This window comes from Echinops telfairi, unplaced genomic scaffold, assembly GCF_000313985.2.
Source record: "Echinops telfairi isolate 266 unplaced genomic scaffold, ASM31398v2 ScPeMD7_6;HRSCAF=24_1, whole genome shotgun sequence".
NCBI lineage: Eukaryota > Metazoa > Chordata > Mammalia > Afrosoricida > Tenrecidae > Echinops > Echinops telfairi.
The window spans coordinates 13,871,582-13,943,670 of record NW_022103903.1 but is presented as its reverse complement, the minus strand read 5'-3'; positions in this window follow the sequence as shown (position 1 = coordinate 13,943,670).

Below are 72,089 nucleotides of genomic sequence, written 5' to 3'. Positions count from 1 at the left end.
ACACACAAAGAGCTTTTGGAATACCTTGTGTTATTTTGGCATTGAAACGAATTTTTATGGAATGCATCTTTGTTCTGGGAGATGATATTATGAAAGTTCCCTCATTGCAAAACAATGTCCTCAAATTATTGTAGATTGTATTTGGTGGTTTTTTAAAAAAAATTTGTTTTGTCAAAGACAAGTAAAACAAACCAAGGTAATTATCTTCCAACACTTGATAAAGTCAGGGTATGAGATGGGAACAAGGAATTATCTGAAATAATGTAAACATAGGCAACCGATTATAGAAAAAGGAAACAATTAGAGAAATAACATAAATTGCTTAAATCTGGTGAAGCAGGGAAGAAAAAAGGGGAACCCTGTGTAGTTAATTGTGGCATTCTTCCCAGAATGGTGACATCCTAAGCCATAAAGGTATCAGAGAATTATTTACTGATATTTTCAGAAGAGTATTTTCAATGAGATCTAGAAGATATTTTTCAAAAGACATGAAAAACAAAATAAAATAGATTTTACAACTTTTAGTTAGTCTAGTAGCTTAGACAGATAGGCCATAACTTTACCTTACTTAACTTATTAAACAGTAAAATTGATTTAAAAAAATTACCTCAGAACTCTAAACATCATACAGAAAACTAAATAATTGCCTAAATACCAATTGAGAGGAAAGTAAGAATTAAAACAGTGTGAGTACAGAGATTCACAATCATCTATCTTCTGACTGCTTGCTCAGTGCAGCATGGATATTATAGGAAGACAGCAATCAATATTTCCAAATGAGGAGCTCAAGAGGGTACCCTCACAGAAAACAGCTGAAAATAGAAATACTACATAATCAAACCTGGACAGAAGCTAGGTGGGCAGAATATGTATTCAGTCTGATGCACAGGAGTATATGATCTTTTAAATGAGACCAGAAAAAGTACATGAAGAGCGTTTGAAGTGAAGTGAGGTAGACTGAATTCCCAGAACCTCAAGTTGCACACCACTTCTGATATTAGCATTTATAATAAATGAAGTGTACATCTGCCGGGGGTTAAAAGGAAAGAATAGAAAGGTAATTGCGATCTCAAGTACTAAGTGAATGAAGAGAAGTGATGAAGGTAGGAACCAGGAGTAGGATTACAGATCAGTGGAATTCTCAATGGCAGTCTGTTCAATTGAAAGGGAGATGCCCAGTGGGTAGAGAAGACCAGATAAAATTAGAAACCCTCCTAGTTATCTGTGCAATTCCCACCTCCCTCATTTGAGTAGGCTCCACTCTGGACAAACTGGTCATACCACACAAGCTGTCACACTTGTACTCCTGTGTCATGTTCACAAACTCACCCTTCATATGTTCCTCAGGCCATTCACTCATGCACAGAGGGCCCTGTACTCGGCGCTTATTGTGATCCCAATTGGCTCCCATTTAGGTAGCACTGTCTCTATAACTCTACATGCCAGCCCAGAAGGACTTCATTGTCTACTTAAGGTTACTGGACACCTGACACTTGGTTCCTCGCATAGAGAGAGGGACTTTTTTTTTGACACTTTGAAAGCAATCTTCTTTAGGAAGGGATACATGCCTAACCACAGGGAAGTTCAACATATGTGAACTCCATCATACCCACAAGTGAGATTATATCATACCCAGCCAACTTGCAGCACCAATGTCATACCTATACCAATATCAAAGGACAAACAATTAAAATAATATAAAGAAAGTTGAAAATTAGGCAAGCTAGAGAGAAAGAGAGAGGGAGAGAGAGAGAAGCAGAGTGGATAAAAAAACAAGATCAATCTATATGATGCCTACAAGAGGCAGTATAAACTCTAAGACGAAAATGCAGTAAAAATCAAAGGAAGGTAAAATTTTTGCCAAGCCAATAGCAATTATAAAATATCAGGAGCTGGATTATTATTAATATCTGGTTAAATAGACATCAAATAAAATAACATCATGAGATGCAGGAAAGGACACTACATAATTATAAAATGAATAATTGACCAAGAATACATAACCATAATAAATATATACACTCCAAATGAAAGACCATAAAACACATCATTTAAACATTCAGAGAGTTGAAGAGATATATAGACAACTTAGCACTAATAGTAGAAGACATTAATACATCACTTTCAAGGAAAGACAGGTCAATAGGTAAGGGGTTCAAAAAAGCAATCAATGCACACATGAAAAAGAGGAGAAATAAAACCAGCACCTTTATACAACATCTTCAACAAGAACAAGAGCAACCAGATAAAACCTTAACAAACAGAAGAAAAGAAATAATAATGATTAGAGCTGAAATAAATGAATTGGAAAACAGAAAAGTAATGTAAAAAATAAAAAAGACAGGTAGTTGATTATTTGGAAGCATTAAAAAAATTGATCACCCCCTGCCAATCTTAACAAATGAAAAGAAAGAGAATATGTGAATATTTAGAATTAGAGATGACAAGGGAGACATCACAAAAGCCCCAACAGAAATAAAGAGAATAGTAGCACACTACTACAAAAGACTATACTCCAAGTTTGAAAACCTAGAAGAAAAGTATAAATATCTAGAACCACATCATCTACCCAAGTTAATGTCAATTGATGTAGAAAATCTCAACCGAATGATACTGCAGGTTCAGTAGAGCAAGTCATCAAAACTGTTCCAATCCAGAAAAGTAAAAAATGAGATGTTCTCACAGGGGAATTCTATCAAATATTCAGAGAAGACATGTCACCAATTCTACACAGACTATTCCAGAATATGGAAAAGGACAATAGACATCTGAACTCATTCTAAGAAGCAAATATAATCCTGTTACAAAACCAGACAAAGACCCTACCACAAAGACTGAAAAGTATAGACCAATATCCCTTATGAACATAAGCACAATAATTTTCAACAGAATATTAGCCAATAGAATCCTTCAATATAGCACATAAAAAATATACCATGATCAAATGGAATTCAAACCATGTACTTAAGGATGATTCAACTTTAGAAAAACTAGCAGTGTAATCCACCACATAAATAGAGCAAAGAATAAGAATGGCGTGATCTTATCAAGAGAATCAGGAAAGACATTTGACAATATCCAACACCTATTTCTAATAAAACATAACAGGTAAGATATAGAAGGGAAATATGACAACACAATAAAAATCTCATTATAAAATCAACACCATCTTGCTCAATAGGGAAACACTGAAAAATGTCCTCCTATGAATGGGAACCAAACAGACATGCCTCCTATCATCACCCTTATTGAACATTGTGATAGAAATCTTATTCAGACTACTTGGACAAAAATCAAAAAGAAGGGATCACAACTGGGTGAAAGAGAAGTGATATGAGATTTATGTATATAAAACTACAAAAAGTAAACCAAAAGATTTTTACTAGCAATTGAGATATTTGTTAATGTGGCAAGATACAAGATAAACAAGTAGGAATCAATTGGATTCCTATATATTAGTGAAAAGAACCCTGAAAAAAACATCAAAATATATATTTACAATAACTTCAGAAAAGATGAAACACCTTGGAATAAAAAATACTTAGGAATCAAAGAAAAATAAAAACAAAGCTGTACAAATAAAACTAGAAGTCACTACTACAAGATATCAAAAGAGAATTACACAAATGGAGAATATCCCATGTTCATGGATACTATCCATCACTTAGCATCATGAAAATGTCAATACTACGTAAATCAATATATAGATTCAATGCAATTCTGATCCAAACTGCAACTGCATTTTGAAAAGTAAAAACAAACAAACAAACTAGTTACCAATTTCATATGAAGAGGGAAGCAATCTAGGATAAGCAAAGAGCCCCTTAAGAAGAACAAAGTAGGAGGCCTCACAGTGCCTGACCTCAAATTTTATTACACAGCCAGAGTAGTAAAAAAAGAAACAGGTACAATTATAGATACATAGACCAATGGAACAGAAAAAAAAAACCATCCCAGAAATAAATATATCCACTTACAGGTAACTGATCTTTGACAAAGGGTAGTCACCAAGAGACAGCTCTTCAACCTATACTGATGGCAAAAGTGTGTCTCCATCTGCAGAAGAATAAACAGGTCCTATACCTCACTCCATATACAAAAACAAACTCAAGATGGATCTAAGACCTAAACGTAAATCCCATAACTATTAGGATCATCAAATAGAGAAAATAGGGACACATTTTAGGGCTGTATTGCAAGCATACACATACTATCAATTATAACAAAGGAAACATATACAGAATACAAACTAGATGAGTTGGACCTACTAAAAATAAGAAACTTATATACATAAAAAGACATCAGCAAGGTGCCTGGCTATCAGAAATCATAGCATCTGGGATCTTAAATTTTTGTCTTCTAACAAGCAGTCATCTAAGTGAGCAATCAACTAAGTCTACATAGAAGAAACATATCAATCAGCCTGTGTAATCCAAGGATTGTAAATATTAAAATCCAAAAGAGGGAATGGTATTAGAGCTTAAATTTTAAACACCTGGTTTCTAGAAGGCTATGGATGATGGTGGAAGCCTCAAATCCATTTGCAGGGCCAAACATGGATTAAGTCTCTAGTGAATACCCTCTAACCATAGTGGAGGGATATGCATAGCTTTGCTATGAGACAGAGAGCATTGTAAAGGTGATTGTAGAAGATGTAGTCATGTTAAACTATAATATCATTTTATCTCCCCTTTGACCCATTTTATAGTTGTTTCCGTTTTTTTTTTTTAAAAAAAAAAAGGAAAGGGGATATACACGTGTATTAAGCTTCTGGTGAATTCTCTGTGACTAGAGATTTGAACATCCCTTCGGCGTGCATTAGAAAATGAATCATTGAAGATGAATTTATGTTAACACATTTAACACCTTGTTATTTGATCTCCCTTTTGACCTATTTTAAATTTGTACTACTTTATAATATATTCTTCTTTCTTTTTAATTGAAGTATTTTCTGTTTTATTTTGTTAGGGTTTTGCGTATGTGTGTGTACATTTGTCTGTATATGAAATCCAGAATAGGTAAGTCTTTAGAGACAGTATCTGCATTAATCGTTTCTAGGGGTACGACAGGGGAGGTTGAATGGAAATAGGGAGCTAATAGCAATAAGTATTAAAAAAGAGAAAATGTTCTCAAGTTGATTGTAGTATGATTGTACAACTCTTCTTAGTATGATTGAACTATTACATTGTATGATATGTGAATTATATGGCAATAAAACAGTAAATAAATAAATAAATGCAACTAAAATAAGAATAAAAGACATAATCAAAATAGTAGAAATTGAGCTCATGGATTTGGAAAAAACCCTTACCATGACACAACAGACAAGGGACTAATCTATGAAATATATCATACCTCAATAAGGGAAAAAGAAAATAATTCAATTAAATAATGAGTAAAAGACATGAACAAATAATTCACCCAAATTGACATTCAAATAACTAACAAACACATGAAAACAGGCTCAGGGTCAATAGCCATCCTGGAGTTGCAAATCGAAACCATGCAGAGTTATCGCCTTATACCTCTGATGACAACCCAAATAAAAACAAACAAACAAACAAAAAATAGAAAGCAACAAATGCTGGGAAGGGTATGGAGCATTTGGAACTCTCCTATACTGCTGTAGGGTTTGTACAAATGGTGCAACTGTTATAGAGAGCAATAGTCAATGTCCATATTTCATATGAATATGAGGTGATTGAAAATAACCTGCATTGGGTCAGGTACACCTTTATCCTCAAAGTAACACCCTGACTTTTCAACACTGCCATCTTTTTGATGTTTTCTTTATTCAAAATTTTGCCCTAGAATCTTTTAACATTTTAACTTGAAATTTTATTATTTCAGTTTAAGATATGCTGAGTATGTCCTTTCTTTGGTTTTAACACTCCAGGTTGTTGCACATTTCATTATAATATTTTACTTCATCTTCTTGAGTTGCCATTTGAAATGTTCAGTTCAGCTCATTTACTTTATCATTTCCTCTATTTGCCTTAACTACTCTATGATTAACAGAGAAAGTTCAGCGTCTCTTCTGACAGTCACTTTGTTCTTTCCTTTCTTTCATGTCTTTCTAATGACCTTTTTGCTTCCTTTGGGTTTCTTTTATATCCTTCTCCAGCTTGTTAGGTTTTCTGTCATTAACGTTGAAACCTTTTCTTGATATGTTCTTGAAATCCAGGTGGAATATACTCAAGCTCATATTTTGATTTGCGTGTACTTTAAAAATTTTTTTTCAACTTCAATCTTCACATGAATATGAGTAATTGATGGTCGGTTCCACTGTCAGTCCATGGCCTCATTTTTGCTGCTGTTATTGAGCTTTTCCACTGTCTCTTTCCCTAGTTGCAGTCAATCTGATCTCCGTGTATTCCATCTGGATAAGTCCTTGGTATAGTTGCCATTTGTGTTGTTGGAAAGGGTATTTAGATGAAGAGCTTGCTATTGTTGCAACATTTCCTTCCTGTGATCTTCAGCTTACTTTCTATCACCAAGGCTATATTTCCCAGCTACTGTTCTAGTCTCTTTGCTTACAACTTTTGCATTCGAATTGGCAATAATTATCAATGTATCATGATTGATCAATTTCAGACCGAGAACATTGGTAAAATTCTTCTATTTCTGCATCACAACCCTCAGTGGTTGAAGCACAAATCTGAACAATAATTTATTGATTGGATTTCTTTGTATGTGGATGGATATTCTCCTACCGCAGACAGCATTGCACTTCAAGAATGGTTTGAAACGTCTTTTGTGAAGAAGAATCTTAAGCCATTACCCTTGAGTTTGTCATTTCTGGCACAGTAAATGTGATTTTTTAATTCAAAATGGCCAATACCATCAATTGCAACTCACTAATGCCTAGACTATTGATCTTTATATATTCGGTTTAGTTTTTACTACTTCCAATTTTCCTCAATTCAATACTTCAGGAATTCCAAGTTGTAGTTATTAATAAATATTTGCATCTGTTTTTTCTCATTTTGAGTTATGCCAATAGCAAATCAAAGTCTTTAATCCCAAAGGCTTTACTCCATTGACCCTACTTTGAAAAGGCAGCTTTTTTTCTCAAGCTTCTTAGTAGTTTTTCCTTAGTCTGGTAGTTCTGCTGAAATGGGTTCCCTTTGGATGATTCTGATGGTATAAGAAACACCAATGACATTGAATACAGCATCACTGCAACACAGAAACCACCACAGTATGAGAAACCGACCGACAAGTGGCTTAATGGAATGCAATGCACCACTAAAAACCATTGGTGAAATCATGAAGACCCTCATGTCATGGATGGACCTGGGGAGTATGCTGAGCGAAGGTAATCAACCACAAAAGTCCAAATATTGTATGAAACCACTACTATAATGGTAAATACTAAGACAAAGATAGGCATCTATTTTCAGGTCTTATAATCATTTAATCTGATCTCTTAAGCATTGGAGATATATACCTTTCTAATGCTTATGGTCCTTCTATCACTCTCTTATTTGTATATTAAAAAAAACACACATTTCTTTGCTTCTTTAGATGAGACATTACCTCCATTGGGGTCAGTGTTTTATTTAGGGATAGCTAGAGATGTCTAAATAATATCCTGCTGTTGGATATTGTTCCACACTCACCTCAAGTAAACAGGCATTTCTAAAATGGTGTTCAGTAATTTCAGTGGGAATCCAAGATCTGGGATGAGGGGATACATGTGCCATTTAGAAGGTGACTCCTTTTGGTGGGTAAACCAAGAGGGACAGCCTTCACTGGGAACAAACATTTAATATTACTAATTGAAATCTCTCAATGGGGGAATCCATCTTGTATTATAGTTGTAATATATATTTTTTCAAATGGCTTTACTGAAATATATATCACATATCATACACTGTCTTTTTTTTCCATACACTTTCATAGCTCAGTCAAGTCATTTTTAAAAAGAGTTATATATGCATTAAAACAGTTTGTTTTAGAGCAACCCCCACTCCTGTGTTCTCTATCTGCTCCTCATTTTCCTCCATCCTCCTCCCTCATATCTTCAATAAGCCATATACTAATTAATGTCTCTATATACCTGCCTATCCTATGCTTCATATATTGGAAAACATACCAAAAGGAAAATCAACAACAATAAAACCCAGCAACAAACAAACAAAAGCAATCAATAATATATTAAAATAAACCAGAGCGAAAAACCTCTATCTAGACATAAATAGGGAATATTGAAAACTAGAATGAATCCAAAATGGGTCAAGAGGGACAGCTAAAGACCAGGTACCACACTGTAACCTAATTCCATTGATTATTGAAAAGCTAATCATTCATTTTGACTGAGTTTCTATTTAGCCACAGGTGACCCAAGTAGCATGCTATGGGCAACCTGGATTTTAGATTTTGTCTTTTTGAGGTGAATAGTATTGGCTATAGGTCACACTAGTAGCATCAGATTTGGAAACCCCAATAAATGAGGTTTCCTTAAACACACCTATAACAGAGTAAAAGAACTGAATACTCCTTTGGACTTAAGGCTGAAACTCTTTTTGCAGAAAAAAAGCAGATCATGGCTATCCTAAGGTAGATTTGGAAGTCATTAGACATTGATTTATTTTTCCTGCTTTTGGGGGTGTTCACTACTTGGCAACTAGGACTACTATATAATTGCTATTTGCATATTCGCGTTACTTTTTATGACATGTCTTTGTCCAACAGATAAAGTTGTTGTTCTTTTTCAGACCAAGTGCTTTTCTTCTTAATATTTATTTTTAAAAGCATTTTATTCGGGGCTCTTACAGCTCTTGTAACATTCCGTGAATCAATTGCATCAAGCATATTTTTGCATAAGGTGCCATCATCATTTTCTAGACATTTACTTTCTGTTTGAACCCTTGGTATCAGATCCTCTTTTTTCCCCTCCCTCTCTCCCTCCCACCCTCGTGATCCCTTGATAAATTATAAAGTATTATTTTTTTCATATCTTAACATTGACCACTGTCTCCCTTCACTCACGTTTCTGTTGTTTGTCCCCTTCAGCGGGTGGGGTGTTATGCTTTGATCATTGTGATCAGTCCCACCTTCCTCCTTTCTTCTCCCCTACCTTCCCCCTACTCTCCTAATATCACTACTCCTATTTCTGTTCCTGAGAGCTTTATCTGACCTCGATTCCATGTATTGTGAGCTCTTATCTGTACCAGTGTACATGCTTCAGTCTAGCCAGAAATAAAAGGCAGGACTGGGGTCATGATAGTGGGGAGTGAGGAAGCCTCAAGGAACCAGAGGACTATTGTGTATTTCATTGGTACTATACTTCACCCTGGTTTACTCATCCCTTCCTTGTGACCCTTTTGTGAGGGGATGTCCTTTTATTTACAGATGGGTTTTGGGTCTCTGCTCTGACCCGCCTTATTTTCAACAATATTTTTGCTGTTGTTTTGGGTTTTCTGTTGCCTGTTACCTGATCCAGTCAATACCTAATGATTGCACAGGCTGGTGTGCTTCTTCCATTTGGGGTGGTTGCTTCTCTGCTATGTGACTGCCTGTTTAACTTCAAGTCCTTAAGACCACAGGTGATATCTTTTGATAGCTGGGCACCATCAGCTTTCTTCACCACATTTGCTTAAACACCCATTTTGTCTTCAGTGATTGTATTGGAAAGGTGAGTCTCACAGAATTCCAGGTTGTTAGAACTAAGTTGTATCTTAATGTATGAACATTATTGAAAGTCTTGTCTTGTGTCCAACCTTCATTGTTTTTATACCCAACGGTCTGTAACTCAAGTTTTAATACGCACAAATCAACAATCCATCTATTTTAGTCTAAAAAGCTTTCTTACAGGTGTATATTTTCCTTTTTCAATAATATTTTAAATTCTATACCACTGGATAAATTAATGTTATTATTAAAATTACCAAATGCCTCATGGAGATTGTTTACATTACTTCTCAAGAAAATGATAATGTTGTATCCAAAGTGAACCAGGGGCATACATAAACTGTAGAAATATGAATGAGTTTTCACTTAATTTTAATTCCCAATCCACGAACAATTAGTTCTTATGATGTGGCCATGCTCAGTGTTTACCCTCATGAAGTGATCACTGAAGATGTGGATGCCATAGCAAAGAGTGGTGAAGAAAGTTGATGGTGCTCAGTTATCAGAAAGAACAGTATCCGGGATCTTAAAGACTTATCTTAAAACAGCCAGCCATGTAGGTGAGGTGCCAGCTAAATCTTCATGAAAGTAACTCAACAGTCAGCATGATCCAAGGATTACAAACAATAAAATCCAAAATTAGAGAGGGAGACAAAATTCGAGCACCTGATTTGTGGAAGTTCTATGGAAAATGGTGAGAACTCAAAATATATTTACAGAGCCCCCACATGTACTAAGTTTTAATTGAATTTTCTCAGTCCATTGACCAAGGATGTGAATAATCTTTCCCCTAGACATATTGTAATGGAAAGGGGAGTACTGCAGATATTCAATCAATTAACTCACTGCCATTGAGTTGATAATGACTCATAACAACTCTGTGGAACAAGGTATAACTGTGTTTATGGGTTTCCAAGACTGTAAATCTGCCCTGTCTTTCTTTCTAGAAGCTTCTAGTGGTTTCAAACTCTGGACCTTGTGGATTGCAGGCAAACTCATAACTACTATGCCACTAGGACTCCTACTGCAGATATAATTAGGTTAAATTTTAACATCATACTCTTTGTTTTTCTTTTAAAACTTGTCCCAGGTTTCATTACTTTCTGCTATCTTTTGGATTGAGGTTTTTCTGTGTTTTATTTTGTTTTCTTTTTTTAATGTGATTTTTAAAATAAGAAATACAGGATGGTAAATCTATAGAGATAGCAACCAGATTAATAGTTTCTTAGGGTTAAGAGAGTGAAACTGGGGAGAAAATGTGGAGCTAGTAATAATGGAAACAAAATGATGAAAATGTTCTAAAATAGACTGTGGTGATGAATGCACAACTCTATTATATTTAAACAAATGAACTGCATGAAATGTGAATTATTTGCTAGTAAAACTTAAAAAAATACATAGAAAAGAAAAAATATCTTTTTGTAATTGAAAGAACAACCCCCCTCCCCCAATACATGGGTATATATGTGTACAGGCATTGTTATATCTTTATATAGAGGTGTATATGTGTGCATGTATATATATATTATATATAATAAAGTACATAGGGGACACAATTAAATTATTCATTATAGTCTGGTGAATAATGTATGATGTCACAGAAACTTGTAATCAGCCTTTTAAAATACACATATTGATCTCATCAGAAACAAAAGATAAAGAAGGGAACCACGATTCAGAGAAGAAACTAGTCAAGAAGGCAAACTGTATACGTGAATCACATTCTCAACTATTCTGAAACCAGAAGGCCTTGATAGTGACCCCTGACCACTATGAATCATCTGATCAGGGCCACAATTGAATGGGAGAGTAGTGTGAAATACACTTTAAGTATTTAAAATACTTGATGGATTGGTTGAGGGTAGAGGACTTGCTAAAACTATTGCCCTGAGACACTCTTTATACCTTGAACTGAACTAGTCTTTCTTGTGGTTACCATTTGCCTTATTAACATTTTGATTCTGAAAATAAATAATGTAATCTCCAAGTACTGCACTACTTTAAAAAAGCATCACTATAAGAACAAAGGGTTGAAAATTACTTTACTTGTTTTAAAAGGGAGGCTTAGGGTGCAGGGAAATAAGATGACTGGAAATGAAATAACAGAAAATAAATAATAAAAATATTCATGTATTGGTAAGGATTTGTCTCTAAATGTTCAATGCTAACCTGATCTACTGTGTAAAAATTCACTTAAAGCACAATAAAATACTACTAGAAAACAAAGACAACAAACAAACAAACACAAATTGAATGCTTTATGGGCCCCCTTTAAAGTCTACTTTAAATTAATTGTCCAGTTGAACATTTTGTACAGAGCAACTACTGAGAGTGTAATGTAGTCTCCTCTCTAAAGTTAAAAATATGTTTATATATAGTATATTTAAGTTGATACTTTTGTATACTTATGAGAGAGGTCTTAAAACTTATACTCTCAGGGATAATTACAGTAATAATTAGAGTAGGTTGTCTCTGCATACAGTGTTCTCATGGGCCAATGATTTAAGCACTTGGCTACTAACCAAAAGGTTATCAGTTCTAACCCATTAACCATTTTGTGGGAGAACAATGTGGCAGTCTACTTTCATGAAGATCTGCAGTTTGGGATGTCATACGGGTGAGTTATATTCAGTCCTACAGGGTTATTATGAATCAGGATTAGCTGGAAGTTTGTTTGGTTTTGTTGTTATTGTTTTGGTTTCCCTCTGTTCATTATCATCATCCAACACATTCACAAGCTAATATACCTCAGTAAATAAACTTATCAAACTAATTTTTTCACATTTTGGTAACCAAAATGTTAATTATGCAAAATGTGACCATTTTAAAACAAGATGGGGCAGTGTTTTATTCTGTTGTACATACTTTGGTAACATGTTGTCATATTTTGGTAACCAATATTTTTAATAGGCAAAATGTGACCACGGAAAAGATTAATTCACTGAGATATATTAGCTCATGAACTGTAGCCTGGAGACAATAACCTAAAAAAAATGTAATGGGATCATCAGGAGACAGACTGTACCACCTGATCTTGTCAGTGAGGTTGATCCCAAAATGATCACAGAGTCCTTGGAATGAGCTTGCCACACAGGACCAGAAGCCCCCAAAACATTGGCATCACTAAGGTGAGTCACCCAGTCTGCCACCTAGTGCAGTGTAACTCATGACAGCCTCCACCCCTCTGTGTCAGCCAACTGTCAGAGTGTTGTTGGGCCATGTGCCTATTAATTTCATAGAAGAGCATCTCTGCAGTGGCCAATGGAAGAGAGGACAAGTTCAAGGAGTTGCTAGAGAGCAAGACTGGGAGCGGTGGGTTTTGGTTTCTGTAGCAGTATGTTTGATTTTAGGAATTCTATAGAAGTGTGAGTTTGATAGTACAATAAAAAATGTGAAAGCCAGTCTTGTGTTAGATAGAACCCTTTCAGAGAAAGTAAATGTAACTATTTTCTACTAAAATGAGCAATAAGAAAGTGGCAAGCCTGTACCTTACCAAAGACAGAAACTTGAGACATAGGAAATGCTTTAAAATATTGATTATTCGCTTTTTTTTGGATTAGTCTCTTTTTATAAGCTTGTTTCCAAAATTTAAGAGAGAGAGAGATTTTAATGGGTATTTAAAATGAGCTTACTTTGAAATCTCATTGTCTTTGTTAGTCATGCATCTTTTTTTGAAGAAGAATAAAATTGAATCTAGATATGGGACCTATTTGTCTTCCTCAGTGCAATGATTACACTTTGCATAGAGAAGGTGCCAATGTGCATATAACTGCTTGATAAAACATGCTATATGATTTCAACTTTATTTTCAAGCTTACGTTCTAAGTGGGCTGAATCCATCTGAAAATAAATTAACCAGCAAGATGCTGTGAGTACATTCCTCCTCTTTTCTTCACCGTTCATAATCTGGTAGTAATGTTCTTCCTGTCTTTAATTCCACATAGACAACTGATCCCATACACTTTATTCAGTCAGTCCTGAGCATAATATGGATCTGGATTTGCTAGTGAGACTGTAACAGAAACATCACAAGTGATAGTGCCTTGAAATTTATTTTCTCATAGTCTGAATCCATGACTAATATCTAGGTGGGGGCCATTTCTTCTCCATTCCAGCTTCTAGGAGCTTCCAGCAATCCTAGGTGTCCCTAGACTTGCAGAATAATTTGTTTCCATTGTCTTCTTCTTACCCTTTTTGCACCTCTGTGCCTATTTTCTTTTCTTTATAAGTTCGAATTGATGACGTTTAGGACCTACCTTCCACTCACAGAGCCTCCATAAGGTAACAAAGTAACACTTCTCTCTTTCATGTTTCCTTTTGTAACAAGTGAGTTTTTAACATTTGCTTTTTTTTGGAGGGTGTGTCTATTTTGGGTTTTCTAACTACATACCTTCATTATGACTTTAAAAATTAAAATTGACCTGAGTAAGACCTGTAAGTTCCTTATACATTCTTATCTTGTCTTTATATGTTCTTTAGGTCTGTGGCCTGTAATGTTAATTAAGTAAAACGTAAAAATATCTGTTATTTAAGTGAAACATTTTGTGTAGAATCTTGAAACAAAGCTTTATAAAGTTTTGAACGGAATTGCAGCAATACATCTGTTTTTTGTTTAATGACAATGTTTAAGGTGTAGTGGGGGAGAGGATGTGTCTATTTTGGGTTTTTGCAGCTTCACCAAACTAGAGCTTATATGTCAAAATCTGTGTTTCCATAAAATTGTTGAAATATTAGGATGACCCAAGGGAAAGCCTTTGTTTATTTTTTTCCTGCGTTCCTGGGTTGCATTTTATTACTACTGATCCAGAAAAATTGAATAAAATTGTAAATATGTCTGGGGTATATTGTTGTTGAAAAGAAATACTTGGATAGAGTTAACCCCAAATAAATGTAGTTTTAAGAATTTTACCTCCATGGGTACATCACATTCAGAGCAGGATCATATTAGAGCATAATACTCTATAGAAAAGTAATAGTATATGCAAACACATGATTTGCATTTGTTGCATTATTATATATCAATATTTCTTGTGAACCTTTAAAGCCTGCACTTTTGAACATCGAATAACTGGTCCTTCAGAGCTTCTCCATGAAACAAGGTTAATTCCTTTTCTTTGGAATGTGCATGTAACATATGTCGAGAACCATCACTCTGTAAACAACCTGACTGCCTCCTAACCGATTCCTCGCAAAAATCTTTTAATTTATTTTTTAAAAGATTATGCACATGTTGTCAAACCAGGCAGCAGCCAATGTAGAGATGCACTGCATGAGGACTTCAGAAAACGTGCATCGTACACAACATGGTCAAGATAAAATATAGGCACAGTTATATTGTTACTATATCCCGAAGAGAACAAGCATGAGCATCCATTCTCTTTATACTTCACCCTAAATGAGCAGCATATTATGCTCTACAGAAAGCACAAAATGACAATAATCTCTGTTCCACGCACCTTTAGTTACCCTTACTGTTATGTACAATAAGTGTCTCAGATTTGAATCTCAAATTTATGAGCATGTATTGGACTCTAATCAGTATTGTGAGCATGTCCATACAGGAGCTTAAGTCCAAAAGCACTGCTATTTTTTTTCTTGACAGTTTTTCACATAGGCCGATATATTTCTGAAAGGGATGTTTCTATAGTCTTTACTCTTCTCTGCAGAATTCTCTGCTGTTTAATTTATACCTTGTCAAAAAAGTCAGCTTGGATATCCTCAAATTTCATTACTCTGAAATGTTCTTGGAATTTTGGGGAACAGCAACAAAAAAGAGTCAAAAGAGGAAAGACTAGGCCTTTAGAGCAGACGAAGTAAGGTTTCCCAGAGAAAAGCTCCTAGGAAAGCCCTTACTATCGTAAAAAAATGAATAGGTGCATTGTCGTGATGAAACAAAAACAATTCTCAGTGCAGTTTTCCAAGCCTTTCTCTCACTGATGCAGTTTTAAATTTTCTTCAAAATTTTTTTCTAATCATTGTCATTGTGATTGTCCTGTGTCTTTTAGGAAAATTCATCAAGGTTAACATTTTCCAAAAAAAAAAAAAAAGAAAGTAGTCATATCCTTCCCAGCTCACCTCTCAGTCTGGAGGGTAATGTGCCCAGCAGATCCTCCCCAGAGTGACTGATTTGAAGGGATCATATTTTGAAGGCACCCTATTGAGACTAATCAATCTCAGATCTTATAACAATCCATAATTCGATTGTATTATGCACACTTGTAAATAGGTTGCCATCATCATTTCCAAAGCATTTTCGTTCTACTTGGTATCGGCTCCTCTTTTATCCCTCCCACTCCCATCCTCCTACCTTTGTGAATCCTTAGTAGTTCCGGCTCACATAATTTATGCAAGCTTCTGCTCATCTATTTTCTCAATACTTATCATTAACCACAAAAGAAGATCTTTTAAAAAAATCCATAATGTATCTTTGATCATCAAATAAAACAACCCACCATTTATGTTCTTCTGAGGCTATATGTTACATAAACCAGCACAAACCCCATCTGGGGAAGCATTTCTTAGCTAGGACGTTTGCTTCCACTATACTCTGAAAACCGTGTCTACTGAACTGAATAATGGAGTGACATTGGAAAGAGGCTCGAGATCAAACAGATCAGCCTTGGTGGCTCAGAGTATCCTCTTGCAGCATTCACTTTGAATTTATTTATGGCTCATTTCACTTGGAGAGCTGGGAAATCTTTCTAGACTGGTGAAATGTAAGGGTTTTCTCTTCTCCCTTTGTCTTTCACTTCTGCTATCATGTACACATGCACACACCGAAAGTTTGCGCTTACTTATAAATATATCTTCCAGTTATTTCATAATTGGTAACAGAGGGTTCTTCCAAAGATGAAGAGCAAACTTATAGTGAGGGAATGCCACTATTAAAATGAACACTGTGAATGAAAGCATTGTGAGTAGACATTTCTTTAAGCAACAGGAAATGCACCACATTTGATTGGGTTTGAAATTTATTTCATAAAGAGACTCTTTGATAAGTAGAAACTGATTAGGCTGCAGGTTTACTGTTTAATTCCTTATATGTATGAATTACAAAGCTTTCTTCTGACAACAGAAAATGAACTCACTCTGCTATCTTGATGGCTTTCTCACAGTGTGTCCTCCATGGCTGTGCACCAGCAATTGACTGGAGAGTGGGTGACTTTGCTTCATGAGGGTTGGCCCAGTTCCTCGTGGGAGTGAGGAGACTGCGATGGGTATGGCTAGCCTAGATGGCAATATTTCTTATTCATTTCTTCTGTATTTGATGTTAATCATGTAGGCATGTGGTTGTTTTTGTTTCAATTCATATGGAGATGTGATGCATTTTGTTTGTTTTATGCAGCATAAAAGGCAAAAGCTAAGCAGTTTGTGTGTCAACTTGGCTCAGCTATATTTCTCAATATCATGCAATTACTCTCCTTTTTTTTTTGTCTGAGGTAGAAGAGAAGTTTCCTTGGGAGGGTGTGGCCTGAATCCAATGTATGTGGATGTTCTGGCAAAGCTCAGTTTCTTGATCTTTTATCCAACTCCACTTTCTCTGTCCTCTGATTCTTGGGATGTGAGTCAGTAGCCTGTCATCTGCCCTGCCAATCTTTAGTTCAATGGCCCCTTTAACCATGTGAGTCAGAAACCTCCAATATGATGTCTGAGCAATGGATTTGAGACTTACAGCCTTCAAAAGTATGTGAGTAATTTCTTTGAACTAATTCTATCTATCTATCGATCTATCGATCTGCTATCGATCGATCTGCTATCTATCCATATATTTATCTATCACCTATTTATTGATCATTTATCTGCTTCATTGATTTTGTCCCTCTAGAGATGAGTCAAGACAGGTTTTTAAACCATTAAAAATTAATGGTTAGAATACAAACAACCTCCCCTTATAGAGGGCAGTGGGAGGACAATTTGGAAGAAAGCCCAGTATACGATGTGGTAGAAGAATATTCTGTGAGAGGCAGGTGAATTAGATCATCTCCAAACAAACATTGGCATTGAATCTATCCAGCACTTTTTCTTAAAGAAACAGTGGAATGCTGTCTTGCTTTCAAAATGAAGTGCCTGGGAAGGTAAGATATTTAACAGGGAACAAGGGGCCATTATTCAGAAAGGGGGACAACTACAAAGGGCTTAGGTTCACCAGTAATGACCAATGTCTGTAAAGAAAAAACACAGGTTGTGTGGAATAATTAATTTTCATACTTTTTATTATTTATTTTATTAAAAAATAACAGCTGTATTGGCATATACTTCACATATCATACGATTCAGTGGTTTAAAAAGAGTTGTGCAGACATCACCGCAACCAATTCTAGAACCTTTGCTTCATTGAACTAAAACTTCTCCTGCCATAACCCTAGAAAGCTATTAATTCAGTTACTAAGTATAACAGAGTTACTTATCCTGTGTGATAGGTTTATTGTGCCAAGCTGGCCAATAGGAACACGTGGGGTTAATCAGGTTGAAGTTTGTTTGGAGGGCAAAGAGATAAATGACTCAGCAAGACCCACCCCTCTCTCCCTTGCTCTCTGGTGATTGGACCAGTGTGTGGCTATTTTAGCTAGTTCTCTGCCTCAATTTAGATTGAGCTATACTTCCTGTGGGACAAGCCAACCTGTGGATCTTGTTGCTAGAACTTGAGGTTCCTTCAAGACCTGCTTTGCCACCCTCTGGTGTGTACATTGCTTGCGCTTGAGGCTGGTGGATCCTGTCATCTTGCATTGCTTGAGTTTGATATCATATCTGGGCCTGTTTTGCTCAGCTTCTGAGCTGCTGACTATTGGTGACCAGCCCTGCTGTTTGCTGCCTATGGGTGGACTCTGCCTGCATTGCCAGAGGGAAGACTCAGCTGTCTGCTTCCTTGACCTTGGACCCAGCAGGCCTTGTGAGTTGAAGGATTTCCAGTATATTAGCTGTTCCACTGATGTGAGTTGAACTGAACCCTCTGTACTGCTGTGTGGACTAATTAGCTCTTATGTTCCTTCACGCTGTATAAATCTATCTATCTGTCTATCTATCTATCTATCTATCTATCTATCTATCTATCTATCTATCTATAATGAAAAGTGTCCTGGTTTATTTCTCTACCCCACTCGCAAGGTACCATAATATATCAGTCTGGGTAGACTAGAGAAATAAATTCAGGGAGACTCATGTGTATAAGAGAGAACTTTATATCAATGAGCAATCTTACATTAAGAAAACACACCAGCCCAGTGCAGATCAAGTCCGTAAATCTGATTTTAGCCATATATCTGATACCAATCTATAAATTCCTTTTCAGACTCACAAAATACATACAATGATGCCAAATGCAGGACAATCACAGGACAGTGGGTGGCAAGTCTTGTGGATCCTGGGGCAGTGTAAGCATCTCAGCACTGATGTGGGTCTCCACTTGGCTCCTCCAGCTCCAGGGCTCTAGCATAGCTCCATCTATCTTGCCATCAGGATTACAAAGCAGTAAGGGTGTCTGTCCTGCCTCCAGCTAGCTATTTATCTCCTCAGTGTCTCCAAATGAGGTCATCAATCAGCAACCTGAGTGACAGGCTAAACTCCACCCCACCACTCTTAATAGTCTCAAGTTGGCACCAGATTATTTACGTACCACACCATGGGTTGTGTAATGGTTATGCATTGGGCTGTTAACCACAGGCTCACAGTTTGAAACCACCCATTACTTCAAGGGAGAAAGATGGAGATTTCTACTCTTGTAAAGAGTTACACTTTTGGACACCCACAGGGACAGTTCTACCCTATCCTATGGAGTATCTATGAGCTAGAATTGACTCAATGGCAGTGAGTTTGATTTTGTTTTGGGTTTCATATAAAGAAAGTATTTGTGTGCTTCTATGTTAAACATATTTCCCAATAGCAGATTACCTCACCTGGTTTACCTACCAATAGAAATGAAATCACATTCACTGAGACAGACATACCTACCTCCCTCTACCTCTGGACTTGAATTTCAATTAGGATTTATTGAGTGTCCATTTGGGAATGACCATGGAATAATGCTTTGTGGTAGGAACTGATTGTTCTCTCTATCCCCTAGCAATGAAACTGACCCCCACTGAGGTGAATCCTCTCCCGTTGAGATGGGTTTTAAGATGTACAAATAAGGGAGTGATATATAAATCATGAGTATTAGGCAGGCATACCATTTCATTGCTTGGTAGACCAGATTAGAAGATTACGTGTCCTGCTAACATATACTTGTATTTTTCTTGGTGCTTATCCTTATAGTAGTGGTTTCATATAATATTTGTCCTTTGTGGGTGACTAATTTTGCTCAGTATAATGATTTCCAGGACTATCCATCATCCAAGTCAGGAGATCTTTTGTGGTTTCATCACTGTTTTTTAGGAATCCACAGAATTCCCTTATGCTTATGTACCAGAGTATATTTTATCCATTCTTCTGGTGGATGCTTGGGCTGTTTCCAGCTTCTTGCTATTGTGAACTGTGTTGCAATGAACATGGGAGTGTAAACCTCTATTTGTGTTGATCTCTTACTTCTTTGGGATATATATCTGCAGAGTTATTGTTGGTTTTTATGGAATTTCTATTCTCAGTTATTTTAGGTGGTGCCATAATATTTTACACAATAGTTGGACATGTTTAAAAGCACACTAGCAGTCTTCCACACCTTCTCAAGAATATGTTGTTTACAATTCTCTCTCTGTGTGTGTTTAATTGGGGTATTATTGTGAGTGTATGGTGATATTTCATCATTGTTTTGATTTGCAGCTCCAGGATGTTAGTCATTGTGAACATTTCCCCCTTGTGTTAACCATTTGGAAATAATTTTTTTTGGTGAGCTGTTTGTTCATATCTTTTGTCTCTTTTCATTGAGATTATTATTATTTTATTATTGAGGTGTAACATAATTCATTATATTTTATTATTGAGATGTAGCAGAGTTCATTATTAATGGGTCTTTTGTCCATTTGTCATTAGAAAATATTTTTTCCCCATTCTGTGGGCCCTCTCTTTACTCTTTTGATGCAGTCTTTTGACGTGCATACGTGTTTTATTTTCAGTAGGCCCCAGTCATCTATTTTGTCCTCTACTGTGGGGCTTTGGTGGCAGAGTCGTTACATGTTAGGCTGTTAATTGCAGGACAAGCAGTTCTGAACCACTAGCCACTCTATGGGAAAAAGATGAGGTGCTCTTGTAAAGAAGTTACAGTCTCATAAACCCACAGGCAGTTCTATCTTGTGACATAGGCTTGTTATGAGTTGAGAGCTACTAAATGACAGTGAGTTTGGTGTGTGCTTCCTTTATTACATTGGGTAGTATGTATATTCCCTGTGATAGGGCCCTTAATTTTGGCCCAATTTTCTCATTGATTATCCTTATAGCTCTGGGATTTACCTTTAGGTGTCTAATCCATCTTAAGTTCAACTTTGTGAATGACATGAGCTATGGGTCTAGTTTCATTCATTCTTCTTTAGCACCATTTGTTGAAGAGGCTTGTCTTTTTCCCATTCAATGTGTTTTGGCCCATTGTTAAAGATTAGTAGCCAGTAGGTAGATGCATTTATTTGTAGATTCTTTATTGTGTTCCATTTTTTCTATATATTTATCACTGTAGCAGTACTAGCCTCTTTGAACTACTGTGGTTGTGTATTAGGTTTTCTGAATGGGTAGTGCAAGACCTCCTACTTTGTTGTTCTTCTTAAGGGTTCTTTGATTATTCGTTATGATTTCTAAGGAATATTAATGTTGCTGTGGGATATCATTGGGTTGCTAACTGCAAGGTCAGCAGTTCAAACTCAACAGTGAGCTGCAGGAAAAAGATGAGACTGCTTCTGAAAAAATTTGCAGTCCTGAAATACTTAAGGAGAAGCTATACACTGTTTCAGAAGATAACTATGTCAAAATTAGCCTGATGGAAGTAGGTATGTTTATGATTATAAAGATACATATGCATAATTTTTGAACTTTCATAAAAATGAAGTTTATTTCATATGAGAAGATATAATTGTGTTTATTTTGTACAGATTTTATTTTCAAAGCTACAGCAAGACATTACAGGATTTTTAGAAGTGTTAGTCTATCACACAGAATGGAAACTAAATTCAAGAAAGATTAGGATAGAAACAGGAGTACCAGTTAGGAGGCGAATTCTGAAGGGCAGGTAAGAGTAGGGATGTCTTGAATTAAAACAGAATACTTTAGATAGAGAGAGATAGGTTTTATTCTTAATATGAAGCCTATTTGACTTGATCACAAACTGGATGTGGATTCTGAGAAAGAGATGAGTCATAAATGACGTCTTGGTTGTTGGTATGACTATTGATGGAGGTGACATGTATCAAGAGAAATAAGGCAAGGAAGATATGGAATAGGGTTTAGAAATTAAAATATATTTTTTGTAATATAAATGTCAAGTACCTGCTAGATATATATATATATGTTTGGGCTTTTGTACAGAGATAATATTCTAAGACATGAATCTACCCGCTAAATGGATATACATTTTTGAAAAGTCATAACTGTCTGTGAGGTAATCTAAGAGTATGCTTAGTAGGGAAGAGAGAGAGTAAAAGAGAAAGCTCTTTGTGATTTTTAACATTTAGGCATGAAGAGGGGGAAAAGAGTCAACAAAGAAGATTTAGAAGGAGCAATCAGTATGGTAGGAAACAAACCAGGAGAACATGGATTCTGAGAGTCCAAAGACAAGAGACTTTAAAGAAGTTAGTAACAATCAACTATGAACATTCTATTTAAGTAACACTTTGAGAAGGAATACTTGGAGAAAATAAACAAAAGATTCAAACTAGCACCATAAAATCAATTCGAACTCATGGAAACCCACCTGTCAGAGTAGAATTGCTCCATAGTTTTTTGTGTTGGGCTGCTAACCTCAAGGTCAGCAGTTTGAAACCAGCCCTATTAAGTGGCATAAATATTGGTTTTCTATTCATGTAAAGATGAACACTGTTTGAAACACGCAGTGAAATTCCATTCTGTCCTAAAGTGCACTATGAGTTATAATCAACTCAATGGCATTGAGTAAGTGACCTTTGGAAATAGAGTGCTGGGTCTTTCTATTGAGACACATTTAGGGTGGGTGGTAGTTACATAATTTTGAGTCAACTTGAAGTGTAGGTGTGGAGTATAGCCTGTCATTCAAGCCACAGGGTGATGGTGCCTCCTTGTGGGTGTGACCTCCTCATAGGAGAGTGCTGGGAATCTCCCCCCACTCTCCCACCTCTGTGCCTTCACCTTCCTGCTGAGAAGCCACGTGGAATGGAGAAATGTGCTAGCTCTGTAATGCTTCTACTGCCATTTTATCTATAAATCTTTTTCACCCACTGGCCTGTGATCTTCCTCCATTTTGCATCATTGTTTGTGGCTGCATGAGTTTGAAGAGGAGTTTATGGACAAGTATCAAACTTATGGATTTGATCTGGACTGGAATGGGATGTTTTTGTAATATACAATTATTTTTTGATATAAAGCTCTCTCTTACATATATGAGTGCCCCTGGATTTGTTTCTTTAGTCAACCTGGCTTAATGCAGTGGATTGTAACCAAAAATATTTTGGTTAGTAGTCAAATACTTAACTATTTGTGCCACAGTATAGCTTCCTATTTTGGTTATATAAAATGCTTCAGTGACTGCAAGATAGGAGATATTTTTATACAGAAACAGACTATTTGGTATGGTAAGGATTACAGTTAAAACTGGAATTGGCTCAGAAGAATGGGCATGGGAAAGGCAGGGGGAGAAGGGTACACTAAATATGGGTACCAAGTTTTTTGTTCTTTGTAAGAGGAAAAAAATAAGTGGGAATATAATCAAAAGGGAATATAATCAAAAGAAGAACTTTTAATATGGCAGATACTATAGCTTTTGTGTCTACAGATTGACATGATTCAGAAGGAAATTGATGATTCAGAGAGAAGGTAGTGTTTGCACTAAAGAAGTCCATGGATGTGTTAGACAGGGTTCTCTAGAGAGATAAAACCAGATTGCTGATAATTTTATATATTTATTTATAAAGATAGTTAGATATATAACACAAGAAATGAATTGTTAAATTATATACAGATAGATATATAATACAAGAAATGAACAGTTAAATTATAAAGCAGTACAAATGGCTCAGTGCAACTCACACCCAAGAGAGAGTTGTGAGACACTAGCAGTCCTTCGAGCCTTGAAGGCTGCCAGGTCTTCTTCTGTAAAGAGAGCTAGGCTATATAAGCACAGCTGCAAATAGCAAAGCAGGTCACCAACTGTCAGCGAGGTCACCAACTGTCAGTCCCCAGCCCCAGAGATGTAAATTTCAATCATGTGGTCTTAAAGGGACCTCACCTTACAGCGACACATTCCACAGGCTAGGCGTCCCCCAGGTAGTGTAGCCTCTAAATTGAGACACAGAACAAGCAAGGCAGCCAGACACTGGTTCGATGATCAAAGAGCAAGAGATAAGATAGGCAAGGCTCACCAAGCCATTTATCTCTCTGCCCTTCAACTAATACCACTTGTGTTTACCGGCCAGGCTGGCACAATAAACTATCTCAGTGGATAAATGAGAAATTGATCTTTGTAATATGGAGAAATCTTTGTCTTATTATTTCCATGTTCTCTTTACACAGAAGTTGAAATCATCAGCTAAATGAGAAAATAAGAGTATTAAAGATTTAAGGGATGAAGATGTATGATCAGGAAAAGGGATATTAAACTAATAAGAAAATGTATTAATCTAGAACTTTTGAATATGTTAGTACAATCTTGAGACTTGAGTATTTTATGGTCACGGTTCCAAAAATTTTAGTATTTATCAAATGATAATCATCATTTTACAAAATCACGGATTTAAACCACAGGGACTGGTCTCTCCAGATACCACATCCAAAGTACATGAGACCAAATCTTTCTGTCCTGTCTTCTAAGGAGCATTCCTTTAAGACAGATTTGTTTGCTCTTCATGCCCTTCATGTTTTCACTATTTTTCACCAATACCACAATTCAAATGTATGTGTTTCTCAACATTTCAGCTTGAGCCTTGACTTAAAAAAAATTGTTTTATTGGGGGGCTTTACAGCTCTTATGCAATAGTTACATAATCTGTTGTCAATTTGAGACTCAAGAGTGAAGGGATGGAGTTTAGCCTATCAATTGGGTTGTAGCTTGATAACTTCACTTTGAGGCACTAAGGAATAAATACCGTATATACTTGAGTATCAGCTGATCTGAATATAAGCCGAGGTACCTAATTTTACCACAAAAAACTGGGAAAACTTATTCACCCAAGTATAAGCCTAGGATGGGAAATGCAGCAGCTACTAGTAAATTTAAAAATAAAAATAGATACCAATAAAATTACATTAATTGAGGCATCAGTAGGTTAAATGTTTTTGAATATTTATTTCAAAGATAAAACAGTAAACTAGCTCTGTAAGTGGAAAGGAGGGTCAATAAACACAATACGGTAGCACCAATAGCTATACACTCTGTGTTACTGCATATGCTGCATTACTACATACGATGCCTTACTGCATGTACACAACACAGCTTTTATAGTTTGAGACCTAATGCAGGCTGATGATATTCCAGAATGTGATTATATGACTGTTTGCATACCGCAGCCTGTGTTAGGGCTCACAATATACACGCTGTGTTGTATATGCACTGTGTTACTGCATGTACTGCCTTACTGCATATGCAGGGTCATCGCAGATGAATGGGAAGTGCTAATGCACCACATGCAGTAACGCAGTGCGTACACAATGCAGTGTGTATATTATGAACCCTAACAGGTTGTTCTATGCAGGCATAGTCAACACTGGGTCCAGATAGGGGTTAATAAGAAAATAAAAAAATAAAACATAGCACACTAAGCACCATACATATGCATACTGTATATCCAAGACCAGAGATATATACCGGTACTTGTATTCAGCAATTCTTGGGCAGAGCAAGAGGACGTGGCAAAGCACAGGTAAGACTTCACAGCCCTAGAGAAGAGTGGGAGAAGAAGAGCGGCTGCATCTGAAATTCATCTGAGAAGGATGCGGTGCGCCCCAGGTACCAGCACACAGAAGTGGGCAGGTTCTTGCCCAGTGCAGCACGGACAACACAGAGGCTGCTGGCGTGCAGGAGAAAAGAAGAGCGGTGATATCAGCAGTCATCGACCACCCAGAGAGGCTTCAGGCATCCACAGATGAGCGGGAGAGACCAGAGCACACCTGCACTGCACCGAAGAACAGGGAAGTGGGACCCTCACTCAAGTACAAGCTGAGAGGGGCTTGTTCAGCACAAAAAATGTGCTGAAAACCTCGGCTTATACGCAAGTATATAGGTAGCTGGCTGGAGCAGGACACATACTCACTCCCTCCAATACTTGCTTGCTGACATGACAAATGGAGCTATGCTAGAGCCCTGGAGCTGAAGGCGCCATGTGGAGACCCCTGCCCGCACTGAGATGCCTCTACCATCACTGGATCCACAACATATTCCACCCCCTGGCCTGTGATCTTCTTGCATTCAGTGTCATTGCATGTGTTTCATGAGTCTGAAGAGGAATTTACAGATGGGTATCAGACATACAGGCTAATATTGAACTTACGGAGTTGATCTGGTCTGTGCTGGGTTGTTTTCGCAATATTAAATTGCTCTTGTACATAAAGCTCTTTCTTATACACATGAGTGTCAATGAATTTGTTTCTCTAGTCTACCCAGACTAACACATCTTATAACAATCCATACCTCAATAGTATCAAGCACATTTGTACATATGTTGCCATCATCATTTTCAAAACAGTTTCTTTCTACTCGAGCCCTTGGTATCAGCTTCTCTTTTATCCCTCCCACCCTCATGACCCTTTTATAAATTAAAAATTATTATTTTCATATCTTACAAATCTGCTGTCTCCCTTCACCACATTCCTGGTGTTTGTGCCCCTGGAGTAGGGATGGGGAGTTATACGTGGATCATTGCAATCTGTTTCCTCTTTCTCCCCCTTCTCAGCCCCACCTTTTCCCTACCATCATGGTATTGCTACTCCCATTATTGTTCCTAAGGAATTATCTGTCCTGGCTTTGGTGTGTCAAGGGCTGTGTACATGCTCTGGTCTAGCTATATTTATAAGGTAGAACTGGGGTCATGATAGTGGTTGGGGGGAGGAAGCATTAAAGAACTAGAGGAAATGTTGTGTGTTTATTTGGTGCTATTCTGCAGCCTGGATGGCTTGTCCCTCCCATGTAACCCTTTTGTGAGGGGTTGTCCAATTGTCTACAGATGGGCTTTGGGTCTCCACTCTGACCCACCTCATTCTCATTGATATGATTATCTTCTGATGCTTGATACCTGATGCGGTGGACACCTTGTGATCACACAGGGCTGCTGTGTTTCTTCCATGTGGGATTTGCTGCTTCCCTGCTAGATGGCTGCTTGTTTAACTTCAAGCCTTAAGACCTCAGACACTGTATCTTTTAATAGCCTGGCACCATCAACTTTCTTCACCACATTTTCTTCTGTATGCATTTTGACCTCAGCTATTGTGTCAGGAAGGTGAACATCACAGAACACCAGGTTATTAGAACAAAGTGTTCTTGCATTGAGGAAGGAATTGAGTAGAGGCCCAGTGTCTGTCTGTTACTCTGTTAGTCTGGGTTGACTAGAGAAAGATATTCAGAAATACGCATATGTGTATAAGAAAGAGGTTTATGTACAAGAACAGTTGAATATTGATAAAACATTCCAGCCCAGTTCAGATCAAGTCCATAAGTCCGATATTAGCCCTTATCTCTGATACCAATCTGTAAAGTCCTCTTCAGATTCACAAAACACGTGCAATGATGCCTAATACAGGAAGATTACAGGCCTGTGGTTTGGAAGTCTTTGGATCCAGAGGCATTGTAAGCATCTCAGTGCTCATCAGGAATAAGTACATGTGGGTTCTCTTCAGGGATGTCTCGCAGGGAGCGAGCAGAGAGAGAGAATCTCCTGCCTTCAACTAGGAAAACATAGAGTTTCCCAGAATCCTCTGGAGAAGGCCATGTCCACCCAGAGGCCTCATTGGCTATAACCAATTGACAGCCTAGACTCCACCATTTCACTCTTAATCCTCTCAAGTCTCAAATTGACACCAGAGTATGTAACTACTAGAGCTACTTTGATATTTAACATGTAAGTATATGTACATAGGCCTATATCCTTATCATTACATATTAATATATTTACTTATATAAATGCCTGTGTTTATATCTCTATAAATGTATTTTGTCTCCTTGTTCTCTCCTCTATTTCCTTTTACTTTTTAAAATGTTCTTTTCCTTTTCCTTTTCTCCTGTCTGACTATCATGTTCAGCCTTCATTAAGCTCTTAGTAATTCCTCTCAGCTACATTGCACTTGATCCACCCCCAGCAGGTGTCCTACACCCTCCTCACAATCAATTTTTGATACTTTTTGTTCCCTTGTCCCTGGATTTGTTGGCTCCCCATTCCTTCACACACACACCCCCACCTTTCCCCCTGGAGCCATCATTACTGTTGTTTTCTTCTCAGGATTGTTTATCTTGCCTATCTTATATAAGATGGAAAAAGAAGAAGAAGAAGAGGGCATATAAACAGTTCCAGGTTTGTCTTATGACCCTTATGTATCTTTTCTGATTGAGTCTGTGGAGGTGCAACCCAGCAATCCCTCAATTGGTCATATACCCAGAAGAGGTTAAAAACAGACCACAGCCTCACATCTGTGCTCCAATGTTCATAGTGCAGCTCACAATTGAAAACAGTTGGAAGCAACCTAAATTTCCATCAATGGGCAAATGGATTTAAAAACTTTGGTACCTACATACAATAGAGTACTATGCATCCCTAAAATAGCAGTGATGAGTGCATGAAGCACATCATTGCATGGGAGGAATTGGAGGAAATTATTCTAAGCAAAATAAGCCAAGCACAAAAGGACAAGTACAATGAGGCAAGCTTAAAATAAACAAGGGGCAAAGGAGAAAAGCCACTAAATACATAAATTCCCAGGGCAAAGCCCAGGCACTCTGGCAGGGGTCAGACCCAACCCAGGGAGGGATTTAGCAGCCAACTAAGAAGCAGGGGAAAAGAAAAAAAAGAGGCCATGGGTAGTGTGGTGACAGGGTACTAACCCACCCATAGAGAGGGTATTGTTTATGTCTCCATAAGAAAGGGAGGGAAGGACCAAACCTCAACCTTGTGCACCGAGCTTTGAGGGCAACAAACAGGCATGAAGCAGGGAACTACCAGAGAGATATGGCCTCAATCCGAGCTACTTCAAACCCCCTGCCCAGAAGATTGCACTACAGGGGATAGCACTGAAGATACAGTGATGGGGAGAGTGGCAGCACTTTTAAGACCACACAGGAAAGAGAGAGAGAGAGAGAGAGAATGAGAGAGAGAGAGAGAAACAACTGCACCCTGGCTCACCAGGCCCCGAAGGTGACACCCCTTCATGGAGTAGGCAAGGCACAGAGAGGACTGTAGGGTCGGCCCCGCCATGAGACACGATGTCCCCTCACTGACCCACAGTGCTGCAGGGGACAGCACTGGAGACACAATGCAGGAGTTGTGTCCTGTTTGACCCACCGAAACCAGGGCAAAACAAGAAGGGAGTGCAAATAGAGCAGCAAGGGGAGCAAAGCAACGAAGTCCCTGAGGAATACTGAAAAGAGCCTCAAAGGGTGGGGTCTGGCACCTCATCAGAGCCTTGACATCTTAATTCAGTTATGCTTCAGCTTGAGATGCTTAGTGTGTTCTTCCTGTTAGGTGAGGGGGTTTCCTTCATATTAGGAGTCAAAGCAAAGCCCATTGTTGAGTTTCAAAGTGAAACAAATATCAAACAAAGTGAAACAAATTTCAAACAAAAAGTCTGAAAGTGATCTTCTTAATAAGAGAACAATTTTGAGTACATTATATAGTGTGCTGTTGATTTCAGTGGATATTTGGACCAATTATAAGAACAAAATACTCCATTCTCTGTAGAGCCATGATAAAATGTGACTGGAATGTTCTCATTACTACTCCACTTACTCACTTGAGGATATGCACCGGAAACAGGACTTGACCGAAATGTGATTGGGAAAAAACCCAAGAGATAAGAGTAGTATTTCTGGTTAGCAGATTCCTCACTAACACACAGGACTTATTTTAGTCTCGAGTCCAACGTTAGAAATCGCTTTTCATGCTCTTCCTGCGCTGTTATGTGCTTCTCTGCAGTCTCCTAAGAATCACCTGGGGATAATCACTGCTACTCTCTCGCCACTATTCTGGAGAAGTTAGGAAGAGTGCTTGTTTTTTTTTTTAATCTATTATTAGGTGTACTTAAGAATAGAAACTGGCACTTGTTTTATACATGCCATTTAATAATTGGTTTCATATTGATCTCATGAGGTCCTCAAGGCAACCTCACTGAGCAGACATTGTAAAAGATGTTGTGTTTTGTGTCCGTGCAGCTGAAGTAGAGGCAAGGAAATGGAAACCAACCTTTCAGTTTCTAAAATTAACTCATTACTTTCCATGCCACGGGGATTCCCCAAATTCTGATAGTCATGAATGATAGATTTTTGTTAGCTTGAAAGTTCCTAGTTAAGCTTTGTACAAATTAAGAGAGTTTTTCTGTTTATAAATGTGTGCATGTGTAGTAAATTAAGGATCCATAATTTGGATATTTTCAGAAATAACAAATGTTAAATAAATTAAATGAGCTCTGAAAGAGACTTTACATAGTTAAAACTAAGCTAGATGTTTACATCCTTTCTATATGAGAAAACCGAGTCTCATAAATGCTAAGAGTCTTGATTACAGTCACATAACTAGTAAATAGAATTAAATATACATGGACTATATCTCTTTACAACTAGCTTGGTTTTTTGGCATTGTTTCGTACTGTCTATAGATTCTTTCACTGCATAACCTCTGTATTTGTGACCATGAAAGGAGTTGAGATTATCTTGCACCCTCTCTTTCTATTAGGGAGTAAATATAAATCTAAAAAGTTATGTTGTTTCTACAACATTCTATATACAGTTAGAGTGGGACTGTGCCTGCTTCCAGTTTCAATTGATGTGCCACAAGGAACAGTATCTAAGAGCAGAGGGACTTGTTTCATACTTCCCATTTCAGAATTTGCTTCATGCTTTTCTCATCTGAGCCTCAAATCAATCCCATTAAGCGGATCTGATATTTAGTACTACTAGTGGTGTTTAACACTATTTTGTGATTTATCTCTGTGCTAGTTTTCAAAGGAAATAACACCAGGAATGTAGCTCTTATACTTTTTTGCCACATCAGGGATGTATAAAGTGTGTGTACGGGATGTGTGTGTGTGTGTGTGTGTGTGTGTTTGTGCGCGCGCACATTGTAAAGGGGAAGAGATTGCTGAGAAAATTTCTACGGTGAGAGTGCTTATGCTTCTTTGACATAGCGAACTTTGTGGTTGACGTGTGGAGCATACGAACTTCTAAACCTGTCAGGAGAGTGTTTGGTTTGATCATTGGCTATGCCATGCATATGAGGTTATGGTGAGATGTGAAAGTAACACACTGGTTAAGGATGGCTGGAGAAGAATCGATGTAGGAGAATTATGGTGACCTTGGACACCCCTTGGACACACCCCTTGGACATGTTATTAAGAGAAACCAGACCTAGACAAGGACATTATGCTTGGTGAAGTAGAATGTCCAAGGTGGAGGCTGGAGGAGAGAAGACTTTCCAGGAGATGGATCTCCACAATGGCTGCAACAATGGGCTCAAACACAACAGTTGTGAGGGTGGCACAGGACCAGGCAGTGTTTGTTCTGTTGTACACAGGGTCACTATGAGTCAGAACTGACCCAAGAGCATCTGACAACAACAACAATAACAGCAACATGCATTGTTGATAGACACCAAAGAGATGCATTGAGATTGACTTGGACGCCCTGTGTTTGAATCAAATACATACCTGTTTCTTATGGATCACATTGGGTCATACAAAATGCGAGAGCAGATTTGGGACTTTTAGTTCCTTTATAACAGGACCACTTGCAAAAGGGCCACTTAGGGGGTGGCGGTAGAGAGAAAAAAGAGCACCCTGTGGCATGCCAAGGATGGAGGATAAACCACCAACTAGCACAGAGTACAAGCCCCAGTGCCATGGGCTTCTCTGGAGACAGGATTCTATTATAGCACCTCTGCAGAGCTCAGAAGAAATGAGAAAAAGAGTTGGCTTATACCATATATTTAAGGGCAGGGAGGGTAAGCGACGTATGATAACAGCATTCCAACAAAGAGCTGTGTAGCATCATAACGCACAGCAGCGAGTGGGCGCAGGAAGCCCTGACTAGGGCAAGCAGAGCACAGAAGGACAATTCCGGTCTGAAGTTAATCTGGGTTGGGAAACAAGAAGGTTTCATATTAAGCCAAGTATGGAATTTTTGGATAAATATTCTACATATTGAAATGAGACTGTTTTTGATTTACAGAGACTTAAGGTGTTTTGTTATCTAGGAGTGAGCAAAAACAAAAGCCAGATGACCTGTCAGAGTTTTCGTCAAGAGTAGGGAAGATGATCACCATGGGGACGTACAAATGAAGTTGTGTTTTGTTCACAGTTCACAGGTCAAAATGTTCAGCATGTCCTTTGGAGGAGGTCACTGCACAGCCTCCTCTTGGAATTCTTCTAGTTCAAAACAGAAGATCAAAGAATAGAGAGAACTTCTATTTGCTTTCCCCTCTATTTGGTGTTGCTCATAGAAAATTTAAAAAGTATCACTTCATCCTGAAATGAGCTTGCCCTCCCCCCATGGTTTATTGTATGGTTGATTTCCATGAAAGTTTGTTGAGTGAAAGACTAGATGAAATAAAACACTGCTATCGCTGAGCGGCACAAGATGTGGACTCAGTAGTGGCAGACAAGTAGGAACAGCTGCAGACATTAACGTCAATCAGAAGGGAATCTAACATCTGAGGCACCAAGGGAATGAAAATACAAACACCATGTTATGTGCCAAGATTGGCCACCATGCCCATCCTGACTGTGTTTTGGACAGAGAAATGTAAACTGGGTCAGCTGAGTTATTTTGCTTGGGTCAAGCTTTATACACAATATGTGTCAATGCTTTCAATCATGAGAAAAGGACACATGGAGTTGCTGGTCTAATTTTAAGGCCATGGAACTAGCCATAAATCTTGTTCTTTTCACCTCAGAAGGATCAACATCGACAGCAGGAACCCTGTCTTTTCCCCACCACACTGGCTCTAGCATATGCTCAAAATCATCATCGCTGACTTGTGCCTCCCTAACTGGATTGCAGCCACCGGTAGGGCTCCTTTGAGAATTAGTTTACAATTACAGCTTTTCCATGAATCTAAAGGAGTGTAGGTTTGAAATGAGTAACATTTAGTAAAGGTCCAACTGTTGCCAGATTTTTCTGTTCTGACACTGCAGAGACAGGACCAGCTCATAGATGCGGCCTTTTATTTTAAGGCTAAGTTAATTTTCTTATAACCCAAGTGCTTTCTCAGAACTATGAAACTCTTATTTGTTATGGTTCTATGTATGATAAACCAACTGTACACCATCTCCAGGACAATTCCCACAAGCCAAAGGTCAGACATGTCTCCACCCTCTACCCTTTTTTGCACTATTTTGACACCAACCACCATATCCACTGCATTCTCCTTCTCTGTTGGGTCTGATAATATGTTGCAGTGGCCATACGTGACTCAAATCCAAAAATACTCTTGATTATGGGGTTTATTAGGGAAACTTAACAGGTTACAGCATACTAAAGACCCAGTTCTCTTGTCTGTAAGGCCTGTTCTCAACTATGCTGGCAGTCATGTCCTTTCTGGTCCTCAGTCTCTCTGCCACTTGTTGTCTTGCCTTCTGCCTTGTTTCATGGGTCAGAGAACCTGATGCTCTGTCTGACAATGCCACCACCGCTCTGCTTTTCTTTTTTGTGGTCTCAGTGTGGTGGCCTTTGGTGCCGTTGCTTCCTCTGCCACATCAGACCGGTACTCACCTGTGCTCTGTGGGGGGGCTCTTCATTCTTGATCGTCACAAGGTTTCCTCTTCCTGCTTCCGAGAGATGGTTCTCTTATACCTGGTGAAACGGCAAAGCGGACCAATCCCTCTTTTAGAGTTTCATGTCCGCATTTGCAAAAGCATGGACAGAAGAGCCACATTGAAGCAACTTCACTTCACCACAAAAATGGTTTCATGTCTTGTCATATAAAGTCATACAGCACCATAAAGTATATATGATGAAATAAAAGTGAAACTACACGGGAGACTAACTTGTAAATGTCCCAAATCGTCTGATGTGGAAGCTTGCCAAACTATCCATGGTTCGACCACTTGTGTATGTATTCCACTGGAAATGCAACTTCGCAGCATGTCTCATCGATTAGGAGTTTAATTCCCTGCTTCTTCAGTTTTGGCTAGCTATGTGACTTGCCAATAGATGGCAGGGGAAGCCAGGTTGAGTCCATTCTGAACCTGATCCTCAGAAGGCCTCCAACTTCTGTTCACGCTCTTGGAACCTTCTCACTAGAGTAATTTCAACACATGGTACAGTCTCCTCAATCCCTGGGTGAGCAGCGGACCAGCGGTCATATACCTTCGATTAGGGATCGGTTTATGCAGAACAAAGGGGGGCCTGAAAAATAGTTGGGTTTCAGGTCAATGCTTTTGGACTTGGGTGGAAAATCTCCACTCATATGAATTGTCATGTGGAAGTGGAGCGACTGTTTATTGTTTTTTCTTCTGTTTTTGATTAGTTTAAAAGTCAGTTGCCATCATGTTGATGACATTAGTAATTCATTAGTTAATGACATTAGTCATTCGTTTGTCCGTCCATAAGAGATTAGCTCAACTATCCTTTTGACACATAACTGTAAATGTAAAATAACACTGGTCATTGTTTTAGTCCTGAGGTTTTGGGTAGTTACCATGTAGTGTATAAGTCACTGGCTCACCTGCTCTTCATTGATAGAATTCTTCTCTCTTGCTAAGAGTCCTGGTGGTGTATGTTAACCTCAAGATCAATAGTGGGAAGACCAGCTATCCACAGGAGGAAGAGGAGGCCTTTTACTCCTGTAAAGGGTTACAATCTTGGGCACCGATAGGGGCTCTGGAACCTGGCATCGGTAAAACCTATACCTATAAGGTTATAATGAGCTGAAATAGAAGATATGACAGTGAGTTTGCTTTGTTTTTCTATTTCTTTTTCAGAAGGATCCCTGGTGGTGTAGTGGGTTAACTACGCAGTCAGCAGTTCAAACCCACGAGGAAAAAGATGAGGCTTTCTTCTTCCATAAAGATTTACAGCCTCAGAAACTCACAGGGGGCAGTTCTACTCTGTTCCATAAGGTCATTGCTAGTTGAAATGGACTGCATGGCTTTGAGCTTTCTTTTTCTTATTATTGTAACTCTCCTCTCATGGCTGGAAACTATTATCTAAAAGCTTACAGGAGGAACGGATCACAGACAAACTAATGAGAGATTATCTCTCTATGTCCATTGTCCGGGTCCAGGACAACTTTGGGAAACTGCTATTCCTAGTATTATTGTTTTTATAAATACAACAGAGAAAGAGGAATGGGTCTTCCACGACTTTGCTGTAATAGTAATATTTTTCTGGTGTGGGGGCACTTGTGTGTGTACTACACAAACTGATTTTGAGGCATAAGCTTTCTGAATAGAACTTGTTTCTCATTTAGTATTATATTTTACACTATCCTTAGTTTGATAGCAACACATAGTTTTGGCTCAAATACAATGACATGAAATGCAATAAAATGTGTTTGTGCTCTTCTCTGCCGCCAGGAAGGATGCAGTACTTTCTTTACCTGGCCGTTGCAGTCAGGCTTCCTATACACGTCATCGATTTTGGGAAAGTCTTGGAGCATGTAGAACTGTCTGTAATATGAAGTGTAGATTTTGAAAAACCTGTAAGCTCTTACTGAATAGTCTAGCTAAGTTTATGAAACATCTCCCTCCAAGTTCAAGATATTTATATCTGCAAGCATTTTGATGAGGCTCAAATAAACCTTAGCAATCTGTAAGTGTCTGGATTTCAGGGGAAAAAACTTCCATCGAATGTTCCATTTCTTCAGCCCAATATTCATGAATTACAATTCTTTAGGATACATACACACTGTGGTTTGAGAACTGATTACTCCCTAGGACCTATTGCATGAACTGAATATCCTAGAGAGCTGACAACTTTTCCAGGCAAGCACATCAGAGCTATTCCAAATGTAGCAATAGAGTGTAGTCATCAATATCCCTTTTCAGGAAGTTGCCCACAAGGTGTCTTTCCCCCCACCCCCCACCCCCATGCGAGGAAACCCCCTGCTTAGCTCATCATCCATCATAGCCTCCTCCATATACTTTAGCTTTTCTGAGCACATCCTTATGTTTCCTGCTTCTGTGTCTTATACATCTTATTCTTCCTTCCTGCCCTATCCATCTCTGATGTGTTCTTGAGAATTAGCGTTTCAACTTTTAAAATGCAATGCCAGCATATTCTTTTTTATTAAGCACTTCCCAACTGTACCCATCTGCCCTCTGAAAGGACCAAATACATAATTTTATTAGGACGCAATCCAAACATCATACAATTCAGTAGCTCAGTCATATTAAGAAGTGTTGCACTATCACTACCTCACTACCGCAATCAGTTTTCCTTGTTATCAGCTCCCTATTTTCCTCCAACTTCCCCTGTCATGACCCCAGGAACCTTAATCCAGTTACAGTCTCTCTGGGTTTCAACATGGGTTTCTTGTACCGAAAACCAGAAAAATACGTAACAGAGAGTCAAGGAGGCTAACAACAATAACAGCATGCAACAGATAAACCTCAGTCTGAAAGAAAATATTAGAAATTAGAGCAAGCACAAAATGTGTCAAAAGGGGAATCAGATGATCAAGTATGGATGTTAACCTAGTTCCATCTGTCATAATCCACTTTCCAAGGCCTTCAGTATAATAGCAGGGGCCCTTGCTTAGCTGCTCTGTATGCCCAGGGAACATGCAGGAGGTTCCATCCACATGTATTTCCCTTGGAAGGACAACTTATATCATCTTTATTTTGTGCATATGTGTATGCTTAAGGAAATATTTCAGCATTTTCTTTATGATGCTATTTTGCCTCCAGCAATTTGTCACCAGCGTGTCACCTTCTTAAGGCAGGGAACATTAACTAGTTAACATTTTTATGCCAAATTTGCAGCTTAGTGACTGGCTTATACTGATATTCCATAAATATATATGAAAAAATATAAATGGATGTTATTACAAAGTTTAACATTTCATTTTTAGAAGAAATGCTTAGAAAAATACTTCAAACATATAATTTTTCTTTAAGTTTGGTGAATATCAATATGTGTTATTTCATTATGATTTTCTTTTTACCCCCAATTTCTACATAGTAGAAGGAAAGTCCCTTGGTAGCAATAGCTTATCATACTGAACTGAAGCTCATTTTCCTTTTTGGACCACAGTTAGTGCTTTAAGTCAATAATGAAGCAGAAGACCAATTACACTGCTGACGGATGCTTTATTCATTTGGAAACTTTACTAGTAGGATGAAATTCTAGATATGATTAAGTTTGAAAGTTATGCAAGCGATATTTACAATTATGCATATGCATGAAACTAACAAAGGGTTCTAAATAGGACCTTTTCTATATAATCTCTGTAAGAGAAGCAATTTATTTAACCCACTGTCATTGGGTTGATGCTGATTCATAGAGATTCCATAGTTCAGAATGAAACTTCTCTTTAGGATTTCTGAGGCTAGACATTTACTGAAGCAGACACCTCATCTTCCTCTCAGGAGAAAGCTCATGGCTTTAACCAACAACTTTTTAGGTAGCCATAAAACACTGACATCACTGTGCTACCACCATTGCTTTCCTTTAAATACCCTGACAAAAGAGGAAGAAATGTGACATGACTTTTTTCATCAAGTGACTAAATCACTGTACAAAGATTTAAATCCTCCTTATTTGGGCTTTTTAAAAATATTAAAATATGAAAAAGACAATCATATATAACCCCTTGGTACTCCAGAGAAAGTAAATAAGAATGACGAAAATAGAGCAAGCATTTTGACAGCTTTTTGAAAATAATAAATAACATAAAAAAGGGGAGAAACACATAGTCACCATAGTGTAAATGGTAAGTTTTTGTGTAGAAATCAATATGCAATGAACTGAGCTGACATGAAGGTAGTGATATTTCAGAATATATGAAGTCCTCTAATTAATATGATCCATGTAATTCTCATTTGTTGGCAAACTCAGGGAATGTGCCAGCAAGTTAAATAGTGAACAGGAAATTACCCAACATTTCAGGAACAAGAATTTGTCAATGAGGAAAAAGAATGATTTTTGTGTTGAATTGTTTAGATTGGCCATTAGCATCGGTCAGGTTTCCTGAATAACTTACCTACTGATTAGACTTAGGTTAATACAAATATTAATAGGTAGGACTGGCTAATGGGAGGACCTGGAAATTCAACTGAGGGTAGAAAATGGGGCAATGCCAAATTGTTCTTTTTCCTTTTCCATGCTTCAGGACGTTTTCTTCTGGTTTTCGAGATCTCAAGGCAGCTGTTCCCTTCAAGGTCCACCTCTTGAAGGAGGGCTCAGTGGAATGTGCAATCACAAAGCAGAGTGTTTTTCTTTTTCTTCTGTTTAAAAATCCACCGATACTAAATGGAAAACAAACTAACAACTACTCTTCCAGATGAGACATGTTCTGCAGCCATTTTTCTATCTGTATTTAACATTCCTGTCCCATATTTAAAGGTGTAAATCCAGTTTACTCCTGAGTTCTACTATCACAAGGGCGGATCTAATGATTTAAGCAAATACGTATATACGTATGTCCTTCCACATACATATGTACGTGTACATAATATCAGAGGCAAACCAAAAAAACAGACCCAATGCCATTGAGTTGGTTCTGACTCAGCAAGCCTGAGAATGAACTAGAGCTGTTCCTTAAGGTTTCTGTGCGTGTCGATCATTATGGAAAAAGACAGATTCAATCTTGATCTGATCAGTGATACATCCTGGTTTTTAAATATGTAGGTATGAAGAACAACATTCCTATCACTCCCAAACAAGTAATATACTTTGCAGTTAAAAAAATAAAGTGATATCCAAAAGGATTACAGTTCAGAAGATAGCCTAAGAATATAATTTAAACTCTCACACTTTTTAATTACATGGATTCTATAATGGAAGAAGGAAGATTATGTCTCTACATTCACTGGACAACCTGCATTAGCCATTAAATTTTATCTTAAAAAGGAGATCCCGTGAATATTTTAAAATAGTAGCCTTTGATAGTATTGGTATCTACCATTTGAGAAGCTTAAGAAAAATCATTAGCTAGAGCAATTTATGGCTTTCCTGATTAAAGGGTATAATGATATTTAAACTGAATTTAATTATAGCATCTACTTAGTAATTTTCAGGATGAGCACTCTGCTCTTGATGACTGAGATCCCAGTTCCAGTGCAGTTTATTTTGGATAGTGCTGTCCTACATAGGATTCCTTTGCAATTCATTCACCTTCTCAAATAATACACATGGGCAGTGTCTACACATTTCTGATGCTCCTCCCACAGATTCAGAATGTCTATGCCTGATAACTTATCATTCACTTCTGTGTTAGGTAAAAAAAACAAGAGCCACAATTGTGTTATTTGTACCCATATCACATTGTATAACATTTGTTTTATTAAATGCACTTTAGAGTTATGCCATAGGTCAGTACGAGAAATGGTCAATACATTTATTTGTTGTTAGTTCGATGGTTTGTAATGTATCTTAATGCTTTAGGAACACACTGCACTTCATATTGTAGGTGTATTCCAGAAAATTAATGGGTTAATTATCTTGTAAACGTAAAGTTGTTTACATGTTAATATTTAGAGATGACATATTATCAAGTAATTAAATAATAAAAATGAAATACTTTGTTGTTTGTTGTATGATCAGCTCCTTTTCCCCCAAGAAAAATGGAAATAGGGCAATTCTCAAATATCTAAAATACAGCACGGTTTAGAAAACTTTGGGTTATCCCTCACATAAATTTCTTTCTGATGACTTAAAAGAGTCAACAACCTCATTGAAGCCAGAATGCTTAAACAAACACATGTACAGATAAAATTATCAGGTTTTCTTAGTTTGAACTTTATTCATAGAAATAGCAGGTTAATGTTTCTGCTCAGAGCAGCCAATGCATAGAGAGGACCACAGGGCCGGCCCCACCAAAAGGCCTGACCACAGGGCCGGCCCCACAGCATTCCTCAGTGACCCATAGGTCTACGGGGGACAACACTAAAGACACACGGTGGGAATTGTGCCCGCACTGAGCCCACTATGCCGAAGCAAGCCACTGGGGGTGGGCAGCAGATTAGCTGGGGGAGCAGAGCAATAAAGTCCCTGGGGATAGATGTGGGGTCAGGACATGGCACCCTATCAGACTCTACTGGAACGCATTCGTAAAGGACAAAAAATAGACCTTGAACTATTTACAGGGTTTGTTCTTGTTGCCTTTTTGTTGTTGTAGCTATCATTTTATTTTCTATTGTTGTTTCATTGTACTCGGTCTTGTGTTGGTGCATGTTGCTGTTGCTGCATGTCTACCTGGAAGGGGTAGGTGGGATAAACAAGCCAGAAGAGAGAACAATGGGATGACAGTTCTGGGGGTACATGGGAGAGGGGGAGATGGGGGAAAGGAAGTGGGTGTTAACAAACTCAGGGACAAGGGAACAACAAGTGATCCAAAACCAGTGGCAAGGAGGGTGTAGGAGGTCTGGCAGGACTGGACCAAGGAAAATGTAATTGAGAGGAATTCCTGAAACCCAAATGAAGGCTGACCATGATAGTGGGACAAAAGGAAAGTACAAAGAAATAGAGGAAAGAACTAGGAGGCAAAGAGCATTTATAGAGATCTAAACACAGGCATATACAGATGTAAATATATTTATATATGGGGAAATGAGGGGGAAATAGATTTATGTACATATATTTATAGGTTTAGTATTAAGGAAACAGATGGACATTGAGACCCTACTCAAGTACTCCCTCAACACAAGAACACTTTGTTCTAACAATTCGGCAGTCTGAGATGCTCACCTTCCTGGCACGATCGCTGAAGACAATGGGTGCATAAGCAAAATTGGTGAAGAAAGCTGATAGTACCCAGTTTTCAAAACATATACTGTCTGAGGTTTTAAAGGTCTGAAGATAAACAAGTGGCCATCTAGCTTAGAAACAGCAAAGCCCACATGGAAGAAGCACACCAGCCTGTCCTGACATGATCACTGAAGACAAAGTGGGTGCATAAGCAAATGTGGTGAAGAAGGCTAATGGTGCCCAGCTATCAAAAGATAGTCTGGAATCTTATAGGCTTGAAGATAAAGAAGCGGCCATCTAACTGAGAAAAACAAAGCCCACATGGAAGAAGCACACCAGCTTGTGTGATCATGAGGCATTGAATGGATCAGGTTTCAGGTATCAAAGACCAAAAAAAATCATAGCATTGTGAATGAGGGGGAGTGCAGAGTGGGGACCCAGGCCCCCATCTGTGGGAAATTGGGCATCCCTTGCAGAAGGGTTGCGGGGAAGAGATGAGCCAGTCAGGGTTCAGTGCAGCAATGTTGAAACATACAATTTTCCTCTAGTACTTGAATGTGTCCTCCCCAACACTATCATGATCCCAATTCTACCTTACAAATCCGGCTGGACCAGAGGATGTATGCTAGTGCAGATAGGAACTATAAACACAGGGAATCCAGGACAGATGAACCCTTCAGGACCAGTGGTGAGAGTGGTGATACTGGGAGGGTGGAGGGAAGGTGAGGGAGAAAGGGGGAACAGATTACAAGGATCTACATATAACCTACTCCCTGGGGGATGGACAGTGGAGGAGTGGGTGAAGGGAGACGTCAGACAGTGTTAAGATATGACAAAATAATAATGATTTATAAATTATCAAGGGCTCATGGGGGAGAGGGACAGGGGAGTGAGGAGAAAGAATGAGGAGTTGATACCAAGGGCTCAAGTAGAAAGCAAATATTTGGAGAATGATGATGGCAACAAATGTACAGAAGTGCTTGACACAATGGATGTATGAGTGGATTGTGATAAGAGTTGTACAAGTCCCCAATAAAATTATTTAATTATTAAAATAAAAGAAAAAGAAAAAGCAGGTCAGAGTCAATAATGTTTGAAGTTCCTTATAGCTCTAGATTTCTGTTATATTTCTTTCTAAATCTAGATGTTTTCAATATATTAATGTTCTTAAAGCAGAAATACAATAAATAGATATTACTTATGATTCATAGCTAAACTCCATTTGTAAGGTTTTTTTTTTCACTACCGCATTACAATGTGCCTGTAATTCTTCATTTATATTTATGGAATGTTTGGTTTTATTTTTTATTTATTTTGGATAAGGTACTTGCAATTTTTCCCCCAGAGTTGGCTTAAGGACTTAAGATTTTGAACAGACAAATATAAAGCAACAGATGATGAATATTTTCTGCGTTTTTTTTCAGCATGGCTTTTTGTTTGATTATTATTTCTTATTCTCTTTTTTTCTCCTTCTTCTAATTTTGAAGAACTCCAAGATTTTTACTTGTAAGTAATAATCTGATCTCTTCTGTAGCATAGTCACTGCTTTTAAAGAGAGAGTGGATATCATCTACAAGTCATCTTAGAATGCATTGCTTTTAAAGGTTTTGTAGAATCTTCTATCTGGAAAATTCGGAAGCATTTGTCCACAGTCCCATTTGCCTTAATGATACTTGTTGTGATTTCTGGGATTGCCAAGAAATACCTTTATGTTTGTGCATAGAAATACCTTTACTTTTATGACTACCTCAAGAATAATTCAGTTTGAAATTGCATGTTAAAAATAAGCTGCTTGGGGGAGATGATGTTATGTGTCTGTCAGGTAACAGGCACAGGAAGATCTACTCAGAGACTACAGAGAGATTTGATTAGAAGTGATGCCCTGCCCTTCTGGTTGTACGGAATTCAACTACAAGCTAAGTAGACCAAAGTTTATTCAAGTGGGAGAGCAGCAATGTCTGTCAACAGACTCCCCATTGCCACTAAGCACCACATAAGCTGCTTCTGTGACCCCCAGTGCTCCCCAGCAAAGACTATTTTTCCTGGGTCCAAGGCCATCAAGCCAGCCAAACTGGATATCTTCCTGGCCTCTATGGGGCTCTACCTTGATAGCAGATTACATGGGAAGCTTGGTGCAGACATTCTCAGTACCCAAGCTACTGCCTCTTTCCCACTCCCACCCCCTCCTCGCTTTCTTTGTTCTCCAGTGTCATCACGCCCAGTGCCATCACACCCACCATGTGCCCTCCAAGGCACACTTGAACTCAGAATAAAACTACCAAAAGCAGAGAAACACCCTTCTGCAAGATGATTTTATTCTTTACTTGATTTTACTTGGTTTCTGTGATTTATTCCATTATAATACTTTCATTCCTTTTCTTTTTAACCTGTAGAATGTTTAAGGAACTTAAGGCTGAACCACATCAATGTGAGAAGAAGTAGATTACTGCTATCCCAAAGTTATGGAATTTGATGTCGGTGGGCTTTGGTTTGAATGTCTTGCTTTGAGCGTGTCCAATGAATGGTGGCCTGGGACTATCTCATATATTTACTATTTTAATGTTTTCCTTGTTTTCTTATGAAATGTATTAGTCTGGTAGTGATGGTTTGGTCTTTGTGGATGAGTATTATTGAAAGTTTTGCCCTATTTCCGACCCCTATTTTTTGTGGAAATGGTGTCCAGTTACTTCAGAGTTTATTGTGAGCATGTCAACAATTCATGTGTGGCAATTTGAACAATTTCGTTTCCCAACAGTGTTTTAAATTATATAATATTGGCTAAATTAATGACATTATCAATAGAATTACCTTGTCCCATGGGGATGTGTTATAATGTTCTCTATCATAAAACCATATTGATGTCTCCAAAGTAAACTAGAGACATATAGAAACCATAGATTTTAGGCTTGCACTTAATTCTTGCTCCAATCTAAGAACAATTAATTCTTATGACATGGCCCTACTCTATACTATCCCTCATGAAGAGATCACTAAGGTTTAGATGCTTTATATAATTACGTGTGAATAAATCTGATGGTGCCTTATCAAAAGAAATAGCATCTGGGGGTCTTACAGGCTTGTCTTCAAACAAGCAGTCATCTAAATGAGGCATCAACTAAGTCGACATGGAAGAAACACACCTGCCTGTGTGATCCAACAACTGTAAATAATAAAATACACATTCAGAGAAGGAAATGGTATCATACCTTAAATTCTAATCATGTAATTTGCAAAAGGCTATGGATAACAATAGAAGCCCCAAATTCATTTTTATAGTTCCTACATTAATTAAGTCTATGCTGAATCCTTTCTGAGTATAGTGGAGGGGTATGGGATACCCTTGCTATCAGACAGAGAGCCTTGTAAAGCCAATTGCAGCAGATGTAACTAGGTTAAAATGTAATACCTTATCATTTTCTCCCCCTTTTGACCTACTTTAAAATTGTTTCAGTTTTAATATCTTCTGCTTTCTTTTCCATTGAGGTCTTTCTCTCTGTTTTGTCATCATTGTTATTGTTTTGGTTTTGCCTTCTAATTGTTTTATATGCTTTTTCTGTATATGAAACCCAGGATAGACAAAAGTATAGCGACAGTAACTGGATTAATAATTACCCAGGGGCATGACACGAGAGGTTGGGGAGAAACTGGGAGCTAATAACAATGAATATGAGAAGAAAATGTTTCTGAGATTGATTGCTGTGATGATTGTATAAATCTGCTTTATATGATTGAAAGATTAAATTGTATGATTTGTGAAGTATATACCAATAAATCTATTTTTAAAAATCTGATTAATAACATCAAGGAAAAAAGATATTAAAAGGAAAGAAGATATTACATCAAGACATTGACCAAATAGGAGTGAGGTAGTTAGTTTATTGTGCCAACCTGGCACATGTGGGGTTAATTGAAGGGCAAAGGGATAAATGACTGGGTGAGCATCGCCTTTCTAGTTCTCAGGTCTCTTGCTTTCTGATGGTCGGACCAGGGTGCAGCTGCCTTAGCAGTTCCCTGCTTCAGCTTGCAATGCTCACATCCTGCAAGACATCCCTGAGGAAAAGCCACATGGACATACCCTGATGCAGCCCTGGGTGCTGGAGCACCCATGTAGAGACCCCCACCAGTGCTGAGATGCTGACAAGTTCACTGACTCAGCTTTCCTCCTGCATTAGGCATCATTGCGTGTGTTTTGTGAGATGGAGGAGGACTTTGTGGATTGGTGTTGGACATATGCGTTAATGGGTTAACGTTGGACTTGTGGGCTTGGGCAGCACTGGGTTGGGATGTTTTCTTGATGCACACTTAACCTTTATATAAAACTCTCTCTTATACATGAGTTTCTGTGGCTTTGTTTTTTAAAGTACCCAGACTACTACAAGGAGCATCAATTGTGACACTGCAGACAGAATTTTACGACTCATAAAGTGTCTTTGTCTTTTATCTTGTGCTGGCGCCTTTTTGGTGTAGTTTGCATTGCACTGAGCTGGTAACTACAGGGTTAGCAGTTTGTAACCACCAGCCACTCCTCTGGAAAAAAGATGAGGATTCTTTTCCTGGGAAGATTTACAAGCTTGTAAACCCAAAGGGACATATCTACTCTGTCTGTGGGATCACTATGAGTTGAATCATCTCAATAGCAGTGCATTTCCTTTGCTTTTTATCTTATATCAAAATATTATCTTTTATCTTATATCAAATTTTTATCTTTTATCTCATATCAAAATTTCTTCATTTAAATTGTCATTTATACTAAACATGAAGTTACACATTTCCTATAATGTGAATAAAACTTCCAAATTCCTAACAAGAGTCAGGCAAAGCATGTGCTATATCTCCATAGTCAACTGACCAGTCAAACTGTATTTCCCCTGTGATTAATGAGGTACTGCAATGTTTCTCTGTTTCAGACCCAGCTGCAAGACAGAAACACTGGTCTGTGGTTTCCCCTAATGTTCCAGTATTCTCAGTGTGGCTTATGAGGTGAATGACCTCACTTGCATGTTTGAGAAACGAAGTCACATTGCTTTTAATGATATTCATTTAAAAATATATAATGAACGATCTGGATAGTCCATGTTGTTTTACATCAATTGTATAAATCATACAGCGGTTGCATATTGTGTTACTCCCACAGAAGAGAGTAAAAGTTAGCTGGGGGTACAGCAGGAAAAGGGAAAAGTAGCGTTATATGACAATATTTTTCCTTCAGGACTTTTGAAATGTATTGGTTTCAAAGAGTTCTTGAAACCATAGCAACTTGGTTTTCTTAAAAATGACAGAGGTAATGATCTAGATACTGTTTCAAAGTACCTTTTCCTGTACACTCCTTCCTCCCAACACCATAGTATCTTTCCTTGATATATAACGCTAGTTAGGAGAAGGAGCAGACTGGATTATATCTATGGAAAAGAAGAAACCTTATCATAACCAATTGGTCATATTCAGTCAGGGAGGATGGGCTTAAACATTTCTGAGTCTTTCAATACTAAAACTAGTCCTCATGATTAAAGGGGTAAGAAGTACAGTGCCTAAAAATAGCCAAAAGTTTACATAGTATGCCTTTAGGTAATTCTCAAGCATTCTTCTCTCTGGCAAATTCATCTCTCAAAAGCTGACTTTAAATTGTGTAAGGAGGCATTTCCTTTCCCAATTAGGAGAGTAATAAGTTCTATAGATTTCACTGCTCAATGATTTATGGCTACTAAGAGTAAGCACACACACACATTCATGCTTTAGAAGAAGGTAGCTGAGTTGCAGGAGGATGATGAGCAATGATAGTTGACTGTAGAGAGAAACACCAGTACGGTGACGAAGCTGCAGGACTGTCACTGCGGAGAGAGGTTGACTTTTATTGAAATCAGCGATTTTTCTCCCTCCAAACTGATGCACAAACAAGCCTTTGGAAAGGGTACGGAAGATAATGAATATAAGGCAAGACCAATCTGGCTTAAATTTTAAGTATATATTTAATATTATCAGGGGGTGAAAGTGAATCCCCACTGTAGATATACATTTACTGGCAAGGACTATTTTAGTACAGTAGTCCAAATGTTACATCATAGCATTTCATACGGTGACTGATTTGTAAAGGACTGTATTTGTAAGCAACAAAGAAGTGTCTGTTGTAACATTATCTCCTATGATATGGCACCAAAGCCTTCTCCTTCTGCTGTGGAGCAGTTGGTGCTACTGACTTTGAGGTCAGTCGACCAACGTGTAACCCCTCTGCCACCAGGGCTCCTCCAACATTAAAGAGATCATACGTATCAGTTAATAACCAAACTCGTAAAAGTATACAGATAAGCACAAATCTATCTAAGCTCCAGTTTGTTTTCCAAACAAAATACTTTAGTCAAGAAATGTATCATTTGTTTATGAGGTTTATTATAAATCACATGATCACATTTTATTTTTGTGTTAATCATGCTGCTAAGTTATATAATATCTTCTGTTGATACAATATATTTGATTATTAAAATAACAATTACTTTTAGTATCATCTATATTTTATTATCAGCATTCATCAACTTACTGTGTGTTTCTGTAGTCAAGTTAAGTAACTTGGTGTCTCCCTTTAACCATAGTTTTGTATACAAATAAGGTGTAGAGCACTCTAATTCAGGGATTGGTCAGTTTTGTCATCCCACTGCATATGAGTGAGCCATCTTAAAAGCAGGAAGAGGGAATCTTATTACCATTTAGAAAGAAGAGCCAACAACTGAGTAAGGGTTCCCTGCCTGAAGTGGCCAAGGCAGCAGAGGCCACAGGACCGAGACAAAGCAGTGGAACAGAGTCCAGACATAGAGTTGGACTCCTCACGACATGGAGTGAGTAAAACTGAATGCCTTCAGGTGGCACACTCACTGGTCTGCAGCGTGGGGTGACTCTTGGGCTTTTGTCATTGCCAATGAAACCTTTTAATATTCACCTAAGCAAGGAAAAGATCAAGGGGCACCATTGGTGAGAGGCTGAGGACTGGACAGAGACATATCTGCCTGCATGGCACTGCTAGACAAAATAACTGCATCCTTAATGTTTTCTGACCTTGACTTGTGCTAACCTGTTAACTTCTTAAAAACCTTATAATCATGAGTCCTGCCTGTTGTGTGTTCTGTGTAGCCATTGCAACAAATGATCAAAACCAACAGAGAACAGACTGCTGTGAGAGGGTTGGCAGTGCAAGAATACAGTAAAGGAGGGTGAGGTGTGGAGGCGTGTGTGATCTCTGCCTGTGGCAGTCAGCCGTGAGCTGGTGTGAAGGTGCATTCTCCTTTTCCTTTGTGTAGCCAGAGATGGCCAGGCGTGGTCACCATATGCCCAATACCCAAATTGCACCCTCATCATCTTTACAGACTCAACTTCTTTTTGATTCTATAGTTACTGAGAGGTCGAATTTCTACTGATTTTTCTGTTTGGAAAAATGCTGCACACTCTGCCTTGTTAAATTATGTTGTTGTGAAAGTAAAATTAATTAAACATCTTTTGATCAATTAAAGCTATGCTGTCCAATCTGGTACTTAATAGCATCATGTGATTACCTGAATTATAGTTAATTAAAATACAATTAAGAATAGATATCCTTAGTCATACCGGATACATCTGAAGTGTTCAGTAGCCCCTTATTGTTAGTGGTTGTCTTACTAGACAGTACAGAGCATTTCCAACATTGCAGAACATTGTGTAGTACTGCATTGCATCTATTGGAAAGTTCTTTTGGAAATGTCTAATTTAATTCTATAGTGTTTTAATAATCAGAAAAAATTCTATATCTCTACGACCAGTTGCCTTCAAGTCTGCTTTAACCCACGACGACCACATCTGTATCAAAGTAGAATTGTACTTCACCGGGTTCTCAATGGTTGGGTTTTTGTGTGCATCACTGGAACTTTCTTCCAGGCTGCCTCTGGGTGGACTTGAACTTCTAAATTTCTGGTTAGCAATGGAGCAATTTTATTGATTCCACCACCCATTGATTCAATTAGAGTCAATATTGACTCATAATGACCCTTAAGGACGAATTTGAACTGTGCCATATCCCAAGGCTGTAAGCTTTATTTCTCCCAAGCAGCAGCTTGAGAGACCCAATCACTGAGGTTTTTTAAAAAAAAATCATTTTGTTGGGGGTTCATCCAACTCTTATCACAATCCATACATACATCAATTGTATGAAGCACATTTGTACATTCGTTACCCTCATCATTCTCAAAACATGTGCTCTCCACTTAAGGCCCTGGCATTGGCTCCTCATTTTTCCCCTCCCTCCCCGCTCCCTGCTCTGTCATAAACCATTGATAACTTATAAATTATTATTTTGTCATATCTTACACTGTCCGATGTCTCCCTTAACCCACTTTTCTGTTGTCTGTCCCCCAGGGAGGAGGTTATATGTAGATTCTTGTAATCGGTTCCCCCTTTCCACCCCACCCTCCCGGTGTCGCCACTTTCACCACTCCTCCTGAAGGGATCATTCGCCCTGGATTCCCTGTGTCTCCAGCTCCCATCTGTACCAGTGTACATCCTCTGGTCTAGCCGGATTTGTAAGGTAGAATTGGGATCACGATCGTGGGAGGTGGGGGGAGGGAGAGGTAGCACTTAGGAACTAGAGGAAAGCTTTATGTTTCATTGTTGTTAGACTGCACCCTGACTGGCTCATCTCTTCCCCTGAGACCCTCCCGTAAGGGGATGTCCTTGACAAAATTTTAAACAATATATTTTTTTAACCACTTTCATGTCTTTAAGTTTTGTAATTATGTTATTGGTAAAGATTTATTAAAATACTTTTCAAAGAATTGACATTTGTTGGTTTTATATTTTTGTGTGTTTTAATTTTTTCTGCTTTTCTCTATATTGTTTACTAATATTTCTCTGATTTACGTTGTTTAATTTTCTATTTTACTTGTCTCATAAAGTGAATGCTTAAATCATTGATTTTAAAAACATTTTTGTTTGCTAATATCCAAGTTTGTTACATATATTTTGCTTTAAGTTCTGCTTAATATAAATTTTACAATTATTGGCATGTTGATGCTTGAGTTAGCATTCTGTATAAAATACTTTCTACTTTTCCTTGTGATTTCTTCTTTGGCTCTTAGGTAGCTTACATTGTATTGCTTATTTTTAAATATTTGGAAAAAATTCTTAATACTACTGAATTCCACTTTAATTTTTATTTCTTTTTATCCTTGACAATTTGCAATACATACATTGTAAACGTACACTATGGAATCATATCTCTACTTTACCCTTCCTCTGAAATTCTTCCAGAAAATTATTGTCTAGCTGCTGGTAAAAATAGCCGGAGTAAGCAGGGGCACTATACCAGATTAGCCACTTTCAAGTTATTTCCCTCAGGTCTGCTTCATTCATCTCGGTCCACAAGTTTGCCTTGAAAGGATTTTAAATATGTAACTCCTAATCCACCACATAGACATTCTAAGGTCTTTCTCTCATGATTCTAGTGTAGAGCTACCCTACTGAAGCTTTTGCCTTTACCGTACAACTCAAATAATAAACAAAAATGAAGAAGTTTATATAGCTCTGTCTGTATTTATCAACAGACTAAAAACTTATTCAGTAGTTCCTTAAGTTATAGTTACAATATTTGTCTCCTGTCAATATATCAGGCTCAAATCTCTTCTAAAATTAGCAATAAAAGTGTTTTTCCATATATGTGTTTATATATATATATATATTAGATTTTTTATTGGCCTAGAAACATAAATTTAAATATAAATTCTTATCCACCACATAACCTCAGAAGTTGGATTTAAAAGGCAGTGTTTGCTTTATCTGCACAGTTAAATACTAGCTACACAAAAACTTCATGAAAAGGGATTGGAGGATTTACTAAGGTTAATGAGACATTTCCAGAATATTTAAAAAACCATTCCCTTGAGAGGAGTAGAGCTACAAAAAGAGAAACATAACCTTTCTTTATTGTTAAGTATCATAGAGATGCATCTAAATTAGGCATGCTTAGAATTAATGAGGGCTGTGTATTATGTACTCTTTGCTCTATGTTACACCATGTTTTTACTTGAGCTTTTGTCTCACCACTTAAAAATATAATTATGTTTGTCATATCACATGCATCATTAATCTTTTTTATTCCCTTGAAGTCTTTTCTGGGGTAAGATAGCCCAATAAATAAATACATTTACTTACCCTCTCTCAACTTCAACCACCTTCCCCGTGTAATAGGGAGAATCATTTCTATTTCATAAAACTTTTATGAAGATTAAATGAGAAAGCACATGTAAAACATCTAGTGAGATGTTCAGGCTGCAGTCGCCATTTAGTCCATATCAGTTGAGGTAGTTAGTTTATTGTGCCAACCTGGCCAATAAACACATGTGGGGTTAATTGAAGGGCAGAGGGATAAATGGCTCAGTGAGCCTCCCTTTTCTAGTTCTCAGGTCTCTTGCTTTCTGATGGTTGGACCAGGGTGCAGCTGCCTTAGCCAGTTCCCTGTTTTAGCTGGCAAGGCTCACTTCCTGCAAGACATCCCTGAGGAGAAGCCACATGAACCTACCCTGATGCAGCCATGGGTGCTGGAGCACCCGTGTAGAGACCCCTGCCAGCGCTGAGATGCTGACAAGTTCACTGACTCAGCTTTCCTCCTGCTGTAGGCATCATTGTGTCTGTTTTGTGAGATGGAGGAGGACTTTGTGGATTGGTGTTGGACATACGGATTAATAGGTTAATGTTGGACTTGTGGGCTTTGGCAGCACTGGGCTGGGATGTTTTCTTGATGCACACTTAACCTTTATATAAAACTCTCTCTTGTACATGAGTGTCTGTGGATTTGTTTCCCTAAAGTACCTAGACTGACACATCAGTTTTCCAGCCTGTCCCATTTAGTTTAGTTTTTGTTTTTGTTATTATTGTTGGTAGTCATACGGACTGTTTATTAGTGTTTCTTTCATACATGTTATTAGACTATCTGATGCTAGGGAAATTTCAGTACTTACAACGTTCAGTTTTAAGTTTGATTTGTTTATTTAATCATTCATATCCCCAAACCTGTAACATAACAATGCTATTTTTCTTTTTAACAAGTTCTTTTACTTTACTCAGAAGTCCCCAAGGAAAAACCTTTAGGGAAGTTGTTTTCTTATAGATTTACAAATTCTATGTTTCATTCTTTTGCTGCCATTTTCCAACCTGTCAAACACATCTGTTTTGCTTTTGCCTCAGTGGGTTCTCTGCAGGAGTCAACTTTTTGACGTAATTATCCCAGCAATCTCATTTTCAGCTCCAACACTGGCAGCTACCTTCTGAAATGCTTTAAGATAGTTTACAGATTTTTCTGTTAGTGACTCTTTAGAGACTACATTTTTTTGGAGGGGTGGGGTAAGATTCCTGAATGGAATCATCTGCTTGAATATCTTCCTAATCTTCATGTTCATTCTTGTTCTTAAATGAATAATTTATGTTTTGTGGCTCCCGTATGAAGCAGATACCCTGACCAAGAAAGTTTTAAGCTTCTATATTCCTCAAGAAGACTTTCAGCAATCCTTTCTCTTAGAATTTTACCTGATGCTTCCACTGAGTTCTAAAATGATGAGAAATGTGCTATCGTCTTAAAATGCATCTAGACAATATCATGATGTCAGCCTTCCTAGGGGTCTGAGAATTCCACATGAAACTACATGCTCTTTCAATTGAGACATGTTTATCTAGATATCAGAATTTCTGACTCACGGTTGTTTAACCTCATGCAAGCTTCTCCTTCTCCACATTATCCAAATGACATCTGACATTTCACAGTTCAATACAGCTTCACTATATTTTCTATTCCACCACTGTAATAACACTCAGAGTGGCAATCATTTTCTAACCCTATTAAACTTTAAGATTCTTATGAACTGTAATTTTTATTTCTTCATCTATATAGTTTTCTCTTCCCTAGACAGAAGCAGCAATCCTCTCTTCTTTCTGCATTATACACACTTTATTTTTTTTAATATTTATTTTGTATCTTTCGTCTATCCCATGTCTTTACCTTCTGTCATAGTTAATTCTCATCATGGTCTGATGAGATTTTATAACAACTTGCTAACTAATTTCCTGCCTCCTTGGTATTTTCAATTGCTTTGTATGCATGTGAAAACTAGACAATGAATAAAGAAGACCCCAGAAGAATTGATGTGTTTGAACTATGGCATTGGTGAAGAACACTGGAATCACTGTGGCTTGCCAGGACAACAACCAAACCCATCTTGGAAGTGGTACGATCAAAATGCTCCTAGAAGAGAGCTTGCCAATGTGTTGGCCCCTGTACTGTGGACATATTATCAGGAGAGAGCCGTCACTCCTTAGATCAGGTTTGGTAAAGTGGAGTATCTGTGAAAGAAACGCAGAGTCTCGATTAGATGGGCTTACATACTCGCTGCAACAATGGGCTCAAATATATCAGCAATTGTGAGTATGGTGCAGGCCCAGGCAGTGTTTTGTATCATTATGCATAGCACTGCTGTAAACCTGAAAGGACTTCCTAGCACCTAACACAATCTTTCTCTAAATATCATTTGCAGTATATTTGCCAAGTGCAATATGTCCTTTGATACTATGTTTGCTACTTTCAGAGGTATTTACTGTGGATCTGAGTAGAATAAAATCCTTGATAGCTGTATTATTTGCTTCATTCATCACGGTGTTGCTTTAATAGTCTGTGTGAGGGGTTTTGTTGTCTTTAAGTAAGGGGTAATCCATACTGAAGACTGTAGTCTTTGGTCTAGTTATTAAGGGCTTCAAGTTTTCTTAACTTTCAGCCAACAAGCTTGTTTCACTTGCACATTGCAGGTTGTTAATGAGTCTTCCTCCAATTCTGATATAGAGTCCAGTCTTCATTTACATCAGCTTCTTGGATTATTCCTTTAGAATACATATTGAATACATATGGTGAAAGAAATCAACGCTAATGCACATGTTCCCTATATTTAAACCACGCAGTATCACGTTGCTCTGTTCCGGTGATGATGCCATGGCACCTAACCGTATCGTATAAGGAGGCCCAGTGGTCTAACGGCTAAGCACTCCTCTGCTAACTGAAAGGAAAGTTACTCTGCAGAGGAAGGCCTCGTTCTCTGTTTTTCTAATGATGTTAGCCTAGGAAATCCTATGGGCAGTTTAACTCTGCTACTTAGAGTCACTGATAGTCCAAATCAACTGGGCTTCACATCACATCTTACCCCTTTTCTCCAACTTATGCTCAGTACTACCACAAACATGCCTCTTGATTACATATTTCTCAATGCTTTATTTCTTTTAAAAAACTACTTGAGTAGACCCATGTTACTCATATGGGAAATTGTCTCTTATTATGTTTCACAACATTGTGTGTGTATATATCTATATATATATCTTCACGTTAGAATAAAGTGGTGTGGTTGGGGGGAACACAAGAAAACAAATATTTAAGGAGGTAACATGGCTTAAAAAAATCATCAGTACATAAAATTCTACTACAAAGGCAAAGTTTGCCGAATCCATGCATGAAGGGAAGAGGATATTGGAAAAGTAAACAATAAAATATATTAATATATTAAATGAAAATACATTTTAAGTAAATTTAGAACAGAATAAAACAGATCTCTGAGGGAAACACAGACACACACATAAGAACTCAAGAAAAATAAAATAATGCGTGCTGTTTATTTTTAGCGGATATAAAATTGTCCGTGGCTCATCACAGTCCATGCAGAGTAAAATGAAATGCTGTCTAGAAATGGCATCACTAGGGAAGTTCAGAGGGTGCAGACCACACTGATGACATGGTCACAGGGAGTAAAACTAAAATGACTCTCTGTAATATTTTGGTGGAATGTTTTAGCATAAATTTATTTTTTTTTTAATAAAAATATCCCTGAAGTTAGTTATGAAATCTAGAACATTTTATAAGCTCATCTTACATGCATTATTTTAACTACAAAATTGAAATTTTACATTCATTTATTTCATAAATCTTTTAATTAGCCCTGGCCAGAGCTATCATTACTACCCCAATGTAATGAGTCTTCAAATCATGTGGTTTTGTCTACATACCTTAAAAGCGTGGTCCATAAGTTCACATTGCAGTTGGTTCTCATATAGGCACTAAGTTTGGAAAATCCTGTGTTCTAGCTACAATACTGTGGTTATTGTATTTGTGATCTTGCATTAACAACTCTTTGGAGAATGCTTAAGAAATTCGAACTCACTGTCCTCAAGTCCATTCTGACTCACAGTGACGCTATAGGACAGAACAGAACTGCCACTTAGGTTTCTGAGGCTGTAAATCCTTACAGAAGCAGAAGTGCCTGTGAAGGAACTGGGGGACTTGAACTTCCAACCTTGCAGTTAACATCCCGACTTGTTAACCACTATGCTCCCAGGACTCCTTTTGAGCATGAAGTAGTATTAAATTAAAAAAGAGAAGAATCAAAAATGGTATCTACTCAGGTACTAACACCTTTACAACTAATCAGGTAAATTAATGTAGAAAGATTATAAAATTATAACTAATATTCACATAATCTAATAAATATTTAAGTACTTTGTAACAATATTATCACATATTTTTCCATTACCAAAATTGAGAATAAATATGACTAAGGCCTTTGTATGTTCTGATATGGGAGAAGGTCCGTGGTGTGGGGATGATAACAATAAGTTCCTACACTGGTGGCACTAACATTAGTGATGCCGCTGCTCCTAAGGCCTCTGTCATCCCCAGCATCAGTTGATCCTGATACGTGAAATTGTTATTGACTGATTAATGAAAGCACATCACCAGATTTCTTCCTAATACGTTTAATCTGGAAGCTCCATTGAAGCCGGTTCAGTTTTTGAGCCACATGCCAACCTCAAATGTCAGAAGAGTGGTGACTGTTAATGAGATGCCTAGACTGGGAACCAAGCTTGGGACAGAAACTAGAAATATATAGAAACCTAGAATTCTACTAGTAACTGCCACTATGTCCCAAGTGAAAATCTAAGGTAGCATAAACAGAGAAATAGAACCAAAAAAAAGTTTATACTCACTTGTGTAAACATGTCTAATCAAGCTTAATGTCTTGAGAATCGTTATTCTCTAAAATAAAAGCCAAGTGGACTGGGCTATAATTCTTTGGTTTGGCAGTTGAGGTAGTTTATTGTGCCAACCTGGCCAATAAACATATGTGAGGTTAATTGAAGGGCGGAGAGATAAATGGCTTGGTGAGCCTCACCTTTCTAGTTCTCAGTTCTCTTGCTTTCTGATGGTTGGACCAGGGTGCAACTACCTTAGACAGTTTCCTGCTTTAACTTGCAAGGCTCACTTCCTGCAAGACATCCCTGAGGAGAAGCCACATGAGCCTACCCTGATACAGCTCTGGGTGCTGGAGCACCCGTGTGAAGTCCCCTGCCAGCACTGAGATGCTTACACGTTCACTGACTTGGCTTTCCTCCTGAAGTCAGTGGCATTGCGTGTGTTTTGTGAAATGGAGGACTTTGTGGATTGGCATTGGACATATGGGTTAATGTTGGACTTGTGGGCTTGGGCAGCACTGGGTTGGGAGTTTTCTTGGTATGCACTGACCCTTTATATAAAACTATCTCTTATACATGAGTTTCTGTGGATTTGTTTCTCTAAAGTACCCAGATTAACACAGCAGTTATGTACTGTTGTAGCATGGGAGTTATATCATGAAATCCCTTGATGTGACCTGATGAGAAATAAGGGTGGAAGTTGTTGCTAGGTACCATCAGGTTGGTTCTGACCCATGGGGACCCTACACACAACAGTGCCTGACTCTGGACCGTTGTCACAATCTGAGCTCAGTGTTGCAGCCATTGTGTCCACCGGTCTCCATGAAGACCTTCTCTTTTCTCCTGCCCCTTTACTTTACCAAGCAGGATGTTCTTCTCCAGGGATTGGTCTCTCCTGACAATTTTTCCACAGTTTGGAAGATAAAGTCTTGCCATCCTTACCTCTAAGGAGAATCCTGGCCTTAACTTCTTCCAAGACAGATTGTTTTTTCCCACTTAGCAGTCCATGGTACTGTCAATATCCCACCCCAACCCCCACCAGCACCACTTCCAAATGCATTGATTTTCCTTATTCGATGTCCAACCTTCATATGCATAGGAGGCAACTAAAAATACCTTGGCTTGGGTCAGAAGCACCTTTTTCTCTTTTTCCAGTATTTTAAAGAGTTCTCATGCGGTGGATTTACCTACCTAATGCAATACATCTTTTGATCGCCTGACTGCTGGTTCCATGAGCATTGATTGTGGATTCAAGGAAGATAAAATCCTTGACAATTTCAATCTTATCTCCATTTATCACGATGTACTTATTGGCCCATTTGTGAGGATTTTTATCTTCCCTATATTGAGTTATAATCCACACTGAAGCCTACACTTTCAGTAAGCAAGGTGTGTCATCTGTATATTGCATAAGTCTTCCTTCCTCCAATCCTGATACCACATTCTTCTTAATACAATTCAACTTCTCTGATGATTTGCTCAGCATGCAGAATGAGTGAGTATGGCAGGAGGATACAACTCTGATGCACACCTTTCCTAATTTTAAATCATGCAGTATTCCCGTGTTCTGTTGGCAAAGTAGCTGTCTTCCAAATTTCCTGGCATAGATGAGGAAATGTTTCTAGTGCTTCCTCAACTTGAAATATAAGCATAGGTGGGCTGCAACATGCTTAGTCTTCTTATAGCCATCATCCATTTTCTCTGTGATTTGGCTTGCAACATCTTTTGTCTTACAAAAGATAAAAGGAGAGTGGAACAAGTAGCTGTCAGAGAGATCCTCACCAAGTAAGAAAGATGTGCCAAGGATGGAGTGCATTCTTTGTACGAAGAAACCACTAGACCCAGGAGAAGAATGATACTGAGACACGTGCAGGTCTCCAAGGATTGCTAGGCACACAGATGCTCAGTGGAGGCAAGAACCTTCCTCATCAACTGTGAGGCAACAGACAGTAGAAGTTTTCCCCTAGAGATGATATCTTGGATTGAGGCTTCCTAAAATGTGAAATAGATTTCTGTCCTTTAAAGCCATTCGTTTGTTATATTTCTATTATATAACATTAGGTAAGTAAAACAACCTAAATTTTATTTTCTCCCACTGTTGCTATGGTTGTTAGGTGTTGAAAGGTTGGTTCTGACTCATAATGGCCCTGTGGACAGCAGAACAAAATCCTCCCTTATCCTGTTACATCCTCACAGTCATTGCTGTCTTTGAAACCGTTGTTGCAGCGACTGTGTCAAGCCATCTCATCCAGGGCCTTCCTCTCTTCTGCTAACTCTCTGGTTTGCAAAGCATGATGTCTTTCTCCAGGGACTAGACACTCCTGATAATGTATGTATAAATGAGTTGAAGCCTTGTTATCCTACCTTCTAAATAACTCACTGCACATCTTCACAAATGACTTTCTTCTTCTGGAAGTCCATCTAAAAATAGGAAAATTCAAGTACATAGCCAGGTAGCTATGATCTTAGACTTTTTTTGGTATTTTGAGATTATTGAAATGGGTCAATAAGGGTACAATAAAGAATCAATAAAGGCACACATTTATTCTCTGTATCTTGTTTGAATTGATAAATGAACAATTGATCATCTATTATCTAGATGATTTTATTGAGCATAGATAGAAGTATTAGTCTTGCAAAGATTGGAGAGAAAAATGGATTAATAGTAGTAGTGCTTGCCTAGAAGGTGGTGTAGGAGACAAAGAAAGATGGCAAACATTCACACCTGTCACCTCACAGAATACTGCACCTAGTCAGAAAACCTGGTTGAATCCCAGCTCTGCCAGTTTCAGATTGGCAGAGGAATGAACACATCAGTCTTAGAAGAAATAAATCTAAAATGCTTCTTAGAAATGTGAGTAATTAAAGCTTGCTTACCTTGGACATAATATTAAAAAGATTGATTTCTGAAAATGAACATCATATTTGGTAATGTAGTGGATCACCAAAAGTAAAATCAAACATCTTCAGAGATGAATTGATACACAGCCAAAGTAACGGGTTCAAACATATCACCGATTATGAAAATGGCCCAGAATCTAATATTGTTTTCTTTTTTCCCTGTTACACAAAGCATTGGTATGAATGAGAGCCAATTTCACAACAACTAACAATTTCTGCCAATGCAGAAATGGCCTTATGGTAACTAAGAGCAATAAATTACGGTATCTTGGACAAATAATTTATTCTCCTAAAATTTATATTAGCATACAATATTATTATAATACTTAAACTATTTTAAATGTAAATGTAATTCATGACATTTTAAATGTTATATCTCTCTATAATATTTATTTACAATTTAGTATTAACTAAATATAACCGTTATTATTTTTAAAACCTGTGTAGGATGAATAAATGGCAAAAATTAAACAGACGATTCTTGGTTTAGATATATTTTGATTTGTTAATGTAACAAAGCAATTTTATTCATAATATTAAAATAATAGAAATGAGTGAAGGAGAGCTTGAGCCTTCCCCCTAAAGTTTGGGAATTACTTTAAATTTTCTTTGGTTTTATGCTTTCCCACAGGCAGTTTAGAATGTCACATACACTTAGAGTAGATACTTTGTACAGTAAAATTATGCAAAAATGTTCATGACAATTCTCATCTGGGACATAAACACTTCTTGTTTCCTGCTTGTGTTTTCAATAAAGCTGTAGTACTTAACGAAAATTGCACAGAATATGACTACACATATTTTGCAAAGCAACATGAAATAGAAACTTTTTTTTTTTTAATGCACGAAAATGAGAAAGAAAAAACTTGAGAGTTTACTTAACTGTCTCTGGAAAAAAGGTAATTAAGTTAACATTGAACTCAAATCTGCCAGTTCGCATGATCTTGCTTAAGCACTTCGGCCTCCTCCTACCTCCAATTAGGGTATCAAGTGCACCCTCTTCAATAGCAGTTTCCTTCTCACTCTTCCCCTCAACCTCTTCTCATTTTTCTCCTCTCCTCCAGAGAGAAGCCATGAAGCAAGAAGTTGTTCCGGCAAACCTGATTCAGGCCAGGAAAAACAATTTTCTTCAATTCAATGGATTAATATGCTAACAGGGACATTTTTTAACCGCCTTTATGTTTTCTAACGTCCAAAGACCTCCATTCCTACCAGGTTTGGGTACCAGAGTGGCTTGTGCATTGCTGTGATGCTGGAAGCTGTCCTGCTGGTATTTTGGATATCAGCGTGGTCACCCATGGGAGGCAGACTTTAGTGGAACTTCAAAATGAAGGCAGCCTGGAAGATGCATCTGGAAATCTACTTCTTAACAAAATAAATCCAGTGAAAATCATATAAACAGCAGTGGAACATGGTTTATTATAGTGACTTAGGATGGTTCCTCAGACTGGAGGCCTCCAAAAAACAATCTGAGGAGAGCTGCCTCCCCAAAGTAGAGTTGCCTTATTGACATGAATGGAATTGACATGAATGGAGAACAAGACGTTTCTTTACACGAATTAAAATGAGAGAAACCCCTGCATACATGCATGAACTGATAATCATCAAAAATCAGGTAGAATGGATACAGATAAATATGAACTTAAATGAACTAATATGAGCCATTTTTAATCCAATAACCATATGGTCTATTATACTAGGGATAGAAAATTGATGAGGAATGATCAAGAAAGAAAAATAAAACACTTCAAATTCTATCTAGAAATATAGCTGTCAGTAATAGGATAATATTCATATACCTATAAGGAAGACAGATTGCATCACTCTAATTAAAACTTACACACTGATCAATAATGCCAATGATGAAGAAATTGAGTTTTATCAAATTCTGTACCCTTGGATTGATCAAGCATTTAATGAAGTTGTTTTGATAATTATTGGTGATTGCAATGTGAAAGTTGGAAAAACCAATAAGAAGTATTCAGAGTTAGAAACTATGACCTCAGTGATAGTAAACATATCGAAGACAGTGTGATAGAATGTTTTAAGACCAATAACATATTCGTTGTAAACATCATTGTTTGACTGAATATAGACTCTCAGGAGTGAATTCAGTCCCAGGGTGAATATCGATGACGGGCCATAGTAATGGATTCCACCATTCTTTATCCAATTAGTAGGACTGGTATTATCTTATGATTTTTAGTTTTGGTGCACATTTCTGTCCCACTATATTCATGATTATATTAAAAGGCCTGTGAAAGAATCACATGAAAAAGTCCTATTGAGGATCTTTTAATGGGATTCCTTTCAAGGTGGAGAGTAGTAGTAATAAAAAACTACAACAACAAAAACTGTCATGGGGTCACTGCTGTCTCATAGCGAGCTTACGTGGTTTTCAGCATTTCTGAGACTGTAACTGCTGACAGTACTAGAAAGTCCAGTCTTTCTCCCTTTGAACTGCTGATGTTTTTGAACTGCCAACCATGCAGCTTGCAGCCCAGCTCTTAACCACTGCACCTTCTCATGCTTTTTACCAAAAGGGTCATGAAGGCTAAGATTCCCATAGTCTATTAGTTTGGTGGAATGACTTTTTTTCCAATTGTCTTTGTTTTTTTCACTCTTCTTTGCCCCCCAATAGGGAGATACCAATATATTAACCTAGATGACTAGTTACGAGTTTTTAAAAGCCCAGTTTCTACTCATCAATGTAGAAGGTATGCCATTTTATTTGTGAACTAGTTTCTGCCAATTGACCTTGATTGCCTCTGAGGCTGTAACAAAAGTTCTCTTTAAAACTGCTAAAACACAAAAACACCACTTTGAGGGCCTGAGAGAGTCATTGCCTTTTCAATGGTCTCATGTGCATTTGAAAGCTAGCGCAGGAATAAGGAAAGCCAATGAATAACTGATGTGTTTGTATTTTGATGATGGCATAGAAAGCTTAAATATATCATTAACTAGGAGAACAACAAATAAACTTGTCAAGTCCACACAGAAGCAAACCAAGAAGGAAAAAGAGATAGGGAGGGACTAGACCACATACTGGCACATCACGTCCTGAGGATGACATCCCTGCACAGACCTGCTATATCACAGAGAGACTATAGGGCCAACCACAGCTCCAGACATGATGTCCCCTTGCTGGAACATACCGTGACGGAGGACAGTACCGGGGACTCACAGTATGGAGCGAGTCTGGTCTGACCACCCCCCACAGTGGGGCAAATGAAGAAGGGAACATAACAGATCAGCAATGGGAGCAAAGCCAAGCAACAAAATCTCTGAGGTACCCTGCCTCCCAAAAAGACTTCAGGCTAGGAGAGGTAGTTCCCGGAATCCCCCAGAACTAGTGGAGAGATAGTCATAAAGGTCAGCAGAGAGACCTGGAATTATATATGCTTTTTCATTTTTTTGCTTTCTCTTTTTATTCAATTTTTTGTTTTCTTTTTGTTAGTCTCTTGTTTTTCTTTAGCCTACCTATATAAATAGGCATGGGAAGCAAACCTGAGGAGAAAGCAGTGGGACCAATGGGTCCTGAGGTACTTGGGGGGAAAGGGAAGAAAGGGAGCAGTGAGCAAGCACCATAGACAGAGGAACAACTAGGGAATTAAAATCAACAAAGTGGAGGACATAGAGATCCTGGTGGTGTTGGAACAACAACAATCTAGTTGAGAGGAATTACTAAGAGGCAGATGGAAGAAGGGCAAGCGTGATGATGGGGCAGGAGGAAGGTAAAAGGAAACAGGAAATATCTAGGAAGCAACGCTATGGATAGAGGTATAAAGTGAGATGTGCACTTATGTAAAAATACTGATTCATAAAAATAGAGGTATTGTAGCCTATGTGCATATATTTGTATGGTAATACATTGAGGAAGTGGGTGGACTTTGGGCCTCTGCTCAACCACTCCCTCAAGGCAAGACCACTTTGTTCTAACAATCTGGCATTCTATGATGTTCACCCTCCCGACAAGATCAATGAAGACTTTATGGGTGCATAAGAAAATGTGGTGAAGAAAGTCAATGGTGCCTGGCTATCAAAAGATACAGCATCTGGGTTCTTAAAGGCCTGAAGTTAAATAAGCGGCCATCTAGCAGAGAAGCAAAAAACCCACATTGAAGAAGCATACCAGCCTGTGCTATCATGAAGTGTTAACAGAATCAGTTAACAGGCACCAGAAGACCCAAAACAGCAACAAAAAATATTGTGAGAACAAGAGGTGTAGGAGTAGAGACCCCAAACCCACCCGTAGACAATAGGACATCCCCTCACAAAAGGGTCACCAAGAGGGGATGACTCAATCAGCACATAGTATAGCACAGATGAAACCCACAATATTCCTCTGGTTCTTTAAGGCTTCCTCTCCCCACACTATCATGATCCCAGTACTGCCTTTCAGTTCTTGCTAGACTGGAGCATGCACACTGGTCCAGATAATAGCTCAGAATACACAGAATCCGGTCAGATAAACCCTTCAGGAACAGAAATGGTTGCTGTGATACCAGAGGGGTAGGGGAAAGGTGGGGAAGAAGATGGCAGAAGGGGCAACAGATCGCAATGATTTATGCAAAATCCTCCCCCAACCCCTAACCCCAGGGGATGAACAACAGAAACGTTGGTGAAGGGAGACTGAGGTCAGTGTTAATATATGAAAATAGTAATAACTTATAATTTATCAAGGGGTCACTAGGGTTGGAGGGGGGAAGGTGGGGAAAAGAGGAACTGATACTAAGGGCTCAAATGTAAAGCAAATATTTAGAAATTGATAATGCCAACATATGTACAGATACGCTTGATACAATTGATGTGTGGAATGTTATAAGAGCAGTGAGATCTCCCAATAAAATGACTTTAAAAAAAAGAATGGATGAATGAAGTGTAGCCAGAATGTTCCTGAGAAGTAAGGTTGATGATGAAACTTCTCACATTTCTTGGACATGCTATGAGAAAACAATAGTCCCTGGAGAAGAATATTATGCTAGGGAAAGTACCAGTGCGAGGAGAAGAGGAGATCTTTAACACAATTGATGGATAACATGACTGCAGCAACAGGCTTAAAGCAAGGGAAGTATTGTGATTATGGGGTAAGACTAGCCAGTGTCTCTTTCTTTGGGGCATGGAGTTGCTATGAGTCAGAAGTGACTCCATAGCACCTTGTAACCTTGTACAAAGAACCCTGAAAAGTTAATCAACCCTTTGGTGTGATTTATAGCTACTCACAGAGGAATACGTTTCATATTTCCTAATGTATCCACAATGAAGGTGCATTCACTTGCATCTCTTAAAATGTATTACTCAAATATTTAATTTAAAATATATTTGCTTAGGAAATCCATGGTCAATATCTGTAAGTCTGGATTAATAAATCATCTAAATTAACTAAGAAGGTCATCAATTTGTTTAATCAGATAGTGTTATAGATTGAATTGTGTCCTTGGAAAATACCTGTCAACTTGGCTAGAATCAAGTTTCTCAGCATTATGCAATTATTTTCCCGTTTGTAATTTGATGTGAATATCTTATGTGCTGTAAATCCTAACCTCTATGATGCCAATGAGGCAGAATTAGAAGCAGCTTTTTTTAATGAGACAGGATACAATCTACAGGATTAGACTGTGTTTTGAATCAATCTCTTCTGAGGCATAAATGAGATTAGGCAAGTGAGCAGAGACCAGAGGTAGCTCAGTAATACCAAAAAAGATGGACAAGGAGAAAAGCGTACTCTGGATCCACAATTCTTGTAAGAAGAAGGGGAAGATTCATGCAAAACTATTTGGAGATTTCCCAGGAATAGCAATTCTACAGATGTTGAAAGGAGATAAGGAATTTCACCGAGCCTTAATACAGAGAAAGTCTTTATTTAGAGCTCTTGCCCTGCATTTGGACCTCAAGCCTCCTAAACTCTGAAAGAATACGTTTTTGTTGGTTAAAGGCATACATTTTTCCATTTCTATTATCGCAGCACTAGATAACTAAGATCTATGTTTTATTCTTCCACACATCTCAAAGTTCCAACTATTAATAATAGAAATTTGATAAAAAAATAATTTAGTTAAATGAAACAACCTCTAACTCAGAAGTATCATAGAAAAATGAAATAGAAAGATAATGCATTTTCCCACGACATTTTTTAATCTGCCTTGTACATGAATCACAAAGATGATATCTGATTTGGTGGGATTGTGTGTGAAATAATTTTATTAGAAGAAAGTTCAAGAATAGTAGGATACTGGTTTCTTCTTTAAAGCATAATTGGCAAGTAACTCTCTATGGGAAAGGTTTATACCATTAAGCAAGAACAACACATGAGCTAAGCTGTAGCCCTGCCCTTCCTCAATCTTTTACTCCTCACTTTTGAGTTTTGATCGAAGCCAACACAAAAGCAACAAAATAGTCACAGTGGATTGATGTATTGAATTTTGTTATATAGTTTTATATAAAACACATATTTATGGACAACAGAGCTTCTGTCATCTCTGCTATATTTTTGCCATAAGAGTAATACTTAGTTGAATAGTATCCCCAGTCTTAATTTTTTTGAAACTTTATTCAGCAACTACACATGTGTTGTAATCCACCTGCTAAGACTCTCTTGGAGAGGGAATGTGGTTGATTCTTGCTTTGACACCACTGAGAGTTATGCCCTGGTTATACTTTTCAGCCAGTAACATATTATGTAATTCACATCATGTCAATACATAACACATATGAATAAACTGGTTATGTGATATTAGTGGAACGTTTTAAACAGATGGTATGGTACTGTGACAATATACTTTGTAATTCAATAAAAAAATTCCTACTTGAGTAAATGATGTGGGTTGCACAGTTATGTTTCAATGTGGTTTTACTGTAGTCTCACCAGGGGAAGGCTATTCAACTCTGAAGATGATACGCACTGAACGTGCTAGTCCTTTGTGCATATTTAAAAGTCCCCAGCCCCTTCACACCACAGCTGGTGCTTGTTTCCACCACTGAGTTTTAAATAATTCAGTGAAATTATTGAGAAACAAGGAATGTTTTGCATAATTTTGAAGCTTCATTACTATTTGCACCAAATGTTGCTGATCAGCAAGAATGCCTCAATGGGAATAGGGAAGTCTCCCGTTGAACTGAAATTCAAAATAAATTCATTATTCTCAAAACTTGAAGAGAATCATCACAATATCATTTAACATTTAATACACCCAAATCATAAAGGTAGATTACAATGCAGTATGAGTAAGAAGCCTATTTGTAATCTTTGCTTCTGAATCATTAACAGAAATAGTATTTCCTTAGAAGTAACACTATTTTACATGTAACTAAACACAGCCTAATTTCCTGAAGAATATAAAATGGCAAATATAACACAAGATTCTTAAGAGAGATAGAGGAGCATAAGAAATAAACACATCTCAATATAAAAGATAATCACACTTGGGTGCATCCTGCCTAAGAGGGCAACAGTGGGTGAAAAGTTGTGGATACAGTGGTGGTGGAAGCATCACAGGTCTCTGTGGAAGCATCACGATAGCCAGCAAGCAGAAAGTTCAAGGCAGAGAGTGAGAGAGAGACCATTTTCCAGTCACACCACCAAGTGAGATCATCAGGCTGCAACTTGATTAACAGGATAAACTCCACTCCTACCGTGTTATATATCTTCAAGTTGACATGACATTATATAACTGCCACAGAAAATACTAACTAGCCTTTTAAACTTTGGAGCCTGTATGAAAATGCAGATGATAATGTTCTTTTTGAAGTAGCAGTTCTTCAATTATTGAATTATATTTACATATTCAATATTTGGTTGGCTACTTAAAAATCTTGGGATGTGGTAGTTATATAATTGTCAATTTAAGGATTAAGCATGTAGGGGTGGAGTCTAGCTTGTCAATCAGATCATAACCAATGAGGTTTCTGTGTCGGCATAGCCTTCCCCTAAGGATTCTGGGAATTCCGGTATTTCCTCTTTGGAGGTGGGAGACTTTCTGATCACACCCTGGGAGACATATCAGCTGACAAGACACATGGATCCACCGTGATGCAGCCCTGGGTGCTGGAGAAGCCATGCAGAGACCCCTGCTAGCGCTGAAATGTTTCCAATGCCACTGGGTCCAAAGACTTTCTGCCCACTAGCCTGTGATCTTCTACATTCAGCGTCATTGTATGTGTTTTGTGAGTCTGAAGAGGACTTTACAGATTGGCATCAGACATATGGGCTATTATCGGGTTTATGGACTTGATCTGGACTCGGCTGGAATGATTTCTCAATATTAAATTGCTCTTGTATATGTCTCTTTCTTATACACATATGTGTGTCCGTGGATGTTTGTCTGGTCTACCCAGACTACCAGATTGTTTATATTACCATTAAGGATAAAAATATAGGTAGCTGGTGAAAGTTTAGCATAGCTGTTATGAGGATAAAGCATTAAGCAGCACAAAACTCATGATGGATCAGTAATCTATTATTTCATCTTATTATTTAGATTTTCAAGTAGGGAGAATATTGTGTTTTCACATTTGCAACTTTAATTTGTAGAGCTTACAAAACTAAAGCAATTGTATTTTTCTCCCATATTTATCTCTTGACACATAGACATTATTGGCAGATGACATAGAAAACACCTTAATTGAGTAATCTTTTATTTGAACTTCAAATTGATTAAAGGTACTATGCTATATGAGACTGTTTTCTGTTCTACTTGTGATGACTGTTGGCTGCCAAAGGCATTGTATACTGAAACTAGATCAAGAAGTTTCTGCTTCTGTGCTATTATAAACAACCATAACCTGTTTGCCCTGAACTCATTGTTTTGAATAGGTGAGTAGTGATCCCCATCACAATCCCCGGAAAATGAATGATTGTATTCATGAGCTCCATGTTGAATAAGCATAATTATTACTTATTAAGTAATAATAACTAGAAAGAAATTAGAGCAGAGCAAGCTTTTACAGAATTCTAGGACGAAAGTAGAAAAATCAGTTAACTATTTCTCATCCACCCTATGCTGTGATACTATAGGCTGGATATTGTAGGTGGTGGTGCCATCAAGTTGGCTCCTACCCAGAGCAGCCATTTGCACAGCAGAATACAACACTGTATGGTCCTTCTCCATCCTAACAATTATTCCTATGCCTAAGTCCACTGTTGCAGCCACTGTGTCAATCCATCTCATCTTGAGAGTCTTCATATTTTTCCCACCCTTCCACTTTACCAAGCTTGATGCCCTCCTCTAGCAACTGTCTCTCCTGACATTATGTCCAAAGTATGTAAGATGAAGTCTTGTCATCGTTGCTGGCCTTCTTTCTTCCAATACAGATTGGTTTGTCTTTTAGCAGTCCATGGTACTTTCAATATTCTTCTCTACCACATCATTCAAATACATCTATTCTTCTATCGTCTTCCTTATTCAGCATTCAATCTCCACATGCATATGATGCAACAGAAAATACCAAGGCTTGCACCAGGAGTACCTTAATCTTCAGCGTAACATCCTTGTTCTTCAATACTCTAAAGAGATCTTGTGCAGTATATTGACATAATGCAATACATCTTTTGATCCTTTGATTGATGCTTCCATGAGCATTGGTTGTGAATTCAAGTAAGAAAAAAATCCTTGACAACTTCAATCTTTTCTCCATTTATCATGATGTTTTCTATTGGTCCAATTGTGAGGATTTTGGTCTTCCTTATGTTGAATTGTAATCCACTGAAGGCTACAATCTTTCTTCTTCATCAGCAAGCACTTTAATTTCTCCTTACTTTTTCAGCAAGTAAGGTGTGTCATCAGCATATTTCAGGTTGCTAAGTAGCCTTCCTCTAATCCCGATGCTGTACTCTTCTTCATATAAGCCAGTTTCTCTGATGATTTTCTCAGCATATAGATCGAACAAGTATGCGGAGAGGATATACCCTATTGCACACCTTTTCTTATTTGAAACCATGAAGTATTCCCTTGTTCTGATCACACAACTGCCTCTTGATCCATGCACAAATTCCTCAGGAGCACAATGAAGTGTTTGAAAATTCCCATTCTTCTTCCAATTATCCACCATTCACTATGGTGCACACAGTTGAATGCCTTTGCATAGTCTATGGAACACAAGTAAATATCTTTTCTAGTATTCTGTGCTTTGAGCCAAGATCCAACTGACCTCACCAATGACCATTGTTCCGAGTCCTCTTCAGAATCCAGCCTGAACTTTTGGCCACTCTCTGTCAATGTGTTATTGCAACTGTTGTCGGATAATATTAAGCAACATTTTATTTGTTCACAAAGCAGTGATATCAATCTATATATAATGTAAGCAATCTGTTGCTCAAACTCTGTTGTTCTTAGGAATGGGTACAAGTATGGATCTCTTCCAGCCAGTTGGCATAGTCTAATTTTCCTGGCATAGACAAATGAGTGCTTCCAGTGCTTCTGCAACTTTTCTGAAACATTTCATGAACATTCTATCAATTATTGGATACTTGCTTGGGGCTAATGCACTCTGAAGTTTGATCTTCTTTCAGCACCATTATTTCTTTCTCATATGCTAACTTCTGAAATGGTGGACTATTGACTAATTCTTTTTGGCACAGTAAATAATTCTTTCCATCTTCTCTTGATGCTTTTTGCATCATTCAATATTTTGCTTATAGATGCTTTCAAAAGGCTCTATCTTTGGAAAGGCTAGGTACGAGTATATCAGAATTTGTACCAAAATCTTACTTCTCCATTAGCACTATACATTTTATGCATTGTTGCAGTTGTTCCTAAGTCTGCTGTAATAAAACACCAAGAAGTGGGAAGCTTCAAAGGACAGAATTTACACTCTCATATTTTGTAGGTTTGGTGTCTGCATTTGGGTGTTAGCATTCTGTTCACCTTAAGAAAGATCATGTTTGTATCTTTCAGTATATGATAGTCCCATAAATGTCTTGTGTTCTTTGGCTTACAGATACATAGCCACCTTCGCTCACTCTCTCTCTGCCTCAGTGTCCATCTTAAAAACAGAATCCAAACCAAAACCAAGCCTACTTATTCTGGTATGACCTCATATTAAAGTAACTGATGATATATTTTTTAAAGATTTTACTTCTTAACCAAGTTGTATTTACAGTAACTATGGACTATATTTTCAACATTTCCCACCTCTGAAAAAAACCAAAAACATTTGATCCATGAGAATTATTCAAGAAACCCAAAAGAAAAACAGAAATATGTATTACTTAGAGAAGTTTATTCACTTAGTATCCCATCGTGACAACTCTTTTGTTAAAAGTAATGTGAAAAATCTTTTTGTTTCTATTTATTTCAAATCTTATATGAAAGTAACATCTACGTATAAGAAGCCTGGGACAAAGAATATGTACAATAAAATAGTTTAAAATAACAATAATATTTTCTTGTAAATGTATCATTTCAATATATTTTATATAATAAATATGTATATTGAGGTTGGAAAAATATTGGATTTGTTAAGGGTTTCATTTCATTGGTGTACACAATCGTGCATGTAGAAATAATAGTAAAAAAATCAAACAATGTATTGCATTGGGCAAATCTGCTGCAAAAATAGCTCTTTAAAGTTTTAAAGAGCAAAGATGTCACTTTGAATAGTAAGTGACGAGACCCAGGCCATTGTATTTTCAATAGCCTCATCTGTATGTGGAGGAACCTGGTGCTGTAGTGGTTACTTGTTGAGCTGCTACCTGCAAGGTCAGCAGTTCAGAATCACCAGATGCTTCATGGAAGAAAGTGAGGGTCTCTATTCTCATAAAGTTTTATAGTCTTGGAAACCTACCAGGGCAGTTCTGCCATGCTCTATAAGGTTACTGTGAGTCAGAATCAACTGAGTTTGGTTTTCATACACATATGGAACTGAACAATGAATAAGGAAGTTTGGAGAATAATTGATGCATTTGAATGATGCCGTAGGAAGAGGATTTGGAAAATATCATGGACTACGCAAAGAACAAGCAAATCCACCTTGGGATAAATACACTTAGAATGCTCTGTAGATGCAAGGTGATAAAACTGAGTTTCACATTATTTAAATATGTTATGAGGAAAGATCAGTTCCTAGAAAATAACAAGATTATTGGTAAAGTAGAGGCTCAGAGTGAAAAAAATAAAAGTTCCTCAAGGAGATAGATGGAAAAAGTAACCGCAACAGTGGGCTCAAATATTGTTGATGGAAAGCGGCCTGGGAAAGACAGTGTTTCATTCTCTTGCACATAGGTTTGCTATGAGCTAGCGCTGACTTGACAGCACCTAGCCACAATAGCATTATGCACACAGGAGTGCAGCCTAATAATCTTCAAATCAAGTTGTAGTCAGATGCAAAGTTTGGATCAGAAAGGAAAATCATAGAAACTGAATCTGGGTCTGCCATCAGCTTAGTCTTATATTTTAGACAAATAAGTTTCCTGAGATTCGGTAAATTTATAAAATATAGGAAAAATACCTATTTCAAATTGTGATATTAAATGAGATGAGGCAAAATATGTTTTTTTCAAGCATATGTACAACTAAGAGTGCTACAAAATATGAAAAAGATGAAAATAAACAAATGTAAAGGAAAAGGAAACACTCTCCTCAATGCCATGGTCATAAAGTCATCTATTGCTTCCTCTGGTCATCAAAACTTTGGACTTAATCAAACTTAAGTTTATTAGAGAAGGCCCTAAAAAAGTAGGAATAGAAATTCCATGCAGTCTAGTGATCCCTTTATTGGGTATATATCTTAAAGAAATGAGAATCATAAAATGCTTATGCAACAGACATATGCACAGCCATGTTTATCTCAGCACTGTTCATAATAGCAAGGGGACAGAAACAATCTAAAGGCCCATCTATAGAAGAATGGATAAAGAAACTTTGGTACAAATACATAGTGTAACCCTATGCATCCCCCAAACACAATGAGAGGCCATGAAACATCTCATGACATGATGGACTGGAGAAAACTATATTGAGTGATATTAGCATGTTCCCAAAGGGCAAATATTATATGAGACCTTTGTTATAAGAAGAAAACAAAACCAGTATAAAGACTTTCAGGTCAAAGGAAACAGATTTTGTAGTGACTAAAATGGGGAGGTGCAAGGGAGGAAAGTTAAAACAATGGATTAGACAGTGGATTGGTTGAAGTAGAAGATGGTGATCCAAAATATGGATGAGGGAAATCAAGGAGACTGATAGGGGTAAGATGGTAAGGGATTCAATTCGTAGTTAAGACTATGGAATACAAAGTTGACAATCTGAAATGTAAACCACTAACTAATTTATTTTAAAAAAGAAGAAGAAACCCAAGACAATTCAGGACATTCTAAGTAAGTTTTAGTAACAACAAAATACAGTTGGAAAAGTGTAAATTCTTTAATAATTTAAAATGTCTGCAATAAATTACAAAGCAAATC